General features: G+C 50.8%; 3 protein-coding genes across 14 annotated transcripts; 1 reads left to right on the top strand and 2 right to left on the bottom strand.

The window, feature by feature from the left end:
• Nucleotides 1-11,454: 11,454 nt before the first annotated feature.
• HMGA1 (high mobility group AT-hook 1) lies at nucleotides 11,455-32,480 on the top strand. Of its 7 annotated transcripts, none has more exons than XM_074936295.1 (5): nucleotides 11,455-11,659; nucleotides 20,692-20,800; nucleotides 23,438-23,518; nucleotides 25,200-25,250; nucleotides 29,281-32,478. In XM_074936295.1, exons 2-5 carry the CDS (start codon nucleotides 20,699-20,701, stop codon nucleotides 29,335-29,337), a joined length of 291 nt encoding a protein of 96 aa, XP_074792396.1. In that variant the 5' UTR covers nucleotides 11,455-11,659; nucleotides 20,692-20,698; the 3' UTR covers nucleotides 29,338-32,478. The 7 variants fall into 7 exon arrangements, with proteins under 7 accessions (XP_074792396.1, XP_074792395.1, XP_074792391.1 ...); XM_074936294.1 differs by having other exon boundaries at nucleotides 11,459-11,659; nucleotides 23,435-23,518; nucleotides 29,284-32,477; XM_074936290.1 differs by having other exon boundaries at nucleotides 11,462-11,659; nucleotides 23,435-23,518; nucleotides 29,281-32,476.
• A 2,026-nt stretch (nucleotides 32,481-34,506) lies between these two features.
• SMIM29 (small integral membrane protein 29) lies at nucleotides 34,507-47,028 on the bottom strand. Of its 5 annotated transcripts, none has more exons than XM_074936047.1 (7): nucleotides 46,923-47,028; nucleotides 45,478-45,588; nucleotides 44,626-44,676; nucleotides 42,670-42,860; nucleotides 41,188-41,213; nucleotides 40,246-40,351; nucleotides 34,507-35,568 (listed from the first exon to the last, which is right to left on the bottom strand). In XM_074936047.1, exons 4-7 carry the CDS (start codon nucleotides 42,778-42,780, stop codon nucleotides 35,506-35,508), a joined length of 306 nt encoding a protein of 101 aa, XP_074792148.1. In that variant the 5' UTR covers nucleotides 42,781-42,860; nucleotides 44,626-44,676; nucleotides 45,478-45,588; nucleotides 46,923-47,028; the 3' UTR covers nucleotides 34,507-35,505. The 5 variants fall into 5 exon arrangements, with proteins under 5 accessions (XP_074792148.1, XP_074792147.1, XP_074792149.1 ...); XM_074936046.1 differs by having other exon boundaries at nucleotides 42,670-42,866; nucleotides 44,625-44,676; XM_074936048.1 differs by having other exon boundaries at nucleotides 42,670-42,858; nucleotides 44,626-44,725.
• An 8,715-nt stretch (nucleotides 47,029-55,743) lies between these two features.
• Nucleotides 55,744-65,972, bottom strand: LOC141975566 (suppressor of cytokine signaling 2-like). 2 transcript variants are annotated; one of them, XM_074936022.1, is made up of 3 exons: nucleotides 65,853-65,972; nucleotides 58,431-58,709; nucleotides 55,744-57,414 (listed from the first exon to the last, which is right to left on the bottom strand). In XM_074936022.1, the coding sequence occupies exons 2-3, from the start codon at nucleotides 58,597-58,599 to the stop codon at nucleotides 56,933-56,935; spliced, it is 651 nt and encodes a 216-aa protein (XP_074792123.1). In that variant the 5' UTR covers nucleotides 58,600-58,709; nucleotides 65,853-65,972; the 3' UTR covers nucleotides 55,744-56,932. The 2 variants fall into 2 exon arrangements, with proteins under 2 accessions (XP_074792123.1, XP_074792124.1); XM_074936023.1 differs by lacking the exon at nucleotides 65,853-65,972 and having other exon boundaries at nucleotides 58,431-58,710.
• Nucleotides 65,973-69,480: the final 3,508 nt, after the last annotated feature.

The raw sequence follows: 69,480 nt of genomic DNA on the forward strand, positions 1-69,480 counted from the left end.
ATTATTGTGTCAAGCTATAGCTTTCTGCTGCGCCCATTAACGATGGTCGTGTGCCATAAGCACACCGGTGTTTCGTTGCCCCTAATAACTGGCTGGCTGTGCCTTCGCCCATCACGTCAGCATGCCATGGAGGAGGTGTCTCGTTTGTAATTGTTCTAACCACTCGGGCGAGCCTCCTCCGCATGGGACGTGCAAGGGCCAATCGGGTCTTGGTGCCGGTGCAATAGGCAATGGCCAAACAGGGGCTGAGTTTTAGCATGGACAAGGAGTTAGGCTCTGAACGACAGTGGATGTTGCCTTAGGAGAAGACTACTGTGCAAAGCTGACGTGGCACCGTGCCTTTTAAATGGCGTTAGAATGAAAGACAAATGTAATTAATTATTCTCTACTTGCTCCAGAATAATCAGGGCCCCGGTGAGGGAAGAGGGACCTTTTGCTCGGTTTCCAGAGAAAGGATGGGCTTGTGGTTACAGCACTGGACGGGTGCTCGAGACAGATAGGTTCGAATCGTGGCTCTGTCAGAGATGTCCTGCACAACCTCTGGCTCATCTGTCCTTGTCCTAGTACCAGGGACGGGGGCCCCATTGGGCTAGGCTGTATACACACATATAATGAAAAGAGGAGCCCTGCCTCAAAGAGCTGGGTTGCCTCACAGTCCAATCTCTCTATATCCCAGCTGTACAAGAGGATATCACCCCCTGCCACTGATTTCCTGGGTGACCGTGGGCAAGTCACTTAATTGTTCTGTGCCTCAGTTTACCCATCTGTTAAATGGAGATGCAAATCGTAGAACTGCGGGACTGGAAGGGACCTCAAGAGGTCATCTAGTCCATCCCCCCCCCACTAAGGCAGGATTAAGTATACCTACACCATCCCGGACAGGTGTTTGTTCTTAAAAACCTCCAGTGACAGGAATTCCACAACCGTCCTAAGTAACCGGCTCCTGTCCTTAACTGTCCTTGTTAGCAGTAACACTTCTCTACCGCACAGAGGTGTTGTGAGCATACAATCATTAACGTTTGTGAGGTTCTCAGATAGTACAGGGATGGGGGCCACATAAGAACCTAGCTAGACAGACTCGCCACAGGAACGATAATCTCAATAAATGCCACCTTCACTTGGATACAAACAACAACAACAGACTCCCAGCACCCCACTCCAATTGACAAGCAGGCTCATCATCAGAATAACCACCGTCCTTACTGGGGGGTTGAGCTTTTCATTGTGCAAACCGCTTCACAGGAGAAAAACCTTCTCATGGACCTCCACCAATCCATTACTGCTTGGTTCTCAAGACCACTCATTCTGCAGAGCCCCACGAAGGGTGGGCCAGGACACTGATGACCCATTGACTACTGCTTCAGAAGCACGGCCTTATAAAATCCATCTGCAAGATTGGTTATGACAGTTATATCCTGAACCGTCACATATGGGAAGGGTTTTTCTGAGCTACTGCAGACCCAGGGAGAATGACTATCAAAAGCCAGAGCCAAAAAAGTGTCACCGGTTTCACGCAACTGAAAACCTAATATATCAGCTCTTTGGAGTAAAGTACACAGGGTCTGAAAAGCCCTTCCAAAACAGGCAGAGAAACAGATCCAGATGTGTCACACCATCCATCAAGAGATGGCTTGAGTGCCTTCAGTTAATCCAGCTTTGAAAATGCAAGACAACCACCAGCCTGGAATGAGTCTCAAACTCAAGAATCCTCATCTAGGACTAACATGTTCCTTCTTCAGGCCAACCTTACCACCTCTCCATCGAAATCAATATGAGGTTTGGTCCTTCTTAGGCTTTTGAAAGCCTCAGCAATAATTGTAGTGGTCGAATAATTACGTTCATCGAGTCATGGGGTGAAATCCTGGCCCCGGTAAAATCAACTGGAATTTTGCCATTGACATCAGCAGAGCCAGGACCCCCTCCATTGCAGGCAGGTAGTCATCTAGTCTGGCCTCTTGCATAGCACAGGTGTTGGGATTTCACCCAACAGAAAGAAATGTTCCTGGGCATTTTGGAAAGAGCTTTGGCCTACATGTTCCAAAAATGACCAGTGATTCTGGGTGCCCACGCTGAGATGGCTGATTTTCCAGGGGGGTTGGATGCTCACCACTTTCTGAAAATCAGCCCCTTTTAAAGGTCTCTCAAGTTGGGCCTCCAAAACCACTAGTCACTTCTGACAATTTAGGCCTTGAGAATTTTTTTCCCTAGGAGCCATAGCCAGGATGGGAGCTGATCTACTGAGAGGGATTCCCGCATGGCAGTCTCACCTTTCAGTCCCCAAGAGCATTGCTATCTAGCGGCTAGACAATTGCAGGTTTCTCGCAGACTATGGGGCCAGCCCCACTGGTGAAATCCAGACTGGGTCTGCATGGGACCTGAAACTCTCATCTTATTTTTTTGTTATTACTTACAGTCTTGCTAATAATTAAATGCCAAAGGCTGCATGTGTTTTCGATTGGCACGATCTCTCACCCTGGCATGCGTACATGCAGCACCGAGCACCCTGGGACCCAGACCTCACTCAGGACGCATAATATTGCTATGACTAACTGTGTCTTTGTCCCAGCTCCAGCGGAAGGCTCTGACATTCATCCAGCAGGGCTGTGGGCACTGCACAGCTGCTGCCCAGGGTTGCACTGGCTACTCCCCACCACTGCAGCACTCGCACGGAGGAGCGGCGAGCCTGTCTCCTCTCTGTTCTCAGCGCTCCAGCTGGGGGTGACCAGCCAGTGTGCAGCATCCGGGGCTGAAGAAGGCCCCAGCAGCCGATGTCTGCTTCCGAGCCCTCTCAGCAGGGAGGTGGGTAAGGAGAATGGCTCAGGTGTCCAAGGGGCTCAGTGGAGGGGAGAGACAAAGTCTCAATGGAGGGTGAACAGAATCAGGGCGGGTGGGCTCATTGGGGGCAAGACGTTTGGGGGGGCACAATGGGAGGACAGGGTTGGTGGGTGGGTGAGGCGCTTAGCGGGGGTGCACAATGGGGGGATAGACTCAGTGGGTGGGCGAGGGGTTTAGAGGGGGTGCACAATGTGGGAACGATCTTGATGGGGGGGAAAGAGGCTTATAGGGGATGCACAATGGGGGAGAGGGACTCAGCATGGCGGAGGGTGGGATAGGTGGCTGCAGGGGGGTAATGGGAGGCAGGGATAGAATAGGTAAATTTCACCAGAATCCCCACACACACACAATCCCCAAGGTTCCAGGCTCTCACTCCCCACAAACCACCCCTCACCATCAGGCTGGCTCCCTCCTCCAGTTCCTCCTCCCCCGAACTCCCCAGGCTGCTCCAAGTTTCTATAGTTAATTGAGAGAGATCCCCGTAAGGCTTTTCGAATGCTGCGTCTCATAGTTGATCCATGTGAATATGGTCTCCAGCATGAGCCAAGGTGGGGTCTGAACTCCTTTGCGGTGATTAAAAGGAGGGGCATGCCAATAAAAAACAAGAGAAAAAGGAGGATGACAGGACTCTGAGTTAGGACTCCTGGGTTCTACCCCTGGCTTTGTGGCTCTGGGGGCTCGTCTCATCACCTCTGTGTGCCTCAGTTTGTCCATCTATAACATGGGAACATCATTGCTCACCTAATTCCCAGGGCTGTTTGGTTTCATTAGTGTTTGGAAACTCCTCCAATAAAAGGCACCAAAGCAGAACCAAGTGTTGTTATTAATCTGGCTTATTGGCCTTGAGAATGAACCATCCACCGGATAACCAGTTCAGCCAGGAGCGCCCTGCCCAAATTGTTTCTGAAACGCTTGAGCACCCATTTCAAAGGGAAGCAGACCGTATTTTCACTTGTGTGAACACATGAAGAAAGAGGATGGAGACGGTGTTCCCAGGGGGTCTGGTTGAGCAGAGAGTCAAAGCCTCCTACTGGAGAGAGGTGTGGGCGGAGCACCAGACTGGGAGCCAGGAACTGTAATTCACACTCTGCTACTGATTTATTATGAGGCCTTAAACAAGTCACTTCACCTGTGTCCCCCGAGTTATCCACCTGTAAAATGGGCATAATCAGACTCTCCTATTTCACAATGCAGTTGTGAGGATTAATTATTGTTCCATAAGACTTTGAAGATGACAAACACAATACTTATGTTCATGTCCTGTATTATTACATCCTCACTCCAGTGTCGGTACTCCAGCTCTTCCATCCCTCTCCGTGTTGAGATCGACTGTTCTGCCCTCCCTGCTAAGGGTACTTCGTAAGGTTTCTCTTGGGCACCCTCATTTCCTCACACCCAGTTGGTTTCCACTTGACAGCTTCACGTGGGAGTTTGTGTGCTGGCCTCAGGAGTATATACCTCTGATAGTGTGACCTAATCACATCAGCCACACTATCAGAGGCTTGTTCACCTGCGCATCTACCAATGTGATAGATGCCATCCTGTGCCAGCAATGCCCCTCTGCCATGTACATTGGTCAAACTGGACAGTCTCTACGTAAACGAATAAATGGACACAAATCAGACGTCAAGAATTATAACATTCAAAAACCAGTGGGAGAACACTTCAATCTCTTTGGTCACTCGATTACAGACCTAAAAGTGGCAATTCTTCAACAAAAAAAACTTCAAAAACAGATTCCAAGGAGAGACTGCTGAATTGGAATTAATTTGCAAACTGGATACAATTAAGTTAGGCTTGAATAAAGACTGGGAGGGGATGTGTCATTACACAAAGTAAAACTATTTCCCCTTGTTTATTTCCCCCCCACTGTTCCTCACACGTTCTTGTCAACTGCTGGTAAACACTGTTCTACTTTATTGATGCTTTTTCCTTCTAATATGATGTTACTGCTTGACGTGTGAATATCAAGGATGTGTGTTTTGGCTTAACTACATTTGAGTCCTGCATGGCCTGCAGTTTTTGCCAAGTTGTCTATATAGCTTTTGGAGGGTGTAATATTAATAGCTGTCGATCAATATCAATCACAATGTATCAATAGCCCTCAACAGTGAAAAATCCCCTATGCAGCTTTGCAATTATCTGCCTTCATTACCAGGAAGGGGAGAATGGAGTTGTAGTCTTTCAAGCGATGCTCAAAAGGATTGCAACAATTCTGCCTCCCTAAATTCTCTCTGTCGTTTCAACTGAATATGGTATATTCTTCATTTTTGTTTCGTGTTGCAGACCCAGAGCAGCTGCCACATTCCAACTCAGAGGTGGCTGCATTTTAATGATGGATGAATGATCCACTGTATATATCTACACAGTATATCCACTGGAATATACATGGCTAAGATTTTTAAAACCAACTAGCTTTTAGAAACTGCAGAACACCCGCCCCTCTGTAAACTAGGCTCTTTTAATGTCTCAGACTGGGCACCCCAAATCACTAGTTAGTTTGGGAAATCTTTCACAAATGATAGCCAGCTAGCTAACCTAGGTCTATAGACACACACACACACACACAAATCCCCATTAGTGCTATATAAAAATACAATATTACTAGTAATAAATGAACAATAGCTTTGTCAGTTGCAATGGAAGAGGAGCAGCTCCATAAAAGTTTAGGAATACTGGGAGTTGGCCAGGTTATTGGGAAGTTTACTGTAGAAAGGAAAACAATGATTCAAGGGAAGCCACCTCTACTCCCGGTAAACACTTTGGTGTTGTTTAGAGACAATACCCAAGATATTAGGTGTGAAGATTCGATCTCCTGCTTCTAGCCAAGTTGCAAAACTTGTTTTGCCATGCGGAGCCAGAGGTAATAACCAGAAGATGGGACTGGGGCTGGATAAGAAAGAACTCTCTTTCCCCGGGGGAGGCAGTTGTTAGGAAGCTGTTCAGACTCACAGACACCTATTGTGTGTCTGAAGAAGCTAGGCTTGCTTAGGTCACCATCACAGGATGGCAGGGCTTTAAGCAAGATAGACGTGCGTGTAGACAGTGTGTTGCTTTAAAATCTTGTTTCTCCAAATGCTGCGATCCGACTGTTGAAATTCAACAGTACGTTGGTTGCCACTGGTCACAGGCTCCCGAAGGGAAGAACCACAGGTGCCAAATGCAGTCGATAGACTGGATGCTGTAGGCCAAGGCCAGGTCTACGAGTGGGAGAACTGTGATATTCCACCCCAGGAGAGGTACTGGCACAAATCCTGATACCTGAAGATGTGACCTCAGAGAGACCGGGAAGGGGACAGAAGGGCAGCCACCCTTGTCATCTTGACAGCAACAAACCCCACAAACCCTCTTATGTTGCATCTACCCAACAATTTTAGAGCAATCTCCCACTGTTGCACTAGTGTTGGTGCCATTTCACCAGCGGGATCAACAGTGGGGGGTGCTCGTATGCACAGGGCTAAGTCATTTTTACCACCATGCCCTGTCTGCTCAGAGCAGATCTAGACAATACAGTCGTATAAAACTGCCAACATTCGGTCTACTGGCATTAGAACCAGTTGAGTTACACTGTTAATGCCGCAGTGAAAGGCCTCCTTAAAACGATCTATTTAGACAGGGCCCCTGCCTCTCAGGTCTCTCTCTCACTTTCGCCTATCTTGGCACACCAGCCTTTCCCCCTCTTCTGCTGGGGATAAATGGAATAGGAATATGATCAGGATTGCTCTGTATCTGTGCCCACATCCACTCATTAGCTACTCTGTTTGATACTAAAGTTGGATCAACATATGGAACACTCACATAAAATGCATCACCCCCAGTTTCCGTTCCATTATGTAAGGCTACATGACATTGCCAGCTTTAAAGAGTGACTCTTGCGGCTGTGTGCTCAAAACTTCACCTACTTTAATAAACCAAGGGTGGGGGGGGGGGGGAAATCTGCTAGATTCTTAAAGCCAAGTTCTGCTCATTCACACCAAAGTAGCTCCATCAGAATGATTCCAGACTGGCACCAGTTTATCCAAGAATAGAATTTCCCCTTGAAGATTCTTTTTTTTTTAAATTGTCCATTTCAAAACATAACTACAATTTTGTAGAACCCACTGAAAAACAAAATTCTGGGCTTCCCACTGTTGGCTGTGCAGTAGAAATTCCTTCCCGTGCGACCCTGAGCCAATCTCTCTGAGCCTCATCTGTAAAATGAGGATACTAATCCTTCCTTTAAAAAGAACAGGAGGACTTGTGGCACCTTAGAGTCTCACGAAAGCTTATGCTCAAATAATTTTGTTCATCTCTCAGGTGCCACAAGTCCTCCTGATCTTTTTGCGGATACAGACTAACACGCTGCTACTCTGAAACCTAATCCTTCCTTTGTCAGTCTTGCCTATTTAGATTGTAAACTCTGTAGAGCAGCGACCATCTTCTACCATGGCAGCGCACAGTGCTCAGCACAATGGGTCCCTGATCTCAGTTAGGGCCTCTGGATGCTGTAGTACAAATAATTAATAAACCATACTGTCCAACAAAACCTCCTCCCACAGTCGTGGTGACTGACAAGACATATGAACCAGAGTGCTTTGGCTGATGAGTCACAGAGTCATCTGAAGCTATTTATGAAAGAATCCCATTATAATATCACCTCTTCTATATAGTCAGGGACACAATCAGGTTAAAAATATTGCTTAACAAACAGTTCCTTACCTGCGTTAGTAGGAGTACCTAAAAATTATTAGCACAAAGGAGGGTTTTTTTTAAAATACCTTTAATAATGTATGCTGCTCAGTTACTTTCTGCCTTTCGCTCAGCTGGGACAACGGAAACGTGGGTCACTTTCATTTTTGTTTCTAGGCAGCCTCACTTTCTGGTTTTGCAATAGCCCCGGGCTGCCATTTAAGGGCTGGAAACTCTTGAGGCAAATGTTTTAAATCCATATTTGTAAACGTTGCTTTACGGAGGCAGGTTCTCCAAAGAGCTCATTTTTGTTATAATCAGGTTTTGTAAGCCCTTCTATTTTTCTTTATAAATATTACACCTGCAGCCTATCAATGCAGTGTCTTTTTGGTTTTAGCTCAGAAAAGAGGAAAATCAGATGGCAAAAATAATAGTGAAAAAGATATTTGGGGCTATACAATGCATTGGCTTTTAAGCATTGGTTCCAGCAGGGAGTTCTGCTTAAAAACAGACAGCAAGATATGGCTTTTTTATTTTCAACCTTCCATGGGGGTGTTGTAAATATAGAGAATTTTTTAACCTTGTGTTAAGTAGTTGACATTGTCACGTATAATCTACAGGTCTCTTACCAAGCACCCTATGAATTCCTCCACAATCCTGTATTTTCCACAGGACATCACTATAATTAAAAACATATATTACAGTGCTGCGTGGTGCCTTACTGAGCAGTCTCCATTTGATGAATTCTTTGATGGACTGTAGAAGTGAGTAAAAAAATCATCACACACACCCCTCCATCATAGTCACATTCCTAGATCTAAAGAGAGTGCCTGAAAGGACACATTTTTAAAAAAAAATCTCCACTCAGAATGGCAGCATTTTAAACGCACTTTGCACAGGTGTAAATAAGAACACAAATTGCAAAGCAACAGAGAATCAGACATATTGTGATTTTATTATTTACTCTTGCATAGCACCAGGTGTATTTCTTTTTTTTCTTTTTCTTTTTTTTTTTTAAAGTTCCTTCCCTGTGTTACTAAAGCTCTATAGTATAAAAAAGTAGATTTAAAACAAAAAGCACATCAGAGGGGCTTGCTTCTTGTCTCATCTGCACTGGTGTAAATTGAGATAAACACCATTATATGGGCTTGATTGTTCTCTCAAATCAGTGTGAATCAGGAGTAACCCCATTGAATTCAGTCGAGTTACCTAGTGTAAAACTGGTCTGAAAAGATAATCACCCCAATATTTACTTTTTTATCATTTGTCCCATTTAATTTTTTTCCTGCATTTTGCTAAACATTAAAAACAGACTAATCAGTTTCCCTTTCATGTTTAGTCTGTTTCACTTTCCAGCGGTCAGGAATAATATTATGTGTTTAAATTAGGAACATACAGGGGAATTTGCAAGGGATTTTTTAAATCAAAACCATAAAGCCAGGATATGCTTGTTTTCATTACATATATGTATTTGTTTTCTTAAGGTCATGAAAAATATCCTATTAAAAAGATAATAGCAATTTACAATTGGGCATAACATGTTAATTTTGTATTGGGGAAAAAAAGCTTTTATTAAAAACATACAACCCAAATGGAAAAATGTCAGACGTCCGTGCCTAAAGTTAGGTGCCTAAATCTACATTCAGGCTTCTAAGGGTGAGTTTTTCAAAAGGGCCTAATGAACTGAGAAACGAACGGTTTCAGAGTAACAGCCGTGTTAGTCTGTATTCGCAAAAAGAAAAGGAGTACTTGTGGCACCTTGGAGACTAACCAATTTATTTGAGCATAAGCTTTCGTGAGCTACAGCTCACTTCATCGGATGCACGATGAAGTGAGCTGTAGCTCACGAAAGCTTATGCTCAAATAAATTGGTTAGTCTCTAAGGTGCCACAAGTCCTCCTTTTCTTTTTGAGAAACGAACGACGTTCAGTCTGACTTGTGATTGGAATTTTGAAAGGAGTCAGAGAGTTAAGCACCCAACTCCCATTTAATTGCAATAGGAGCTCAGTACCTAACTCCTTTAGGTTTCTTTAAAAACAACAATGCTGTGTTCCTAAAGGGTTTATGCGCTTTTGAAAAGTCAGAGACCAGGACTCCAGTGTGCTAGGCGCTGGCCAAAAATCCTATCCCTCCTATAAGAGTGGCCTGATTTCCAGAGATACTGAGACTCTCAGCTCCCATCTAGATCCATAGCCCTGATCCTGAATTTTGCACTGGTGAACCTTTGTGGCTCATTGCAGGCTCAGACCTCGTGAGAGCTACAGCTACTTAGCACATGTGAAAATCCAGCTACTTTGATTTAGGTTCCTAAATCTTTATTTAGGAACTTAACTTTAAGCATGCAGATTTGAAAACTTTGGCTCTCAGAAACATCTCTGCCATTTCAAATGAACAAGACAACGAAACAACTTTAAACTAACTGCAGAGTTTGAAAACCAAAGATGGAGAAAAAGCCTGGATGGGAAAATGACCCTCAAAAAAAGAGAAGCTGATTCATTTTCTTTATCCAAGCTGGGAGAAATGCAAAACAAACAAAGACCATAAAGAGAGACAAGTGAATTGGATTTTAAAAATTCTGTTTCACTTTTAATAGATTGATGCTATAATAACCTAGGTAAAGAAATGGGTGTTGTTTACAACAACGGTTCTGAAAAAAAGGGTGTGTGTGGCTGGTGGTCCAGGGCTGGTCACACGGCGCTGGCTTTTCATTATTTCCAGCAATTAAATCACATTAAAATAAGCTAAAAATACGTTAAATTCATTCCTACTGTTACTTTTCCACATAAGCAATTGCTGTAGCTACTACAAGGATGTCTTGCAATGGCGAACGTCGGCCAGAGGTGGGCCTGAACAATCACAATAAATTGGTTAGTCTCTAAGGTGCCACAAGTACTCCTTTTCTTTTTGCGACTACAGACTAGCACGGCTGCTACTCTGAAACAAATAGGAGGGAAGATGGCCACAAGACAATCTATGACTGCAACCCATGCTGTGAAAAAGTTCCCTACATTACACTATATTGCCCTGATTCTTCGTTCACGTACACTGTTGAAAATCAGGAGTAACTGCACTCCACTGCAGTAAGAGAACATATTCAGATCCCCATCAGGTTGACGTTGACTGTATCCCTTTCATAATTATTTATTATTTCTGTTACAGCAGAGCCTAGGACCACCAATCAAGGACCAGGGAACAAAACCAGGTCCTGCCCCAGCTTACGATCAAAGTGATTTTGTATATTTCAAAAAAAGGCAATGTGTTTTAAAAATGGGGGGGCTCAAAGCTACCTGCGAGCATCTCTCTACAAAATAATAAAACAGCACCTCGCTCTCAGAACTACAAGGTTCCCACGCTACCTTTCCCCCAGCAGGAGGCCCAACTACACAGGAATCATTTCTCCTTTAAACAAAAGAACAATGGGGGGGGTTCTACCCTCTTTTAATATTTATATGTCTAAATGACAGCTCTGAAAAATAGTTCTCTTCTTGTCTCCTCCATCTGACCAGGTTTGTTTTGTTAAGGGGGGGGGGGGAGTGGGAGGCGAATCTTGCTGCTTTTTTTTGCTTCTGCTGGTTTTTTACTCTTACCCACTTTCCACCCACCTTCCAACATTGGCTTTAACCGCAGCAGCCCTTTTAAATCACCCTTCCCTTCCCCTTCTTTGCATCTTCCCCACCCACTGGTGATGGCGTAGCGTAGCCTCTGCTGGGCTCCACCCCTCCTCAACTGGAAGGGCTTAAAGCTCCCTTTAGCTTAGCCTGCCTGCCCTTATTTAATTTGGAGTGTGATTTTGCTATTTTTAGCAGCTGGATTCCCTCCAGTAAGGCTTGGAGGGGTGTTTTCTTGGGTTTTTTTTTTTTTGGTCCCTTTCCTATTTCCCCCTCTCTGCCCCCCCCTCCCCGTGCAAATGATTTTGACCCAGCTTCCTTCCTCTTGGAACAATTTTTTTATTTATATAAATAAGAGCGCCCTGGCTGGTCTGTATATGTGTGTGAGTGAGTCTCTCCTTGCCTGCCTTCTTGTTTCAGATCCGCATTTGCAATCAGCAGCAGCCAGAAGGGGGGTTTTGGTTTAATTTGATCACAACACAGACACACAAGGAAAAAAAAACACACACACACACACACCCCACACAGATCCGAGATCAGGAGCAATTGTGAGTGTCTGGCCTTTTTTTTTTTTTTTTTTTTTCGTTTTTTTTTGGGTGGAGGTGGAGGTGGTGAGGGGGGTGTTAGTAAGTTGGTGTTTTGTTTATTTTGATGATTATTTTGTAGTCGAATGGGCACTGTTGGGGGGGAGGGCAAAAAAATCATTTGCAAATTGCAAATAATAATAATAATGAAGCCTGGTTTTTAGAATTTGCAGAGAGAAGCCAGCAAGGCATGCGGAATAAATATGCCCTTTGCTTTTATTCTCATCATGCATTGCAAGAATGGGAGTGGGGAGGGCTTTTCCTGGGTTTGGGGTGGGCAGAATCTGCAATGCTACCTGCCCCCCCCCGTTCTTTATTTTTTATTATTATCATTAAAGCACCTGATTGGGGAGGGGGAGGGGGAGGGGGAGGGGACGGCTCTTTCTTCAGCAGGTCTCCGAGCGGAGGGATGGAAAAGCCCCGCCGGAGACAGCAGCTGAGCGCTGGGGAGGAGCAGGAGAAACAGCAGCCGCGACGGGGGGGTGCCCTGGCAGGGAGCTCCGAGCTCGCAGTCGCCTCCGGGTTGCTGGCGGAGCTCGCTCCTGCCGGGCTCGGGTGATCCGCTCCTGCCCCCCCGCCCCGGCCCTGGCGAGCTTTGCAAATACGCACACTCCGAGCCGGTTTCATTTTCAAATCGCGCGACAGCACTTTCCTCCACGGCTTGGTATTTTTTTTGCACGGCATTTCTGCCAATAGCCAGGCAGAGCTGGGGGTGCGGGGGGGGGGGTGGTTTTTTTTCTCTTTCCCCATTTATTTTGCAGAGAGCAGGTAGCGCATTGGGCTCGCAAGAAACCCCTCCTCCTCCTCCTCCTGGCCCTTTAAAGGGGCCGATTCCCAGAGCCATGGCTCCCCCTCGCCAACCAAGAAGAGCCTGGGGTAAAGCCACTGCTGTGTTTTGGGGGTGCCGGGGGGCGGGCGGGGGGCGCTTTCCTTGGGCTCTGGGGTGTTCGTTAGGGAGAGGGGTCGCTTGCCTGCTTGTGTTCTGGGGGTGCTGGGCCGACGGTCGGCAGGGGTGCAGTGTCCCCCACATGCTGCGGTGGGTGGATCACAGGGCAAGGGGGTACTTTTTATTTCTGCGGGGCTGGGGCTCTTTGATTCCCCCATCTGGCGGGGGCGGGCGGTGGCTTGTTCGGTGGGAAATAACTTCTCCCTGCCTGCTCTCTAAAGCGTGTCTCTCTCCCTAGAGGTGCTTTTGTTCCGGGGGGGTCTCTACCAGGGCTGCAGGAACAATTTGTATAGTTGGGGTGCTGAGAGCTGTTGAACCAGGCTGTAAACCCTGTCTGATAGAATCCACTTCATAGGATCACAGACTGTCAGGGTTGGAAGGGACCTCAGGAGGTCATCTAGTCCAACCCCCTGCTCAAAGCAGGACCAATCCCCAATTTTTGCCCCAGATCCCTAAATGGCCCCCTCAAGGACTGAACTCACAACCCTGGGTTTAACAGGCCAATGCTCAAACCACTGAGCTATCAGGCCAGGGGTGCAGCAGCAACACCCCCAGTTCCAGCAGCTGTGGGCTCTACCTGGCTCCCAGACTTCCCTTCCAGCTGGGGGGCTTGGTTTCATTATAGGTCCAGAGAGGAAGAGATCTGTTGGTCTTTCTTTCAGTCCCATTTAGGTGTGGTGATGGGGTGGGGGCTTTCCGCACTGTAAACTTTACAAGGTTTCTTTCCACTCCCCCTCATTCCTCTCGAGGAGGGGTCTACACCATACTCCTGAAATCGAGCCATTCTTGCTGAGGGTGGTGTTGATTATAACCTCTGGCTTATGGTCTTGTCTCTTCCTGTCCCCCTTCACCCCGCGCCTTTATCATGTTTGTTTTAAAGCAGGGGTTCTCAAACTGGGGGTCATGAGCGGTCAGTCTCCTCCCCAAACCCCGCTTCACCTCCAGCATTTTATAATAGTGTTAAATATTTTTAAAAAGTGTTTTTAATTTATAAGAGATGGTCGCACTCAGAGGCTTGCTGTGTGAAAGGGAAAGGAGTACTTGTGGCACCTTAGAGACTAACCAGTTTATCTGAGCATCCGATGAAGTGAGCTGTAGCTCTCGAAAGCTTATGCTCAAATAAATTGGCTAGTCTCTATGGTGCCACAAGTACTCCTTTTCTTTTTGCAAATACAGACTAACACGGCTGCTACTCTGAAACCTGTGTGAAAGGGGTCAGCACTACAAAAGTTTGAGAACCCCTGTTGTAAAGGATGGCTGCTCCAATAGAGTGGGGGTCTTCAAAGCAGAGCCTTGGAATGTTAGTCAAGTTAACAGGGAATTGCATGCGCCTTTTGTCCTGAGCCCCTCCTGGGCTCATCGATAAAACTGGTTTTTATTTATTTTATCCCCTTGCTGTTGGGACTGCCCTGCTCTGCCTTCTGGGTGGTGTCCCTGTGAGACTGCTCTGAGAGGACTTCTTGGGTGTGAAGAGACTGTTTCTTTGTTGTTAAGTTGCGAGGTGGTGACTAGGGCTTGGATTGGCAGGGTTCCTGTCTGGTGCAAAGGAGCTGTGGAAATCAGTCTCAGGTGTGGAGTTTGGGGAGAGAAGCAAAGATTAAGGGTATGGAACACCTTCCAAATGAGGAGAGATTAATAAAACTGGACTTGTCAGCTTGGAAAAGAGACGACTAAGGAGGGATATGATAGAGATCTATAAAATCATGACTGGTGCAGAGAAAGTAAATAAGGAAGTGTTATTTACTCCTTTTCATAACACGAAACAAGAACTAGGAGCCACCCAATGAAATTAATAGGCAGCAGGTTTAAAACAAAAGGAAGTATCTTTTCATACAATGCACAGTCAACCTGTGGAACTCCTTGCCAGAGGATGTTGTGAAGGACAAGATTATAATAGGGTTCAAAATAGAACTAGATAAGTTCATGGAGGAAAAGGCGATCAATGGCTATTAGCCAGAATGGGCAGGGGACAGTGTCCTTAGCCTCTGTTTGCCAGAGGCTGAGAGTGGGCAACAGGGGCTAGATCACCTGATGATTACCTGTTCTGTTCATTCCCTCTGGGGCACCTGGCATTGGCTACTGTCGGAAGACAGGATATGGGGATAGATGGACCTTTGGTCTTACAAATGCCATGTCCCTTCCTCAGGTGCCAGCCAGTTGTCTCTCTGCTGTGCTTTAACTTCCTGCTCCCCTGGCTGCTGAGGTTTAGGCCAGAGAGCAGGGAGACAACCATGTGACCTGACTAGATCCTCCCACACCACTGAAGTCTTCTCTTCATAAGCTTAAGGCCTGGTCTGCACCTAAAAACTTAGGTCGACCTATTTCACTTGGGGCTGTGAAAACCTGTGTGCCCAGAACACTGTATGTAGTTAGGTTAACCTAACCCCTGTTGCGGCTGCGGACGTAGATAGAAGGATTCGTCCCTCAACCTAGCTACTGCCTTTTGGGAAGGTGGATGAACTATGCGGACGGGAAAAAGTCTTCCGTTGACACAGGACACATCTATGCTACGTCACTACAGTGGCATGGCTGTAGCGTAGACTCTGTCTTAGACAGGGAAGAGACCTATCCCATCCCAACACAGGTATAGGGCCATTTCCCAATACAGCATAATCCTGCAGTGAGGTTGCCTGTTAGGGCCCCTGCAAAAACTGGCCGGGGGTTCAGCCTAGAGGACCTGCAAATCTCTTCCTCACGGGTTCATGCAGCTCTTGAAGGGGTCCATTGCAGGCTAGGGCCATCTACTGAGAGGTTTGTGTCTCTAAGCTACTTCTTGGCTCTCTCCTTCCCTCCATGGCAACACAGCTCCACCAAAAACCTCGCTACGGGGTCAGAATGGGGACCAGGAATCCTGAGTTAGCACTGTGGGATGTTTGCTACAGGGCTGAGCCCTGCCCCATGCAGGTCCCTGAAGAGGCTGCATATGTTGTGGGTCCAGCGCTCCCCACGCCTGGATGCCCAGGTTGTCAGAGATGGAAGGGGATGCTCGGAGGATGTATCATGTCAGGATGCTTGTCAGATTTCTTAACTGGATACCCAAGTAGCCAAGAATTTTACTTAAAAACAAACCCAACCCAAAAACATTGGGACCATATTTCTGAGGGAGAGAATCCTTGTAGTGAGTAATACATAGGGGTGTTTACATGAGGCTGTGGCTTCTGAGGTTTACTTACTTGTGAGTCACTTCCACAGCTGAACATGAGCCCATATGTACTGTTTTAAAAACCTAGAAGGTCTGTGCATTCAGGATGCGTGTGTGGGGTTTCCTTGGGCTTTCATCTCACTATGCAACTTGTTTAGAAATCTGAACTTCCCAGCGAAGCCCTGCCGAGGACGGCTACATGCCCATCACTGAGGACAATAACTGTTGGTGTGGAATTTGAGCAAACCACCCGTTGCGGAGGGCAGTTGTCTGCAAAGGGGACCCTGTTCGGTTGCTACAGCTGGGAGGGTAGATGGGACTGACCATTGCTTGATGTAGGCATGCAACGGTGTTGGAAAGAGCTTTGTCCTCTCTGAACATAACTTGCAAAGTCAGTTGAATGGGATCCAGTTGCTGACAACCAATATCATTAAGCACCTGTTTTCCTAGGACATGGGTTCTCCACTGGGGGGTTGTGAACAGGTTTCGGGGGGTTGCAAACACCCTCTTTCTTTATAGATGGGAGGAGGGTCCTTGAAAGTTTGTTACTATGCTAAAGTATCCGGATTAACCTTTACCAAGGTGTTAGCTACCTCGAGTTGGATGGGAATCCATTAACTCTAGATGGTCTAGTGTAGAATACGTTAAGGCTTCCCTTGTGATCAGTTGGGGATGAGTTTGCCAACTGCTCTGCCACAGATTTTTTTAAACAAACTAATTTAGATGCTCATGTCAGTTGTTTTAGTGAGCTCAAAGGCATTTTGCTGGGGTGGGTTTTGTTTCCTGACTGCTGATGATCCTTTTGGAATTGGACCCATTCTAGTCGCTGCTGACTTGGAGGGAGGGAAGTGTTAGACATTATTCTGACCACTGGTGACTAGTGGCTTAACTGCTAGAAAAATGGACTTCTTTTGTTGAGTGTGGTTGGGGGCACACAGAGAATTTGGAGTTGCAGGGAGTCCCTGGTGCGTGCAATAAGTGTGCAGGGCACTGCACGGCTGGGGGAAGGGATAGCAGCGGCTGTGGAGGGCAGGGTGCAGGGGAACCCCAACTCCACCCCCAGTGCTGGGAGCAGCAGCTGGAGGCAAAGAGCATGAGAACTGAGAAGAGCCTAGGCCTAAGCAGGGGAGCCAGCTAGGGCTGCCCAGGGCACTTCCTTCTGACTGGCTTTAACAGTGGCCCCAAGGTGACCTTTGCACCACTTCTCCCTCCCACCCTCCACCCCTGGCTCTTCCCTGCAGCATTGGAGCCAAACTGTATCCTCTGTGGAATTGATTCAGACTAAATATTTTGGGGGCAGGGACGGTCTCTGTACAGCACCTAGCACCATAATCTAGGCATGGCCCAATATCTAAACAAACACTTTGCCTCAGTCTTTAATAAGGCTAAAGAGGATCTTAGGAATAATGGTAGCATGACAAATGAGAATGAGGATATGGAGGTAGATATTACCATATCTGAGGTAGAAGCGAAACTCAAACAGCTTAATGGGACTAAATCGGGGGGCCCAGATAATCTTCATCCAAGAGTATTAAAGGAATTGGCACATGAAATTGCAAGCCCATTAGCAATAATTTATAACGAATCTGTAAACTGAGGGGTTGTACCGTATGATTGGAGAATTGCTAACATAGTTCCTATTTTTAAGAAAGGGAAAAAAAGTGATCTGGGTGACTATAGGCCTGTTAGTTTGACATCTGTAGTATGCAAGGTCTTGGGGGAAAAGTTTTGAAGGAGAAGGTAGTTAAGGACATTGAGGTCAATGGTAAATGGGACAAAGTACAACATGGTTTTACAAAAGGTAGATCATGCCAAACCAACCTGATCTCCTTCTTCGAGAAAGTAACAGATTTTTTAGACAAAGGAAACGCAGTGGATCTAACTTACTTAGGATTTCAGTAAGGCGTTTGATACCATGCCACATGGGGAATTATTAGTTAAACTGGAAAAGATGGGGATCAATATGAAAATTGAAAGGTGGATAAGGAATTGGTTAAAGGGGAGACTACAACGGGTCCTACTGAAAGGTGAACTGTCCGGCTGGAGGGAGGTTACTAGCGGAGTTCCTCAAGGATCGGTTTTGGGACCAGTCTTATTTAATCTTTTTATTACTGACCTCAGCACAAAAAGTGGGAGTGTGCTAATAAAGTTTGCAAATGATACAAAGCTGGGAGGTATTGCCAATTTAGAGAAGGACAGGGATATCATACAGGAGGATCTGGATGACCTTGTAAACTGAGTAATAGTAATAGGATGAAATTTAATAGTGAGAAGTGTAAGGTACTGCATGCATTTAGGGATTAATAACAAAAATTTTAGTTATAAGCTGGGGACACATCAATTACAAGTAATGGAGGAGGAGAAGGACGGAGTATTGGTTGATCACAGGATGACTATGAGCCGCCAATGTGATATGGCTGTGAAAAAAGCTAATGCGTCTTGGGAATGCATCAGGAGAGGTATTTCCAGTAGGGATAAGGAGGTTTTAGTACAATTATACAAGGCACTGGTGAGACCTCACCTGGAATACTGTGGGCAGTTCTGGTCTCCCCTGTTTAAGAAGGATGAATTCAAACTGGAACAGGTACAGAGAAGGGCTACTAGGATGATCCAAGGAATGGAAAACTTGTCTTATGAAAGGAGACTCAAGGAGCTTGGCTTGTTTAGCCTAACTAAAAGAAGGTAGAGGGGAGATATGATTGCTCTCTATAAATATATCCGAGGGATAAATACCAGAGAGGGAGAGGAATTATTTAAGCTCAGAACCAATGTGGACACAAGAACAAAGGGATATAAACTGGCCACCGGGAAGTTGAGACTTGAAATTAGACGAAGGTTTCTAACCATCAGAGGAGTGAAGTTTTGGAATAGCCTTCCAAGGGAAGCAGTGGGGGCAAAAGATCTATCTGGCTTTAAGATTAAACTCGATAAGTCTATGGAGGAGATGTATGATGGGATAACATGGTTTTGGTAATTAAATATTCATGATAAATAGGCCCAATGGCCTGTGATGGGATATTAGATGGGGTGGGATCTGAGTTACCCAGGAAAGAATTTTCTGTAGTATCTGGCTGGTGAATCATGCCCATACGCTCAGGGTTTAGCTGATTGCCATATTTGGGGTCAGGAAGGAATTTTCCTCCAGGGCAGATTGGAAGAGGCCCTGGAGGTTTTTCGCCTTCCTCTGTAGCATGGGGCACAGGTCACTTGCAGGAGGATTCTCTGCTCCTTGAAGTCTTTAAACTACGATTTGAGGACTTCAATAGCTCAGACATAGGTGAGAGGTTTTTCACAAGGGTGGGTGGGTGAAATTCTGTGGCCTGCGTTATGCAGGAGGTCAGACTAGATGATCATAATGGTCCCTTCTGACCTTAGTATCTATGAATCTATGTCAGGTTGGAACGTGCTCCCCCCTTCCATCCATTTCTCAGCCTGGCAGGATGTGACCACAGCTAGTGCAGGATGCATTTTGCTCTGTATGCCTTAAGATCTGCCTGTGACTTTGAGAGGGACAGTACAGAGCTGTGGAATAGCATCAGAAGAGCCAGGCACTCTAACTAGGCCAAGGTGTGGATCCTGCCCACATTTGGGTTGGGGTATTGTTGGGATCAGCATGAGAGACAGCGGCGTTAAAGGCGGGTCTTATAACTAATGCACTGGGCTGGGATTTATAAGATTTGAACCCTGACTACTCATGCGCAACCCAGGGCAAGTTTCTTCCTTTCTCTATACCTCAATTGCCCATCTGCAGAGCAGGGGTAAATAATCCTTCTTTTCTCTGTCTTGTCTTAGGCTGTAAGCAATTCAGGGCAGGGACTCTCTCTTACTATTTCATATGTACAACACCTAGGACAGGGGGGTCCTGAGTTCAGCAATACAAACAGAAGCATAAATGCCCACTGGAGTATCTTCTCCAGCAACCTTAGGGAAGTGTTCCCAAGACAAGAAAGGGAAGCACTGCACAGAGCATGGGTTAAAAACCCTATCGGAAGAGGATCAGCCTGAAAGATAGAATTGGTAGCTGGAAGAGTCCTATGAGGTCCTGCCTAGACCATCTCCCCATCAAGGCAGGATTATTCCCTGGTGGGGTACTCTGTGCCCTAAGCAGTGGGGCTCCCACCACTTTCCATGGGGAGACTATTCCATAGCTTTCATGCATCTTGCTCTTGAGGCTTTTCCACGTAGTTCTGTCCGAGTGTGCATTTACACTCCTCTACCTGTGTAAATAACTAGAGGGTGCATGCAACGAAGGGTTGCTGGTTAGCACTAGGCATAGCAGGAGGAGACTGTATATACTTCACTCCCTCCTTCACGGAGCACTCCTGACACCCCTGCCGTTCCACCCCACCCTGGGGTGTGTGGACAACTACCTGCAACAGAGGGGGCCCAGACTTTCAAAAGGGGCCTCTGATTTTGGGTACTTGCAGAGAGGTGGGCAAAGGGCGAGGCACAAAAACCTTCATGTTCTGAAGGAACCACCAAGGTTCCTTGCTCTGCTGCTCCCCAGTAAACTTATTGCTGACAGATCCAACACAGGTCATTGTGGGGAAAGAAGGGTGAGAACTGGCGCAGAGGAGTGCAAGATTCTGATGGGACATGGCAGATGCACTGACCAGTGACCCCCAGTTTGTAATACTGACTGCCAGGACCTGGGTGGCTTTTCCTTGGACACCATAGCATCATAGACTATTAGGGTTGAAAGAGACTTCAGGAGATCATCTAGTCCAATCCCCTGCTCAAAGCAGGACCAACACCAACCAAATCAACCATGCACATGACCCTTCCCTTCTTAGTGCCCCTCTTTCCCCATCAGTATCATGGGGGTGATTGTGGCCTGTAGAACAGTGGTCATCTAGACACGTGTTCTGTACTTACCCTTTCTTCTTCTTTTCTTTTGTCCTCTGGAAGAAAGACGATGAGTGAATCTAGTGCAAAATCCAGCCAGCCCTTGGCTTCCAAACAGGAGGAGGACGTGTCTGAGAAGAGAGGGCGGGGACGACCCAGGAAGAAGCCTCAGGTATGGAGAATTGCTTTCTTCCATGCTCTTAGAGAGGGGCTCTACAAGGAGTGCAGACGGGAGGTCTGTGGGGAAGAAAGGAAAAAATGAGGCATCTCCTTGACTGACTTGCCACCTGGGAGGCATCATTCATCTAGCATGCTCTGGTGGTTACAGCCAAGGACTGGGAGTCAGGGCTCCTGGGTTCTCTCCTCAGCTCCGCCACTGCTTACAACTTGTGGCAGCCTTGGGCAAGTTTCTTAACTTGTGATCCACAAAATGAGGCTACTCTCAACATCAGAGAGGGCTGAATCGATACTTATCGAGATTTCATCCCAAGATCTAGCATGGGGCAAAGAAATAGCTTCTATTGCTGGGTAAGATTAAATTCTGGCTTCCAAGCTGGGGCCAAATGGCCCTCTCCAGAAGGACTTAGGAGGCAAGGCGAGGCAAAAAGGCAGCAGGAACTTTCAGTGAAGAGTAACATTTACCCTAGGGATGAACACAACAAAACAAACAGGGCTCCAGAGAAGGTACTTACTGGCATTGGGAATCATGTTATACGTCCCATTTCTATACATTGGGCTCACCACCATGGAATTGAACACATGCATAACTTGTCTCCTGGATACAAACTTATAACCCCCGACTCTCTTTGCTACATGTGGACAGCAGAGACCCCCTGGAACTTATTATAGAGTAAAAGTTTGGCAGGATATGTTCTCTGCCAAAATTTCCTCCCTCTCAGCTGCTCTCCTCTGCCCCAGTGGTGGCGGCTGCATTTCTGTAGGTGTACGGTTTTTGAGTCCCTTGGAGTTACAGAAGCAGAATGTTTCTCTCCTTGCTGTGCCCAAAGGTCCTCAGGAGACTCCAGCTAAGTCAAGACTATGGCAACAAGATGACCTTAGAGGCTTTAGCTACAGTAGGGAAACTTACCCCAAAAAAATCCCACCCAGCTGAACTGAGGGGAGTCATACTATAGACAAGACTTCTGCAGCTGAACCAAGTTTTATGATCATGGTAGTTAATGAAACCTGCTTTTTCAGCAGGTTTAACTAATGCTGATTAACTAATCAGTCCTGCTGAGCCAGTGGGAATTTTGTTTGTGTAAGTTTCTCTCATGTAAGGCCCAGGCACGAACTCTTTGATTTCTCTGCTCTCTGCCATGCAGCCAACATGATTAGGTAGCCAACTAGTTATCACTCTTATGGCAGAACCTGAAACGTGACTGGCTAAACCTGCAGGGAAGGGAGAATTCCCCTGCCCGTCACCAGGAACTGCAGCAGGTAACTAGCCACCAATAATCCCCTCAAACTTTAGGACCAGTTGGACTCAGCTGAGGATGGTCTAGTGCCTTGTGCAGATGAGGCTCCGGAAGCATTTTGCTAAGCAGGCATGTTACTGGGGCAACAAAAGGGCATACGGAAAGTCAGTGGCAAAGCTAGGAAGGGAATCCAGGTGTCCCAATTCCCATTTACTGTTCTAACCCCTGGAGAGTGTCATTCCTCTGATCCCTTTGTTATTGCAGTATTACCTTAACCATAAACCCAGGGAGCTGGGGAAGCACAGGAAATTGTGAGTACATCTCATTTGGAAGCCCAGAGTTTTTAACTCTGCTGTCGGCCATTGCAGTTTCTCCACATTGACACCAGCCTAACCAAGATCAGCAACTGGCCCTTGGTATCAGTCTTTTAACTGCCCTGAGCCAGCTGATCCCAGCTCCTTCCTCTTCCGGCTGGTGGAATATCTCCCTCACAGGGCTCGGATTGGTGGGGGGAGGCAGTCACTCGGTGGAGGTGGGGGCAGGGCTGCGGGTGTTGGATTACTGGTTCGCTAATAGCTGCAGCTATAAACGGAAAGTGCTTGGGTATTAGAAACTGTAGCGGTGACACCAGAATTGTGAACTGTGCATTAGATTGTTTTTCGTATGAGTCTCCCAGGTGTTGAAATTTCAGGGTGCTCTTTCCTCGGCGATGGGCTCTGGGGTTAACAGTTTTAATTTTTAAAGGGAGATATCCCAGCGCCCGCTCCAGAAATCAGCCCTATGGCGTTCTCTCTTACGTCTCCAAATCTGGGAGGAAAAGCAGCCTCTTCTCGGCAGGTTCATGCCTTTCCTCCCCCCCTCACCAATGGCCCGTTCCATCGAAGTCCAGGTAGCCCCCGTCTGCTCTGTCCCACGTCCCTCCTGTGCGCAGCGTGACAGGTGCGTTCTGTCCACAGCAGAGTGTGTCACCTGAAAGCAGAGCGAGTCGAAGTGCAGGCCCACTGTGGCCATCTCTTCACTTTGAATTCCCACGGCCCTTGGAAACTACAGGTCCCAGCATGCATTGTTCCCCCTTGATCTGCCTCTGCTGCAGTGCAAACACTAGCCAGGTGTTTTGGTTGGCATCTGTGTATTAAGATTGAGGGGGTGGGTGCAGTGCCATGCTGTGGGCATTTCTATAACAGAGGCCCAGTGGCATACATGCTCCTCTAATGCCGGGACTCCCGTTTATTTTGTTTTGCTGGGACTCCTTCCTGCTCTTAGGTGCAGTGGGATCCCACTTGGATGGGCAAGTGGGCTGTGAAGAGACTGTGCTTGCCCCAGCCCTGCCCCTCGGCGCTGATCACTGCAGATCTGGGTGTCTGCTGACAAGTCCTGTCCTTTGTCTCCAGCAGGAACCCAGCGAGGCACCAACCCCCAAGAGACCACGTGGCAGACCAAAGGGGAGCAAAAACAAGGCCACTTCTAAAGGCAGGGTAGGTATGGGGGCGGGGGGTGGAGGCAGGGGAAACCACATGACCTTCCCCATCCACTGCTTCTTAATGGCAATTTAAGATTGTAGCGACTTCTTGGCATTTGGGCACTGGGAGCCTGAGGGTGTCTGGTCACAAGATGTCCCTCTCCCTTGGATTTCTTGGGGGCCAAAGTGTAGCATCCACAGGATTTCTGTTCTGGGAAGCAGGAGGTGACGGAAGTTCCCACACACACGCACGCAGTGGGCTCAGTGGTGAGATTTCTACCCCAGCTGTGCAGACAGACAGGGTTTGGACCAGACAGATGGTCACCCAGAGTTTTGCAGGGAGGAACCTCCTGCCCCTCTGGAGAGTCCTAGGTGGCCTTCCCCGTCACATGAAGCTGGTTGCATCCAACTGGGACAGCTGGTGACATTTGTTTGTCGGTGTTGGCATGAGCATTGGCTTTGTGTGCAGCATCGAGGCAGCTGGGGTTTGCGTGCCCAAGGCTGGGCAGGGAAAGAAGGTCTCCCTGCTGCATGGGGCCCCAGGCCTTTCTCCAGGGAGGAAAGTGGGGGTGGAGCAGGGAAATCTCTTACCACAGACTCTGGGCTGCGATCAGATGGACAAGGGGAGGGTTCACACCCCATCTTCTGTTTAACGGCAGCCTTGAGCATCCCACCATTATTCTAGCCAGCTGCAAATGGTGGACGGGCCCCAAAGGAATTGTGTGGGGCAGAGGATAGAAGGAGGCTCGTTTCTGAGCACATCCCTCCAGACCCAGACTCCGCAGCCATTTCCAGTCATGTGCTTGCTCCGGCCATTGCTGTGCCCGCGCCCCCTGGATCTCAGCCCCGACAGGGAAGGCGTTCAACGGGGGAGCAGTTCCAGAGGGATATTTTCCCACAGTAAATGGGAAGGTTAAACTGGAAGGGGCAGGCGAGAGCTGGGATGCCTGGGTTCTATTCCTGCTGTGGGGGACCTTGGACAAGTCACTTTCTCCTGTGCCTCAGTTTGCCCACCTGTAAGATGGGAATAAGGATACCCATCACACAGGACTGGCGGGAGGTGGGTGGAGTGCTTTGAGATCCTTGCTTCATAGAAGGATCAAGTCTTATAGCTAGGGCGATGCGTAGGGAGGAATCTGTGGCAGCAGTGACCCAGCAGCAGTGTGCTCGTTCTCCTGGGGTCGCGTGTGTGTGTTAGTGAGGGGGATGAGGTTACCAGCTTCCTTCAGGCCCCCACCCGCCTCCCCAGGAAGTCTTTGAGGACAGAATGTATAAATGACAGAGTATGAGACATCACTATGCTTATCCGTGGGGGAAGGGATGGGGGAGAGATCGACAGAAGGTTCAGGGAATGTGGTATGTGTGTGTGTTTGTGTTTTAAAGCTGTTTTGAAAACACGCGACTCATATCCTGCAAATTTCTCTGAGTCATGGGGCTGGGGCCTGGCCATCGCATGCAGGAAAATAACTCTGATGGGGGCGGGGAGGGGGATCTAGCCCCATGGGGCCATCGTTGTGTCCAGCAGCCTGAGAACTGCCCCTCGTGTGATGAGTTTGACAGGTGACAAGGGGGGAAGAGGAACGGTTGACGTGACATCTGAGCTAGAAGACAATAGAAATCAAAGATGTCCAGGGAAGGAGGCGAGCGTGTGTTTCTTCGGTCCCCTCTGTGGATTTAAAAGTTCTCTCTGTGTTTAGAAAGCTGCAGTAACACCTGGGAGGAAACCTCGAGGCCGGCCCAAAAAATCGGTAAGTGGAACCTTCCTTTCCTAATCGTTCTCCTCCGGGGCCCGATTCTGCCAGGTGCAGAGCCCCCCTCTGCTCCCAGTGAATTGAGAGCATACAGAGCCCCACAGGATCAGGCCCTTGCACAAATACAAGGTGGGGAAAGAGGCCTGCTTCTTGCAGGGAGGAAGCCAGTCTCGGTGGTGAGGGATGGGATCAAGAGGAGTAGCATGAAACTCATCTGAGCCTCTTGTGTCCTGGAGGAATCACGGTGATGGCAGTCCGGGTATTCCACACTGCAGATGGATGGCTTCACTTCTGCGCTGTAATAAGAGCTGGTCTCTGTTCTTGGGAGCTTTCCAGTTGGTGGTGGGCTAATGCATGTACTGACACTGGCTAGCCTGCATGGGTATCTGTGCTCGCCAACTGCTGCGCCCCATGCCATAGCCCCTATACTGCTGATGGAAATCTCCTTTTGCACCAAAAGCTGGGTCTGAGAGCTGTCTCTTCTGTCATTGTGAATTTCCATGGGAATCATGCAGTTCAACGTGGTCCCTGCTCGTTTGACTACTTTGCAATCACAGCAGCACAACCGAGCGTGGAAGGGGCTGGGGTGCAAGGAGCTGCGTCTCTGGGCTGAACATTAGCAACACAGACCATGCTCTAACCAAGCAGAGGGCATGCGCTTGTGTCTTGGTACTGGAAGGTCCTCGGGACCTGTGCTGTAATATAGCAGGGGGGATGCAACCAGATCTCGGGGCTGGAAGTTCCTAGGGCAGCAGCATAGAATTAGCAGAAGGGTCGCAGTCCTGCGTCGGTGCCAGATGTCCTTGCAAGCAGCACTGTGGTACACCTTAGGGGTGTGATGCAATGTACTGTGGTCGAGGGGACACAGTCACATCCTGGTGCCGGATGACGCCCGGGGGAGTACAGCGAGGGGACGGGTGTCTCACTGCCAGAGGGTTCCTGGGGGGTAAACTGTAATATGGTAGGTAATAATCCACCTCTCTGTGGTCCATGACCACGCTAAATGGCTGTAATTAGCTCAGTGTTCTTTTTCTGCTCCCTGGAGTGACTAACAGGAAGTGGCTTGTTCTCTTCAGCTAGCTGGCACAGGCCTGCCCAAGGCTTTGTGGTGTGTTACCAGGGTGGCATTCCTGCAGAGTGAGTGTGCCGCAAATTCCCTCTGCCCCCATGTTGCTCCTCTTTCTTCCCTTTCCCAGCCACTGAGGATCTCTGGCTGTAACAGACCCTCCCACAGTGCCTGGCAGTCTGAGCTTCCCCCAGCAGCACCCCGCCCCACCCCAGCAGCGATAAGCTACAGCAGCAGCCCCACCCTTCCCCTGCTGTAAGCTGCTATCTGCTGCCCTAGGGAGCACTCTGCTGGCTCGGCAAGCTCTGCAGAGCCGTGGTTTTCTTGCTTCTCTCCAGGTTAAGGCAGCACTGCATGCCTCTTCCGCTGGGTCCCCTTCTACAGCCAGCTTGAATAGCCTGGCAATTTGGGGCACCCTGTAAACAGTACGTGAATTCCTCCCACCTTCCCCTAACTGCCCCACGGGCTCCTCTGCATCCCTCCAGCCCCTGAGGATTTCAGTCTTTGCTGTCTCCAGCCACCACCTCCAGTTTTCCCTCTCTTTGTACACCCCGTAACTTTCTCCCTGGTGTAACTCCATTCAAGCTAAGCATTACGCCACTGTCAGGGTCACATTGCATAGCAGGAGACACCCCCCCCCCACCTCAGCCCTTGGCAGAAACATCCTGGCTAAATGTGTCATGCTCACCTGCTGCTGGTTGGCTGTAGTGACTCCACATCCAGAGAAGGGGCGGGAGCCTGGATAGTTGGTTTCCAATATCCTGCACCAGTGCTGCGAGATGCTGCCGCTTGCCACCAGATTTGGAGGGGGCTCCTAAATGCAGCTTTGAAGGGAGTTTGTCTGGAAACTCAAGACCAGAGATAACAACGTACATGGTGCACAGTGCACTTGGCCGCTCGCTCTTCAAGACGTAGGTTCAAATCCTAGCTTGGATAATAAGAGGGGAAGACTTGTTCTAGGCCTGTCTGGTAGGAAAATGCCTGACTTGCCAAATTCTGGAACCATCCCTAGCTAAATGAGGCCTGAGATGGGAACGGCAAGGGGTGGGCTTCAGACCTAGGTTGAGGTGCATTCATAAAGCCACAAGGGACTGTTATGATCTAGTTTGACCTCCTGCACAATGCAGATGACACAAGTGTCCCCAGCATTCCTGTGTGGTGGAGGGAAGGAATTGGGGTGCTTTGCCATGGCAACAGCAGCTGGGGGCTGGTCTGGCACTGCAGGGGTCTAGCCCAAAGCTGCATCGCTGAAACTTGCACAATCCCTGGCTCACTAGTGTTCTAGAACAAACATAAGAATCGCCACACTGGGTCAGACCAAAGGTCCGTCTAGTCCAGGATCCTGTTTTCCAATGCCAGGTGCTTCAGTGGGAAGGAACAGACAGGTAATGTCAAGTGATCCACCAAGCTCGCCTCCAATTATTTTTACAGTGTCTTGGGCTTTGAAATCTGCAAATTCCTTTGCAGGCTCCCCTGGGGAGCTGTTACCTCTATACCCGAAATTCTCCAAGCGAAAGCAATGTCTAAACTGAAAACAACTCGGCCTGCAAGCAGGGCCTTGGCTTCGCACAGCTGCAGGATTTTCTAGCCGGCTTCCTCACTCTCCAGGTGGGGCTGCCAAACCCCTTTTTCTATTTTGGGTTGCCCTGGCATGCTGGTTAACCACAATCCACTTCCCAGGAGCGGAGAAGGGTTAACCAGGGCCCATCACTCCCTTCCTTCCTTCGCTAAGTGAGAAGGCCTGTGTCACTGGAAAACTTTGTATGGAATTGGCAGCTGCTTTCCATGCCGGCTTCAAGGGTTTGTTTTTTTTTTTTTTATGAATGAAACGCGCGGAAGTGGAGGTTGCTGACTCAGGGCTGACTGTGAGGGTGACTCAGACTGGTTTGCGAGCGTGCGTGTCTCTTTAAAGAGAGCCAGGCGGAAGAGTGCATTTCAAGGAATGCCTTAGCTCCCCGGCTCCGTTTCATGCCATTGCTGGGGCACTCAGCCCAGGGGTTCCTGCCAGCAGTGCTGACGCGTGCTCCCTGCCTTGCAGGTTTGGGAGGTGGGGTGAGCAAGGGAGGGTGCTGCTCTCCGAGTGGGCGAACAGAGGTCGATTGCGAAAGGGAAGGAAGAGCAGGGTTGGTCTTAACAGGCATGTTGAGATTCCAGCTGCTGCTGGGGTCCCCTCTTGTGGCCTCTGGGAAGCATTACATCTAGCTGTTGGATATGTTTTTTGTTGGGCTGTTCACGTCCATGGAAGTTACTAGTGTTTGAGTATTTCTGCTATGGCCGAGGCTAAAGACCTACTCAGGACCAGGGCACCCACCACCACATTAGTACCTGAGACTGGCCCTGCCAACACCAGCTGGCGCAGATGCTTCTCCCTGAGGACGGTAACCAGAATCCATTACAGGGGCCCGTTGGAGGCACAGAAGTTGGGGTGTCTCCTTGGCAGAGGCGCTATGGTCCAACGCTAAGAGCAGGGCACTGAGCGTCGGGATTCTTCCATGTTCCGTTCCAGCCATCGCCAATTATGCCGACGACCTTGGTTACGTGACTCTGTCTCTCACTCACTTTTTAATCTGGAGCTCTCAAAGACGGGCAAGTGCCCTTATCCCCATTTCCCAGGTACGGAAATCCGGGCGAAGAGACGGAGTGATTTCCCCAAAGTCACCATGGCAGTGCTGGGACGAGAACCCTGGCATCCTAGCTCAGATCTATGCCTTGGAGCAGAGCCAGTTCCAAGTGCCTGGCTGGGCCTGGAGGTACTTGGGAGCTTGATTTTGAAGTTTAATCTGGTTAGGGCTCCACTCAAAGACCGTTGAGTGTGAACGTTTTAAACATACAGAGGAGTCAAGGGGCAGGTCTAAAGAGGGCTGTGTCTTTAATGGTGCAGCACTAGCCATGGCGTATGCTCCTATGCTGACCTGGAGCCAGGCTGGCCGGGTGCTACCTCACTCCTCCCTTCTCTTACAGCAGAAGGACGAAGAGGAAGTGAACGTTTCGCAGGAGTCATCCGAAGAGGAGCAGTGAAAACGCTTGAACCCGGCACTACCTCATCGTTCAACTTACCAATTTCTCGTCAAGTTCTTGGACTGAGGAAGGAACCAAAACAAAACAAAAATCCTTGGTGGGAGTTTTTTTTTTTTTTTTTTTCCTTCTCCGTGCCCCCCACCCCCGCCACAACTTTCTCACACTCAAACAGCAGCAGCACTGGGGTTCAGCTCAAACCGACGGAGCGGCCACCGTGCTCGCTGACGGACGCTGTTAACTCGAAGGGGGAAACCGGGCTCTGTTGTTTCTCTTTCTTATTGGACAGGGTTAAAATTTAGCCTACTGGCTGATGATGTTTCTTTTGTTCCTAGTGAAATTCACTGAGGGAAGGCTCCTGTAGAACAGTTGCTTTATTGTTTTGTGATTTTTTTTTTTCCAAACACACTTCAGGGTAGGGAAAGGAGGAGAGGGGGCTGCTTATGGCTGTCTGTATTTTTAGTTTTCTTTTTAAACTAGTTGGGGACAGATCTGTTAAAGCCCTCCACCCACACACCTCTTTTCCCTGCAGCATCTCTACTTTGCACAGGAGCTGCCCCAAAGCTGCAAGTGATATGAGCTTCTCCCTGCAGCCCTGAGAGGGGAGCCAAGGTCTGTCGAGGGGGGGGGGGGTGTTAGTCTGACAGGGCTGGCTGAGCACTGCTCCCCCATCTCAAACTCCCTTGTCACACACAGCTGCAGAACTGTCTGACGCTTCCCCCTCTTTCCTTGGCACTGATGTTCTAGCCCACCCTCCTCAGCTGCTGGCCCTGCGGGGAAGATTTAAAAGTGGAGGCCGCCCTTCCTGCTCTGGGATCCCCTAAGTGAGAGGGCATGAAGGAAGCTCCCTCTCCTGTGCTGATCCAGCTCCCCAAAGCCCTGTGCTGGCCTAGGGGAACCAGCACTTGTGTAGTTTTCCCCTTTGGGCCCAGCAGCAGAGCAGGGCTATGCATTAAAATCACTTTAGGGGGTAGGGCAATAGTAGTGCATCCATGGCTGGCTGCACGAGGGACTCTGAGCTGCAGCTACGTGTTAACGGTTTGTTTCAGTTCAGCCAAGGCATGTTCTGTTGGCACTGAGGTGTGATCACACCCAGCACGCAGAGCCCCGCTGGGGGAATATTCCACAAGATAGGACTATAGAGACCCAAGTTCTATTCCAGACTCTGCCACTGGCCTGCTGGCTGACCCGCGGCAAGTCACATCACCTGTGTGCCTCAGTTTTCCCCATCTGTAAAAGGGGGATAATGTTACCAACTGCCTATGTAAAGTGCTGGGAGAGCTACAGATGAAAAGTGCTAGGCAAGAGCTAAGTATTACCATCGGGTGCATTTTGAAGGACCCCTAGACAAGCCTACAGAGCATCCTGCTCATGATAGAGCAGGCTCCTCCTTGCAGTCAGAAGAGTGGCACAGCTGAAACACAGAGCAGACACATGGTATAGGGACCAGCTGGCAATCCGATCCACCCCCGCCCCCACAGGTGACCAGTGCACAATCGCAAGCCTGGAAGCAGGGTGCAGCCAGATTTGTCTGAATTACTCTAGGGCAGAGATTAAAACTGACCTGCTGCCATCTTGAGAGAACTTTTAAGACTCAGTGCTCAAGAATAGTTGTCCTTTTGTTTTAAGTTACAAAGTCCAGCCACCCCTTGCTCTTCTGTTACGGAAGCACTAATGCTTTTTGCATCCCTCCTTCCAACTTACAAAAGCAGACTTCCCTCTCGGCAGAAGACCGACACTCCCCGCAACACACAATAGATGTAACACTGCACTGTTGGCTGCCTTTTCGCTTCAGCTTCTCCCCACCCCGTGTGTAAGGCTCATAAGGCCGGCTACCCTCAGTCATGCTGCAGCAGCTCTCTGATTGCAGGACTGTGGGTTCAGCCCCAAAGGGGTGTCTGCCATTTAAAGGGGAATTCGCCTTTCACAGGCAGCATTGCTGATTCTTTCTCTTTCTCATCAGCTCTGTGGCGTTCTCCATCAGGAATAGCATCGTGGGCTTTTTAGTGACACTTGTACTTCCAGGCCAGATTTCAGGGGATTTTTTTTTTTTTTAAGGTTTATTTTTGTTGGTTTGTTTTTTCCCTCCTCCATTCACAACTACCTCTGGATAATTTAAGTTCCATTCTCTTAACCATAGATATGCTGCTGCTGTTACTGCTGCTGTACTGGTTACAACATTTATTATTCCAACATGGTCTTTCTGGTTTTTATTCCTCCCCCCGGGAACGATTCATTTACAGTCGGGAGCCGAAGCTGGGTGGATGGCGGGGAGATCATTTTAAAGCGTTAGGCTATTCTACTATAGAAAGGGACAGAGTTTTTCAAGGGGGTGTGGTGAAGACACCCCGTCAACCCTTTCCCCTGGGCTTTCCAGCCAATGTTAGAAAAACAAGAGAAAACGGCAAAGCAGCAACCCAGGACCTATTCCCCACCAGCCGTTAGCGCTCGCCAGTGGGGAAAACACCCCTCCCTGTCCCTCTGCCCCATTGGGATTAGCACTCTACTGCCGTGGCCTGGAAACGTTCCCCGGCGGCTCGAGATCACTGAACTGGAGATGTTGCTCTCTAGAGAGAGAAGCAGCCCGGGTCGGGCGTGGGACTAGGCCTGGGCCTGAATAATGGCGGAGTCAGCCCCTGCCTCTCTTTCCCCACCTGCCTCTGGAGGGGATGATGTTCGTGAGGTGACTCAGCAACGCGGAGCGCCTTAGCTCGCAGGAAGGCGCCCCTGCTTGCGGCAGGTAAAGGAGGGGCCGCGGCGAGATATTGTTCGCTCGTTAATCCACACCAGGTACCAGGCCACTTACTCTTTTCATGCTCCATGCCTCAGGCTGGGGGATTAGACTCAGCAGGAAAGTAAACAGCTTGAGCGTCTGCCTCCAACGACCTGGAAGATCCCTTCGCCACACCACACTCCATCCCTTTAGCTACAACCAACTGCAGCGGAGCTGGAGGTTATTACTATGGGGAAGAACAAAGGGGTGAAAGCAGTTTTGGGGTTTACATTGAGAGTTTTTACTGGGTGTTCAAGTCACCTGTCCAGCAGGGCGGCGGGGGGGACACCACCTGAACGTAAGCCATGGCTGGAGAAAGCAGGCAGATGGCTGACAGTTGGTAAAAAGTGCAGGTTTTTTGGCCCATTGTTAAAGACCTTTTGGTTTCCTATTTGCAGTTACTTGAATAAAACATTTTATGGATGTTTCCAGCCTCCCTGTCTCTCCCACCTGGTGGGTTGGTTTTAGAGCCGCACCCAGCCCCTGCCACAGAACCACCAACCCTCTCCCTGGCAGGCAGGCCTCTGCCTTTCAGTCTACATACAGACACAGCACACAACACAGGGCTGCTGGTGGCCACTCGCTTTCCACTGAGACCTCAGGTGAGCAGAACAGCACCGGACGCAAGGCTCCTCTTCCAGCCTGGAGCCACAAGGCGGGCAGAAGCATAGACATATATGACAGGTGAGAGCAGCAGCTCCTACTCTTTGCAACAATGGTTCACTTCTGAGCTAAATAGCTCCCCTGGCTATATCCCCAGCACCTAGGGGTATTCCTTATAGATCTCTCCTCAGGGCAGGGAGAACATCCGACACACACACACACACACACCCCCCGCCTGCCTGTTGGCTGAGGCAACAAGGGTGCAAGCATAATAGGGTTTCTGGCAGCAAATGGCTCCTCTGTATAGTTTTTAGTTAAGGCTGCAGGGCACGTACAGCTCCACACAGATCATGTTCCGTGCACTGACCTTGGGATTCCAGAAATACACCCGATGGAAGTAGTGGGACCTTCAAGTCAAAGAAAACCACACCCAGCATCTAGATTTTCCACTCGTGCCCCTCCACACGGCATGAGCACCTCAGTGAGTAAAGAACTGCAAGCCTGCACACACAGAGCTGCAGAGAAAGTTAGAAACTTGCTGCCCGCTACAAGTTTCATTTGGTCAATGCCACAAATGTGTGCGCTCGTCTCAGCTGCTTAGCTTGTGGGCTGCTGTCCACATTGCGCTTTGGGTAACCATGACACGCACGCTCATGTTACACGTTCCCTATTAAACTGCGTTTGCTACGTTACCATTCCCCACTCTTCCATGAGAGCCCGATCCTGCCAGGGGCTGAAGGCTCCTCCCAGGCGCTCAGCACTTTCGCAGAATTGAGCGCTACAATTCCCTATGGCACCCCAGTTGCTTTCATGTCTCCAGAGAGGCCTCGCAGGCACTAATCGCGACTGAGAGTGCCTGTGAAAACAGCAAAGGCTACTGTAGGGACGAGGCAGCAGATTCACACATACCTATCTAACAGAACAAACTGCGAGGCCAGGTTTCAAACAAGATGGTGAGGAGGCATCTAAAGGGTCAGAGTTAAGGTGATATAGGCACCTTATTTGAGGAGTGTGCAGCCCTAACTCTGCATTTTCTGGGTTTCTAACCAGGGCTTTGGAGCGGAGCCTGGAGCTGGAGTGCGGAGCAGCTCTGGAGCAGTGGAGCTGCAGGTTTTTGCCTGGAGCTGGAGCAGAGCCGGAGCACAGCTCCAAAGCCCTGTTTCTAACATTTGAGGGATTTTTAAAATTGACATTCTGGAATGGTTACCATGCATTTGAATTACTAATGTATACCTGTAACTTCAGCATCATTGTAACCACGATTGGTTTAGATCTCTATTTTTTTCCAAGCTCCCTGTCACCCAGTTTGAAGGAGGCAAACAAAACAGCCCTTTTACCCCAGGATCTCAGAAGATCTCTCACTGGATCACAGCCACATGCAACCTGCTTGCATGAAGCACTCAGCATTAGCACCCATCTCTACTGCATTCAGGGCAGGGATAGGGGAGTGTGAGGAGAATCCTGGAAATAAAGGATTCTCTAAAGAGCAAGCAGACAGGACTGAGCCAAGGACCAGCCTTCCCCCACGCACACTCCCTGCCACAGTCTGGAGAGATCAGTGGACCTGACTTCAAGACAAGTGATGGTGGTGTTTCTGTTCTGCTCAGAGGACACAGTACCTCTTCAGTCAGGACATGCCAGGCCCAGCTCTGCAGTTGACAAAGGGTTAACACAACATAAGCTGCACTTCGCACGGGTTTTGACTGCTCTAAGCGGAAAAACAGGAACTGCAGATCACCCCCCCCCAAAAAAAGCAAAAAAAAAAAAAAGATGAGATCTTACCAGAGACACTCATGTTCACGGTGCCTTTTTATTTACAAAATATAGAGATGAGCTACTATTGAATACAAAAATCACCCACATAGAAAGATCCACCTTGCTGAACTATTACAGAGTTCGGTTGTTTTACTATCCAGTAGCTTTTGTGCCAGGAAGACTTCTCCTCGGCAAATATATAAGGCCTCTTGGCTGAATGCAAAGACAGACATTTTTGCTCTACTAAACGCACCCTGTTTTTACTGCATAAGCAAACTGGACCCATCCCTGCCCTGGGGTGACTGGAATCAAAGGACTGCTTCAAATGCTCGCTGTCAGCTATTTCAAGATCGCAGCAAAGGCTCCATTAAACTAGGTTTAAGATCCCCAGCTGCACAGTTCAACAACAGTCCCCATCAATCAATCAGAGATACAATCAATCAGATTTGTGCATGGGACTGCCCCCACACAAAGTAACACGCCCAGCATGTACATAAATAGATAGGCAGCATGGCAGGAGGTTTGTTCTCTGTGCAGTCAGCAGATGCATCTGCAATACCAGAGCTGCGTTGGTTTTAAGTGGCTTATACTGAAGGGGAGGTTGCGATAAACTGGGTTTATTGGGGTTGAGTCTTTGAGCCACCCAGCGACGGAGTTTCATCAATACACTCTCAGGATCGACAGCCTCTCTTCTGGGCCCACGCGAAAAGGCTCAGAGGGTTTTATATCCACAATCAAGAGGGGGAAAGAGCCGCTCCTGGTCAAAACATGCAAACCCAAGATACAGCTCATGTCTTCAGTGCTTCGCCGGCAGGCACGCTCAGGGGCAGCTGCAGCACAGTCTGACAGCGCTCGGAAGCTAAAGCCGGCAGGGCCTACACCCACCTGCCCCAGAACGGGGAGAGGCGAGTTGAAGTAGAGCGAAATGGAGGATGGAGCTTTAACAATTAACTCCATGTGGGAGGACTTGACGTTAGCACAGAAACTGACAACAAGGGAGAGGGGTGGAGGTGGTTAGTACGTCGCCTCTCCGAGCTGCGTTACGCTTTCATGTCCATAAGCGAAGTCCGATGGGGCTGGTATCCACCCCAGCCTCGCATCACCTGCAACAAACAATACATGCTTATTTGCCTTCCAAGTGTCAGGTGTTCCCCCCTTGATGGGCACAAAAGCAAGGTCAGGGTTAACCTCTCGGTCAGATAAGGAAACCAAGGCACAGAGATTAAGCGATTTGCCAGAGGCGGGAAAGGCGTGGGGATTAGAACTCGGGCATTCCCAGGGTCCACTGAGGCGGTGAAAACAAACAAACGCAGTCTGTATCATGAGGGGCTGGTTTTCCTTCCCCCCCTCCATGTGTCATGACCTGGAAATCCCATGCATCAGTCCCCAGCAGGAAGAGAAACTCTGGGTGCTGTCTGGCTAAGACATAGCGGCAAACAGCATTCCTCAAGTGCATGTAATAAGAGGCAGCTCTTGAGATGCTGGAGAAGCCAGATCAGCTGGAGTGGTCAGTTTCTCTCATGAAACATGCCTTAAAGTTCAATTGAAGCCCAGTATCACAGCCACAGTGCCTGCCCAAACCAGTTATTTTCATAAATGAGTTTCCACCACCCTGTAAAACCTACACAATCCTGCAGACCCAAGCCTTCGGTTTGTGCACCAAAGAGGCAGAATGTGGGCAAGCGCAGGGAAAATGTCCCCAGCACCTTCCCCTGGCCAAAAGAGTCAGTCTCTGAGCCAGTCAAATCATGGCCTCTGCTGAGTCTGCTTGCAAAAGGGGCCCCAAATTAGCACCACTTGCAGTACAAGTTTGTGTAGCGTGTACACTAGCCCGCTTGGAACGGAACTGAGTCTAAACCACTTCATTTCACCGGGGGGCACCGTAGTGCCACCAGAGAGTAAATGCACAGCTTGCTGCTGATCCAGGCAGGATTTGAATCAGCAGTCTAGCTCAGAAAGGTGCTATGGGCTGGTTTACATTATGAAGTTAGGTCAATCTAGATACATTACTCAGAAGCGTGAGCATAGTAAGGCGACCTAAACCCCAGTGTAGAATTCTTCCGTCAACCTAGTGCGGCATACACCAGGAGATAGATCGGCTTAAGCACATCACCCAGCGCATGGATTTGTCACACCCCTTAGCAACATAGCTGGCTTGACAATGTTTTAGTGTAGACCTGGCCTTACTAAAAAGGCCTAGTAGAAACAGGCAAGGATTGAACCCTTTTGATCTAAATTTCCCTCTAGTTTTGATCTAGTGCATTGCGCTCATGCCTAGGACAGCTGGCCTGAACAAGATCATGCAGCTTTGTTGGTGATCATTTCAGCGCTAACACGTCCTCAGTAATCAGCCACGCCACACTCAGCCTGAGTCACTGACCTAATTTCCACACGGCCGATGTTGTTTATCTCCAGTGCCTGGCCTCTTCTCAACTCCCCGTCCATCATACCCTTTAAATTAGAGCTTGAGGCCCCACATTTAGGTTTTGTGAAAGCCGGTTGTTGTTTTTTAAATTCAATATGATTAAGTTAAAAATTCCCCTGCTGTATTTGCAACCCAAACACTGCAGCCTTGGGCTAGCACGTGAGAACTACAATGGGAAACTGACCTGTTTTCATCATCCAAGTGGAATGAAATCCAAAGCAGTAGAAATGGTGGAAAGTCAGATCTGGACTTTTGTACAGTTTTAGTAATCTACAGTATTATTAATTCATTTATTTTAAGATGTGATTTTTAACAGTATATGCCCACTTTATCCTGGAGAGCTTTACATTAAATAGTTATAGATTCAGAATGTTCTACATATTTCAAGTGCATAATAAAATAATAAATAAAATACTACTACTAAATGCTTAATTCTTATATAGGGCTTTTAAACCATAGATCTCAAAGCACATTACAAAGCCTGATATTATCCTCATTTCACAGATCGGGAAACAGTCAGAGAGAAGCGAAGGACACCCGGCCAGGTCAATTACAGAGCTGAGAACAGAACTCAGCTTTCCTGACCCACAATTCAATGACTTATTCCCTCAACTGTGCAGCCTCCTTTCACCCAGGGGTCACTGTCACTACAGGCATATTTTAAAGGACAGACTGATCAATCTGAGACAGGGGGAAATCTTGTACAGATTTTTACTGATCCTGGTAATTCATAGATTCATAGATATTAAGGTAAGAAGGGACGATTATGATCATCTAGTCTGACCTCCTGCACAATGCAGGCCACAGAATCTCACCCACCCTCTCCTGCGATAAACCTCTCACCTATGTCTGAACTATTGAAGTCCTCAAATCATGGTTTAAAGACTTCAAGGAGCAGAGAATCATCCAGCAAGTGACCCGTGCCCCATGCTACAGAGGAAGGTGAAAAACCTCCAGGCCTCTTCCAATCTGCCCTGGAGGAAAATTCCTTCCCGACCCCAAATATGGCGATCAGCTGAACCCTGAGCATAGGGGCAAGATTCACCAGCCAGATATCCAGGAAAGAATTCTCTGTAGTAACTCAGATCCCACCCCATCTAACATCCCATCACAGGCCATTGGCCCTATTTACCATGAATATTTAAAGATCAATTAATTGCAAAATTATGTCATCCCATCATACCATCTCCTCCATAAACTTATCGAGTTTAATCTTAAAGCCAGATAGGTCTTTTGCCCCCACTGCTTCCCTTGGAAGGTTATTCCAAAACTTCACTCCTCTGATGGTTAGAAACCTTCGTCTAATTTCAAGTCTCAACTTCCCGATGACCAGTTTATATCCCTTTGTTCTTGTGTCCACATTGGTACGGAGCTTAAATAATTCCTCTCCCTCTCCGGTATTTATCCCTCGGATATATTTACAGAGAGCAATCATATCTCCCCTCAACCTTCTTTTGGTTAGGCTAAACAAGCCAAGCTCTTCAAGTCTCCTTTCATAAGACAGGTTTTCCATTCTTCAGATCATCCTAGTAGCCCTTCTCTGTGCCTGTTCCAGTTTGAATTCATCCTTCTTAAACATGGGAGACCGGAACTGCACACAGTATTATGAAGTATTATGGATCAAAGCTCTAGTTACAGCAGATGAAGGAGTTTTCAAAACCACATTTTTGAGAGGCAAGTGGGTATTTCTTCATATTTTTTTCTGAAGCCAGATTTTTAAAAATATACCTCCATTTCTATTCAATGGTTCCTGTTGAGTAACAGCAGTGATATTTAAAGGAACACAATCAACGTGAATTTCTCTTTTTTAAATGGACCAAGTGCAAAAAAAATCCTGTTTCTGACAGAGCCCCTTTAAAAAGAATATCTTGTTAAAATCCTTTGAAAATCAAATGACAAGGTTTTTCTGCTCTCTTGTTAGAGTTTAGGGCTCTTTTCAGCAGAGGAAATACCAATGCTGCAAACACAAAGGTAACTTTATACCCGGGAATAGACCCAATGAGTTACATGGTAAAATGTTTGCAAGGTTGGGGCCTGACAATACCGAGGAAATCCTTTGAACTGACTACACAGAAAGAGTTGCCAGGGAAAGGACGATTCATTTCATATATTCATAGGTTCCAATGCAAAGAGAGGCCGTTGTGATTATCACCTCCTGTGTAACACAGGCCAGAGAACTTCCCCAGAATAATTCCTAAAGCAGATCTTGTAGGAAAACATTCTGTCTTCTTTGAAAAATGATCAGTGCTGGAGAATCTCCCACAACCCTTGGGAAATTGTTCCAATGGTTAATTACTCTCACTGTTAAATTTTAACACCTTATTTCCAGTCTGAATTTGTCTAGCTTCAATTTCCAGCCCTTGGATCATGTTAAACCTTTATCTGCTAGAGTGAAGAGCTCATTGTTAAATATTTGTTCCTCCTGTAGACACTTATAGACTGTGATCAAGTCAGTCATTCCTTGACCTTCTCTTTGTTAAGCTAAATAGACTCAAGAAGCTCAGTCTATCTATGACTATAAGGCAGGTTTTCTGATCCGTTGATCATTCTCATGGCTCCTATCTGAAGCCTCTCCAATTTATCAACATCCTTCTTGAATTGTGGGCACCGGAGCTGGACACAGGAGTCCAGCAGCAGTCACACCAGTGCCAAATGCAGAGGTAAAACAAGCTCTCTGCTCCTACTCAAAATCCCCGTTTCTGCATCCCAAGACATACGAACCCTTTTGGCCACAGTGTCACACCGGGAGCTCCTGTCAAGCTGATTCTCGACCACAACCCCCAACTTTTCTGCTAACACTCTGGTGATAGTGATCTCCGCTGTGACCATTAACAATACTAGATACAAATTTCCAGACCAAAAATGTGGTTTGCCAAGTTGACGGTGACTCTTTTCAACTTCGCATTTTACAACAGCCCTTAGGACTTAACCACCAGGAGCAAGCTCACTGGGAGACTACACAGAAGCTTGAGTCACCCTGTGTTTACAGACCAACAGTGGCACCAAAAGGTTGTTACTGGCCCGCTTAACTAGTCACTCAAGCACTGATCCTGGTCCTGTGCTCAGACCCCATCCTCCATGTCTCTTGTACAAGACAGCTGAATGCACAGTGCTTTCCTGGACAGATCTACAGCAGGTGACTTAGGATGAGGAACATTACCGAGCATCCAGGCTGCTCCTGCCAAAGTGCCTCCCTACGTTCCTCTCTGGCAATCCTCCTGACTCACAACCACGTTACCCCAAAAGCAAACGTGACCGACACCTTGGAGCAAACGGCTCCAAGTGGCATCATGCCCGCTCATGCCACCCGCCCACAGCCGCCCTCGCGCGTGGGCTCTGGTCCCGAGAAGCTCACCTTGGTGTCGTCTGGATCCCCCAGCAGCTCCTGTTCAGCCTCGTGCAGGTCCTCCGCGGGGTCGTAGCTGTACATCGGTAACAGGTGGTGACGTAACCTGTCAAACCTGACGCAGGCAGAGACAGGGGACTGCGAGGCTGCTCTGGGAACCCGCAGCCCCGCCATGGACCAAAGACTGACGCTGACAATAGGGTCACACGGCCAGCAGAGGAGGCGGGACAGTCACGGGGGCTGAGATTTCCAGAGCCGCCTAGGGGATGTAGACACCTTCCTTGCCTTAATTTGAATGTTTAAACGGCTTTGAAAATCTCACCCCAGGTCTAGAGCCCATGGGCCAAAGCCAGCACTCGTTCCTCATTCAAAGCTACCAGCTTGCTGTTACCTCACGCTCCTCCCCCATCTCTTTGTTCAATCCACCTGCTGTCTCCTCTTACATTCGGGTCTAAGCTCCTCGGGGCAGCGGAACGCCTAGCACACTGGGACCAAGCACGCTGAAGTCAATGGGAGTTTGGCCCGTGCAAGGACTGCAGCGTTTGAGCCCACAGCTATTGCCACCACAGGTCACAGCCGCACACAAAGGATGTGGTGTCACAGAGCCAAGTATCCAAGTCAGGTGGAAGATACTCATTGCCACAGAAGGTGGACATGGACAGACCATGGGGACAGAGGTTAATTCTCACTGCGCACCCTCCCTTCCCTTAGCACCATTCCTGATCTAGGGGGGAGACCCTAAATCTAAAGGGACCGAGTGACTACAGCCAGTGAGTTCTCTCCCAGACACACAAAGGCCCCCATGCTCCCCCCGAGTGAGTCTGGATCTACTCTACTATCTCCGGCTAGGCCAGTGCTGCAGATGCCATATGACCACCACTCTTCTCCAGCCAAAGCAAACCCAGACGTCCCCTCCTAACACACCAGCAGCCCCCAGACTTAGCCACTTACCTCCTCTTCTTCTGAATGTACATCATCTGCAGTGGGGGGGGAAAAAAGCATGTAGTGAACAGGAACACAGCCCATCGGTTGGCGTTATCACATTTAAGGTGAGTTTGGCCCTAATGAAAGGGCCTGGCCAGCCCTGGAGACCTCCATTCGGAAGGTGGCAGCACTATCTTTCTCCCATATCACCCCCTGTCAGTGGGCCACAACCTCTAGCTGGAGGTCTCCAGGCACCTGAAGCTGGATTTCCAGGACAGCTCCGCACACTGGCGGCTGAGCTCTTTGGAGACACTGGCGCTAGGTGTTAGCGAGGAGTTGGCCACTTGAGAAGAGCCGGTTCCAAAGAAGCTCGGTCTCTCTAGTCCATTCCACTGCTAGCAAGCTGCCAGCATTGGCATCTGATTTGTGATCCGGACACATGTTCAGCAGGAAGCAGATAAATCCGCCCACTTCACAGACAGCTGCTGGGTGGCCTGCAAGCAGTACCCATCCCGCTGGCAGAGGCGAAAGGCTCTGTACCCCATCACCATAGGCCAGGAAGGATTATTAGAACCTTCTGCTCTGACCTCCTGCACAGGCCAGGCCAGAGAACCTCACCCAATGATTCCTGCATTGAGTCCATGCCTTGTGGTCAAGCTAGAACACACTTCCTTTTAAAAAAGCCCTCCAATCCCCGCACCCTATTTACAGTCTACAAGACACCACCCCGGGGATGGTCTTTGGCCCATCATTGCCCACTTACAATGACTCCTCCCTTCACATGCAACCCCACCCCAGGTCTCCCCTCCTCGATTCAAACAAAACTGTTTGGGGCAGGAGGATCTCTCGGGTTTTGGTTTTAGATTTGAGCTCTTCGACTGAGCAAGCTGCCTGGGCCAGCCCAGCTCTAAGGAGCTAAGATGTAGTCAGGTGTTTGGGGAGGCCACTAGCGATTGAGAAAGAGAATTGAGGCACTTCCATGTTTGCATTTAAAATGCCCAGTGCCCTCCCAGCAATCAGCCAAAGGTCAGAGACAAGAAGCCACCAGGCACTGTACCGACAGGGCAGATTCTGCCAGGCCAGCAGGGAACCACGCCCTCCCGGATCTCACACTCCCCAACTCTTTGGGGATGTCAGTGCTGGGGAAAGGCCTCACATGGCCACCCCTCAGGTGGACTGACATCCTCTAGCCACAGAGCAGGGATGGCCCAGGCAGCAGCAACTCAAGCTCATCACACACCAGCATAGGTCAGCCCCAACCTGGAGAGAACATGTCTAGGGGCAAGAGGGGAGTGTGGTCTCCATGGGGCCCATTCAGCCCTTGGTCTCTGCCGGAGCTCCCAATGAGAGGGGATTGTTTCTGTAGCATGATCCACACTGGGACCAGCAGCCACCGAGGCGGTTACAACTTTTGGTCAATGACGTGGATTTGAACCAGCGACCTAGAGGATCACATCTATACACCATGGGGGCAGGCTGAACTCTTCCAAACAAAAACAAGTCTCTTACCACCACCACAACGATGCCCACGACAGTGATGAGGAAGAAGGGCACCAGGACATACCCTACCAAGGAGTCGCTGGAGGTCCCAGCGGAGGTGGGAGTGGTCGTGTTACTCATTGCATCGGATGCAGCTGCTCGAGAGGAGACAGAGGGGTGGCTCCGATCTTCATTAGGAAGACAACCTCTTGGCTGACCCTCTCGGCCATAAACAAACAATCAAAACAAGAGCGTAGATTTAAGATGCAAATCAGTTTCTCCCATTCAGCTGCCAAATTCCAGCCGGGGGGGGGGGGAGGGGGAGGATGTGAAGCCGCCAAATTGGTACCATGGCGTATAACACGAGTCATGAGTTAGTCACAGACTGACCGTGACAGCTGATTCCCGCAGAGGAAACATATTCAAGCCTTTGGCATGTAGCCTAGCGGGTTGCTTCAGACCCCACCCAATGTCCATTAGGGTCAAGGGAAGGAGTAGCAGGTAAGGGATCGGATCCTTAGCATTTAAACCTATGAGCATGAGTAATGCACTCAGGAAAGGGATACTTTAAAAAGCTACCCATGCTGCATAGGGAAACGGCACATTTAAAAACAAGCCTGCACTCGCTGAGCATCTGCTTTCCAATGCTTCACTGTGCTCAGAGAACATGGCCCAGCCACAGAGCCCCAAGCCCTCTGCATCAGTAACTTCACCCCCATTTTGACAGATGGGGAAAAACGGAGGCAAAAAATAGGGGGAAGTGATTTGCCCAAGACAGAGTCGGCCCCGGTGCAAACGTGGGCCAGTCACCTCTCTGAGTTTCCCCATCAGCTAAAACGGGGATGATACGCCTCCCTTCACCCTCCTAAGTCCCCAGGCGTGAGGCAGACATCTTGGTAACGTTTATGAGGCGCTGAGAGGAAAGGTGCCAGAGAAGGACACAGCCCTCCGCAGCGCTAGGTAATATCAGCCTGCAACCTGGGCAGGGATTGAAGCCCACACCCCTCGCCACCATCTGGTCGTGCCGCTGCATCTACTAGAGAGAGGGGACGGGCCTGTGGTTTAGGCACTGGCCTTTGGGACGTGGGTTCAGTTCCCTGTTATGCCACTGACTCCTGTATGACCTTGGGCAAGTCACCCTCTTTGTGCCTCAGTTCCCCACCTATAAGACGGGGATGGTAATGCTTTGTTTCACCTCCCCTTTGTCTGTCTCACCTATTTAGATCGTAAGCACCATTCCTCACTACATGCACATACAGCTCCTAGCACAACAGGGCCCTGATCTCAGCTGGAACCCTAGGCATTAGCCTGACACCAATAACAGCGCTAGGCTCAAGGAAATGCCAACACGTCTTCACAGCCTCACTGCTCCCACAGAAACACCCAGATGAGGACATCGCTTCAGAGACAGCTCACAGCCCCTAGCACAATGAGCCCTGGGTGCAGCGGTAATACAAATAATAATTAACAATGCGCCATTTGCAGGCGGGGAGGAGGGGGAAAAACAGCTCAACTCTGTCTCAAATCTCTCCTCCGTGACGCCGGTGCAGAGACCTCCCCCAGCAGCTTAATCCATGAAAGAATCTCTGCCGTGGACAAGTATCTCAGAGCACGAGTTTGCAATACACAGCACAGACAAAAACTCTGAGACGGATAAAGACACACACTGAAATCGACAGCAAAGGCCAGACCTTGGCTTGGGAGCAGACCCCCGAGCATTCTGGAGTCAGGAGACACCCTGGAAGCCCTTACGCACCAAACAGCCATGAAGATGCATCTCAGAAGAGCACAATGGGCCTTTATCTGCTACAGGGAATTACCCAAAGAGCCACAGGGAGCAGCTTGACAGAGTCCTGTGCAGGACTCATCCCAGGCCCCACCATTGTTTATTGTTTGTATTACCGTCGCACCTCGTGATGGCCCATGAGCCCATTGTGTTAGGTGTTATACAAAAAAACAAAACAAAACAAAAAAAAACGTCTGTACCCCAAAGAGCTTCCAAATCCACGATCTGGTCTCTCCTCCTTTGAAGGAATGCTGGCAGCCAGTCGAGAGCCAGGTTTGGGGGAAAGAAGGCAGAATGGTCCTAAGAAATATTGTCGTGCTTGGATGCAAACATTCTCCACCAGCAGCCCAAACCCCACAGTACTAGGCCATGGTATCATTAATCCTAGTATCCATGATTTACTTACCCCTGCCCCAGCGTGGGGGGGGGGGATGGAACAGGTGGCCTCTTGAGGTCCTTTCCATCCCTACATTTCTGTGGTGCTGTATCCCCCAGACAGAGCACAGATGACTTACAAACCTTGAAGGCTTATTTCAGATTTGGGGGGGCAAAGCCCAACAAAGAAAGAACGAATGTAAAGTCTGCACAAAAGACAGCACTCAGACTCGCCCTTAAAGCCCATCTGGAACGGACACTGTAGCAGATGGGCCTGGAGTCTCCTTGTACTCAAAGGCAATACAGAAAGAAAAAATAGAGTTGTAACATCTATCTTATGTACACACCAGACTCATAGGAGTCAGCCTGCATTGCCCAAGCAGAAAAGAAATGCAATGAATAAGGCTCTAAAATCCTGAAACAGGTATCGGCCTTTTGACCCCCTATAGCAGGGATCTGCTGGGATGGAGTCCATTGCAGGATCAGGGCCTGCACGCGTATTGAGAAATGAATAGATGTTTAGAACTTAGTTATCTATAGGGTTATTGGTACTGAGCTAGGGGGCTTTATCGTTTTTAACCTGGTGGCAGTGTCCCCCTTTACCCGCAGTGTTCTCCATCCCCTTACACATAGCACCCCCTCCCAGGTCCCCCGTTGTTAGCGCATGCCCTGCTCACCACCAAAAACTCCACAGCGCTTGGGCAATGTGTGCACGGCTGCTGCTGGCAAGGCGTCACTCCCGAGCTGCGTTCATCACCCGCTCGGGGAGGCTTTGCGAAGCCCTACAGCTGGGTCCAGAGGAAGAAAAAGCACAGGCTCAAACTCGAGCCCTGCCAGAAACCTCTGTGGGCTAGTGGACAATCCCTGCAGCATGCTGTGTTTTGCTTGCTACGCTTTCCCCTAACCCGCCCCCCCTGCAGTCCCGCTGCAGGCCCCAAAGACACTTCTGCCTTCCCCTAGTCTGGCCACCCTTCGCTTTCCAGTACCATTCCTGCCAGCTTCCACTTCGTCTTTACCCCATTGCACCCCACCCCCTGCCCCCTCTCCCTTTGCTGCCCCCCAGCCCCCCTTTACCCCATGCCTTCTCCCTTTGCTGCCACCCCAGACCCTCCCTTTGCCCTGCTGTGTCCCCCCCTGCCCTGCCCCCTCTCCCTTTGCTGCCACCCCTAGACCCTCCCTTTGCCCTGCTGTGTCCCCCCTGCCCTGCCCCCTCTCCCTTTGCTGCCACCCCCCAGCTCCCCTTTGCCCTGCTGCGTCCCGCCCCCGTCCTGCTCCCACTCCCTTCGCTGCCACCCCCAGACCCTCCCTTTGCCCTGCTGAATCCCCCCACCCTGCCCCCACTCCTTTTGCTACCACTCCCAGACCTTCCCTCTGCCCCGCTGTGTCCCCCCCGCCCTGCCCCCTCTCCCTTTGCTGCCACCCCCAGACCCTCCCTCTGCCCTGCTGTGTCCCCCCCGCCCTGCCCCCTCTCCTTTTGCTGCCACCCCCAGACCCTCCCTTTGCCCTGCTGCGTCCCGCCCCCGCCCTGCTCCCACTCCCTTCGCTGCCACCCCCAGACCCTCCCTCTGCCCTGCTGAATCCCCCCCGCCCTGCCCCCTCTCCCTTTGCTGCCACCCCCAGACCCTCCCTCTGCCCTGCTGTGTCCCCCCCGCCCTGCCCCCTCTCCTTTTGCTGCCACCCCCAGACCCTCCCTTTGCCCTGCTGCGTCCCGCCCCCGCCCTGCTCCCACTCCCTTTGCTGCCACCCCCAGACCCTCCCTTTGCCCTGCTGTGTCCCCCCTGCCCTACCCCCTCCCTTTGCTGCCACCCCCAGCTCCCCTTTGCCCTGCTGCATCCCCCCCCGCCCTGCCCCCTCTCCCTTCGCTGCCACCCCCAGACCCTCCCTCTGCCCTGCTGCGTCCCCCCGCCCTGCCCCTCTCCTTTTGCTGCCCCCCCAGCCCCCCTTTACCCCACTGCGCCCCACCCTTTGCTGCCACCCCCAGCTCCCCTTTGCCCTGCTGCGTCCCCCCCGCCCTGCCCCCTCTCCCTTCACTACCACCCCCAGACCCCCCCACTCCCTTTGCTGCCACCCTCCAGCCCCCACCTTTGCATGCCACGAGCTCCAGGCAGCGCCAGTCCCTTACCTGCCGCCCGGCCCCGCGCACCCCCTCCTCGCCCCACCCATCCGGAAGGGCCCCGAGGCGCGTGACTGACAGCCGGCCGCGGCGGGGCGGGGCCTCGGCCGGTGCCGGGCAGGGGGCGGAGCCGGGGCCGGGCAGGAGGCGGGGCCGGGCCGGGCCAGGCAGGGGCGGCTGCTGGTGCAGCGGGGAGGCGGCAGGGGGCAGCAGCTGCTCGCCTCCGCGGCCAGGGTGAGCCGGCCAGCGACGGGGGGCGATCTGGGGCAGGGGGGAGGGGGAGGAGGAGGAGAAGGAGGAGGGAAGGGAAGAAGGCCCGGGAGGAGCTGTTGCCCCAGTAGCCCTGGGCGGGCTGGGAAGGGTTTGCAGTGGGGCAGCCCCCCCGGGGAGGTGCTGTCAGGTTCACACCAGCCGGGGGAGGGGGGTCTTGCGGTGGGGAGAAGGGGCAGCATGTGGCTACAGCAGGGGACCAGGCACTGTCAGCCCAGGGCCCTGGCAGCAGCCCACTGGCCCCTCCGCGGCAGGGGGCATCGAGGGAGCCGTTCGGTGCACTGTGCCGTGCAGGCTTCTCTGGGGCAGGGCCCCTCCTTCCGCCAGGGCTGCTGCTGCCTCGCCCGGGCCTAAGGTCCCACCCACCTCCGGATGAACTCAGTGCCACGGGGGCGTGGTAGCCGTCCCAGGGCCACGGGCGTGCTGTAGGCACCGGCACGGACGTTGATGGGTCTTGCTGCCGCACCCTTGCTTTGGCTCAGACACTGCTGCGGGTCCAGTGGCGCCCCACTGCCACCCAGCTCGGGTCAGCATCCTGAGGCTGCTCCATGGGAGGGATGAGGGGAGATGCCTTCCAGCTATCGCGTGGTGAGTTATCTGACATACCTCCATGGCCACGAGGAGGAGAAAACCAGGGATCTCCTGGGAGGAGCTGGACTTTCCTATTTGTGGGAAGGATGGGTAGAATCCAACAAAGACTTCGGGGCAGACATAATGGAGAAGCTTTAAATGTCCCTCAACTGCAGGTCTTCCACCCCATCCTCAGCCAACTGGCAAAGGCCATAGGGCAGTAGGGGACTCCCAGCCAGCTCTGAGGCCCCATCCTGTGTCCTAACAAATGGTCTCCAAGGCCCAGTGCCACAGACGGCCCAATAGTCCATGAGGTTCCATATCATGTCTCCAAGCCCCATAGCACATATCACCTCAGTGCTCTGTGCCATCTCTAAGCCTCCTCACTACAGAAACTAGTACTGCATCCTCAGATCCAGCTGCAACACAGTTGTGTCCAGCCCAGTTAACACATGGTTTGGCCTTGCAGCATCCATGGTCCCTAAATTGTGGACCCTGTTAACACCTTGTTCAGTCCCTTCTATACCCTGCTTTAACTACATCAGGTGACTATCGTGTCATCACCAGATCCTGTAACATGGGAGATGCTCACAGCACAGATCCAGGAGCTTTCAATGGCCCACAGCTAAGTCTGCTGTCCCCTCCTCCTGAGAGCTTGGGGGCAGAGGTGTCGAAGGCCAATTTGGGGCTCATTTTTCAAGAAGCTGAGTGCCCATAACTCTCGCTGAAGTTAATGCAGGTAGAGGGCTCTACACCCCTTTGCAAATCAGGCTAGTACAGAGCTCATGACAGCAAAGCCACAGGGGTGTCTTTCTTGTACTAGCAATCAAGGAACGGCTGAGTTGAATCAAAGACGGTGGCTGAAGTCTTCAAACTTGGGTGCTTGAAATTATTCACCTATATCCTTATCTCAGCACATAAATAAGAGACCTGATTTCCAGAGGGGCTAAGCACCCACAGAGCCCCATGACTGCCACTGAGTGGTGGGGTGTTGGGCATCTCTGGAAATCAGGCCACTTATTTGGATGCCTCGATAGGGATGTAGGGACCTCACTTGAAACTCCCTCCTCCCCGGCCACCATGTTGTGACTCTTCTCTTTGGATTCCCCACTAATTGGAATTCTGGCCCTGCCATTCAGACCAGGCTGGGTTGCAGTTTCCTTGGGAGAGGGAACTTTCTCCTTGATTAAAGCAGCATTCGAAGAGTCCACGGCAGTGGGGAGGAGGCCACCTGCCTCTGGCAGACACCGCATTACACTACGCCTGGGCTTGCCAAGTCTTTCCGGTTGGAATCCCAGGACATGCCAGTCTGACGTTCCCTGGACATTCCCTGTCCCTGTGCGCCTGAGAGACCTGCGTGCCGAGGAGAGGGCAGATCCTCCGACATCCCCAGTATGTTATCGGCCTTATCCCACTGGGAGATGTCTCCACTCTTCACATAGCACTGATTGGCTCCTGGCCAGATGCTTCAAAACCAACGTGTTCACGAGGCAGAGAGCCAGCCTCAGGGAATCTGTAGTCAAGGCAATAGCTCTGGCAAGCGTAGGCAGGACATGAAGAGCAACTGTGGAATGGGAGGAAGCATAGTCTCAAGGTTAATGGACAGGAGAAGCAGGTTAAAGTCAGGGCACCTGGGTTCCACCTTCCCAGCTCTGCCAGTGACTGCCTGTGTGACACATCACCGCTGTGCCTCAGTTTCCCTATGTGTTAAATGGGGATGATACCTCCCTCGCTTTGGGGTGTCCAAGGTGGTGGCATGGTTTGAGAGTCTGTCTCAGTCCTATCTGCTCTGCAGAGCAAACTGAGTTTATCCATGTGGGAGGACTACTGTGTTATAGATTCTAGACAGAGATTACAGTGTAGACAGGACCATGTCAGTTGGTTATTCTGACCTTAACATGCATGTCAGGAAGGCAAACACAGCGCTAACAGGTCTGAATGGAAATGCCATGTGTCTTCTCAAGCAGATTCAAATGGAGGAGCATGCACCCACCACAGGCACACGGGCATGGCTTATGAGCTCAGACATCCACACAGGGCTGCGTGCAACCTATGGGGAGTTCAACCTGAGGCTCAGGCTCCTTGAAAAGTCTGCATACTCCACAGCCTATGCACCCCGTGGCTTAACACTGTCCAGACCAGCAGGGGTCTCTGTTCTTCTGAGCTCTTTTGATCCTCTCTCATTCGCCAGGCCAGACCATCAGCTGGCGTAAATCCACTCCCATGGGGCTCCACAGATTAATCCCGGCTGAGGCTCATGCTTTGTCAGACCTGATGTGCCTAAAGCACTGTGTGGATGGGACAATAACTGACATTTCAGTGCATGCCTGGACCAAATTCAGTGTCAAACTTAAGATGGGGAAGTGGAAAATGCTGACACTCTGTTATGGAGAAGGAGGGTTCAAGAGTAAAAAGAGAATTATCTTTATACATGTAAACAGCAACAGCTAGGAAACTATTCTAAGAGGAATATATACCTAGGCTTGGAAGAATTTTATTTTTATTTTCTTATCATTTCGACAGATACAATAGATATTTATTTTTAAGCATTTTCTTATTGATTTACATGTTCACAGTTGCATGAAATTCGGGGGGGGGCAAGCCATTATGTATTTAATGACAGTAGGCATTGCGAGTCAAAGTTAAAGCTTTATAACCATTAAAGCACAAATTATCAACAGCACATGTCAACATATACCAAGTGAATATCCTCAAATCAATCTATAAGTTCCCAAGCAGCGTTTTCCTTACTTTGCCTCGCTGTACATTGTGATTACGGTGGATGGAAATATTGTTTCGTCAGTTTGTGTGTGTACAGTGACATCGACCTTTACCAACATGGATCAATAAAAACTAATCCTTCCAAGCTTACATATAGCTATTTCAGATGCCACATTGTTAGCCTGGGAAACTCACTGCTGCAGGGTATGAGGGAGGCAAATGGTTTAGGAGAATACAAAGAAAATAAGGCAGAAGGAGCCTGATTCTCCTTTGCCCTGCTACCATTCGGATCGGCTAGTGCCTTTCAGTCACTTCCCACTAGCGTGAATGAACAGCACTAGAATAGTGATGGCACCTGCAGGCACCGTAGCCAAGATGACCAGACTTTCCGTTCTCATGCTTCAAGGCATGAGCTGTTCTCCAGCTGGGGTCAGGGTTCCCTTTGGGATACAGTATATTGGACCCCTGTCTGGTGCCTTGTGTTTATTTCCCCACCACCACCACCTTTCTTTGAAATATCTGGGAGATGCTGCTGCTAGAGACAGGAGAGCAGACTGGACAAACTGTTGAGCTGCTCTGAACATTACTGGAAACTGACCCTGCAACACAAATGGCAGCCTGCATCAGCCATCACTCCCTCCCTCCAGCTGTCTTCGGGGTATGTTGCAGAGACTGGCTGCTTCTACCAGCAGCTGCCAAGTTTGCATGGTTCTTGCAAACTGTTGCTTTCCTTAACACGCGCACATCTCTGCAACCTTCCCCCAGCTCCTGCAGGGTCACAGGGAACCAAAGGGAAAATGGACAAGACTAGCTGGAGAGATCTCAGCTAGTTCCACCACAGCTTCCAATCTTGTTTGATTTCATAAGGCTGGACCAAGGCTGCAGTCAGATGCCCTTCAGGGAAAGCTCAGGTGGTGTTGGCAATTCAATAGGTTGCACAATTCACCCCATCAGTATCCGACAGCGAATAATTCACAATGAATCGTTTAATCAGAAACTTTGGCTTAATGCCCTGGCCATGAGATTCTCAAATTCATTAGCTAACCACCATGATGTGAAATTTCTTCAGGGAATCGGGCTTGGCCTGCCTATTGCTCACAAATGCCATGCAGCAGCTATTCATAATTTGCACTGCATTGGGTAGTGATCATAATGACATGGGGCCTTGTTTCCCTTCCTTGAGTGGATGATTTATGTAACTGACCAACACCACATAAACGACAAATTTTACCAGTGAATCTACAATGCGCCTTTGGCAAATATTCAAGTTTTATATCCATCTTTTGTGAGCATCTTATTCATTGTGTTACCACCATAGAGCTTAGATCAGGGCCCTCTTGTGCTACAGACACATACTAAGAGAGACTCTCTGCCCCCAAAGCAAAGGGCAGGAGAAAGGAAGTATCACCCCTATTTTAGACACAGAGAGATAAAGTGACTTGCCCAAGGTCACCCAGAAAGTCCATGGCAGTATCAGTATCAAGAGTCTCCTGACTGTAGTGCCTTAAACACAGGTCCAGACGGGTCATCTCCTTGCGCACATGCGAGTAAAGCTTAAGCACTGAAGGACACGAAAAGAAATCACAACGGCGGACAAATGCCAGTGTGCATTGGCATTCAAACAGAAACACGCAGAGAATATTTCCCCCCGATTCACGCAGCTCTAGACCATCTCCGGGATCCCAGTGTGTGTCATTAGGGAGCGCCGCACTGTTACCAGGTGTCGCCTTTCAAAGGAGACATAAACCCAAGCTCCTGCTCTCCTGGGAGCATTCATAATGCAATCGCACTGTTTGCAAGAGCCAAAGCGTCCTGACAGTACATCTCTTCTGCCTTCTTAAAATCCCCTGGCAGTTTCACTGGCACTGGCATTCTCCACTTTCTGCCCTATTCTGCACTGTTGCTATGCTCTGTCAAACAGCCGCTGCCTTCCACATGAGTGGCTGTACTGAAGTAGTGAATAAAACTATCTGTAGGGAGGAACTGTTATCTAGTGGGCCTGGGAAGTGGAACTGGCTTGTTTTCCTGGCTCAGTGGTTCACTCCGTGATCTGGGGCAGGACATTGAAAACGAACCAACCTCTCTATGACAGGTTTCAGAGTAGCAGCCGTGTTAGTCTGTATTTGCAAAAAGAAAAGGAGGATTTGTGGCACCTTAGAGTGGCACCTCACTTCATCGGATGCTGTAGCTCACGAAAGCTTATGCTCAAATAAATTTGTTAGTCTCTAAGGTGCCACAAGTCCTCCTTTTCTTTTTGCAACCTCTCTATGCCTCAGTTTCCTCCTGTAAAACAAAATGGAACTGATACTCCCCCAGCTCCCGGGGTGGGGGTCGAGCTTAGATAATGAACGCCAGGTGGGAAGTGCACCGGGTTGTTTCTATATAGCTGGCCTGGCAGAGTTTGGGTAGCCCTCTGTGCTGCACTGGGGAGATGCACAAACGTGCCAGCCGATTATCTTCGCTGTCTCGCACGGGGCTGGGGGAGCCCAAGCCTGGATCCTCCCTGCAGCACCCAACCCCCACCTCGGCTTAGCCAGGGGAGGAGGGCGAGCCTCTTTGCACAAGTTCCCATCCCTCCTGCCGGCTGCTGCGTAATCCTCTTTGCGGGCGCGGAGGCACCAGATGGCACCGCTAACTGGGTCAAACGAGAAATGGAGCCATAAAGCAAAAGGCGCGGGTGGGGCCGCGGGAGCTGACAAGCCTCTCAGCATCCTGTTCTCGGAAAGCTAGCAGCCATGCTAGGAGCCGTGCAGGCGGCTTTCAAGGGAAAGACGAGGAAGGAGAGCGCAAGGCGGAGAGAACCCAGCCCTCCCAAGAGCACACAGGCATTTCAAAGCGGGGTGGGGGGGGGTCTTTGCAAAGGAATAGGTGGGCATTGGGGAGACCAGACAAGCGCCAGTGAGGAATAACCGAGCTGGCCTGGTGGAGAATCGCTGGCATCCTGCGAAGAGAATAGGTGCCAGGCAGCAACCCTGTTACAGCAAGCCCATGGCTGCCGTGGGAGAATGGGGGTGGTTGGGCTTGGGGGTGCGGGTAGGAATTTGCTGTACTAGAGCCTCGGCCTAGAACCGAAAGGCCCATGTTGCGGGACGGCCCTGGGAGAAGCCAGGGAGTGAGCCGGAGGGGGCTGCAGATATCAGCGAACCCAGCGCGAGAACCTGTCTCCGTTCAACGGACGCTGTAAGAAATTCTGCCCTCGGCCACACCCGCCTGCCTAGGCTATTTATAGTGATTTCTACGGCATGCGGCCACTGAGCAGCTAGCAAATGTTAGGACGCTGGGCTTGCCCACACCCTGGCAGGGAGACCGGTATCGCCCCCGTTTTACAGATGTGGAAACTGAGGCATGGAGGGTCAGGCCAACCCTTTCAGAATGGGCCACTGATTTCGGGTGCCCCACTCGCCTTCTGCAGCCCTCTCCCCCACAGCAATCCTGCATGAGCCAAGGCGGCCCAAAGAGCTCCTCCCTCTTTGCAGAATGTCTATGGTGGAGCCAGGAAGCGGACCCAGGCGTCCTGACTCAGAGTCCCCTTCAGTGGGGCTGTATGGGGGTAGCAGGGCAGAATTTCCTCTCCTGTTGTGCCTAGGGGGCTGTAGTCTGTGTGTGAATCTCGATTGCTGTGAGAGTGGTGCCTGCATAACCCGTGGCCTTAGGTATGAGCTCTACCCTGTGTGGGCCCCGTCCCACACCGCAGGGCAGCGTGACAGCCTGGACTCCTGGCTCCAAGATGGGGCCGGGGGCGAGGGGGTTGCATTTTATTTGAAATCCTCCACAGCTTGGAGATCCCACAGTTAAAAACAGACAAACCGGCAGCAAACCAAATAAACCCCAGTGCCAGCCTTACTCCCCCAGCTGCCAAGTCACTCCCGCTTGGATTTCCACATGGAAACCCCTGGGGTGAGCCAGGGGACCCTGCCAGGTTCATCCCCTGGCTCTCTCCCTGCATCACCCAGGGAACCAGTCACATACGGAGCCCTGGCTGAGGGGCTTCTATGCGATCCCAGGGAGCAAGACACTGGACTCAGCCTCCCCTCCCCATTCTTCTACTCTTCCCAGAAGAAACTGGCTGGAACTCAGTCCCCTCATGAAACCAGAGGGGCGCAACTGGGTTTTAAGTGATTTGCCCAAGGTCATATAGGGAGTGTGTGGCAGAGCTGGGAACGGAGCCCAGCTCTCCTGGCTCCAGCCTCTGCCTTTCCCCATGGTACTAAGTGCACAGGCTTGAAGGACAGGGTTTCCTCCTAAGTGCCATTATTATTTATACCATGTTTGCACCCAGAATTTCCAGGCATGGAGCAGAACCCCATTGTGCTCGGTGCTGTACAAACCACAAAACAAAACGACCGTCCCCTGCCTTGAAGGATTTAGCGCCACTGGGGCGCCGACATAAGATGAGGAATTAACCAGCCTGCCTCCCTCAGAGAGGGAGAGCGTGATGGTCATGGGCGGCCCCTCATTCCAGTTTTTCAGCAGCTTCGCAGGAAGCAAATCCAGAATCTGGAGCTCCAAAAGAGGAAACAACAATAAACCAGGCACCAGGCTGCTCCTGACATGCAGCAACTGCAAACCCACGGCAGGCAATTCCAAAGTGCGTCTCATCCTCCCTGCACAGATTCAACCGAAAGGCATCGGCTTCCAAGAACTGCGCTGGGCTAACGTATTTGCTCTCCCCTTCTCTCGCTGGCAAAACGATAAGCAGATGTGCCTGTTATCACGCTTTCCTAGAAAAGCTTGTGAGAGGCTCTAACCCTCCTGCAGAGGCTCGGGGTTTGCAAGGGGAAAGGCGTGCGAGGCTTGGACACACACACACTCCCCACCCAAGCCCCACAAGGTTGTGAATCCATGGTAGCACCGGTTGTTTGTTTAAGAGGCAACAGGAGCATGTTTGTTGTTTTACAGACACTTGTTCCTAGCCCCAGTTGAGGAAGGCAGCAGGGTTCGAGGTAGGGACCATCTAAGCTACTGCGCCCAAAATTTTTTTTTTTAATAGAACTACCCAGCTGCAAAAACCCACGGCCGGTTACCCCAAATGCAGTCATTCTGCCCACACATCTGGGCCGAGAGGTTACTGACCAGGAAGTTCAGCCCTGTGCAGGGTACATGGGAACAGTGAACCAGGGCTTAAGGGACATGTAGCCTTTGTGCTGGCCCTCTGCACAGGGGTGAATTTCATCCTGCCTTGGGAACGTGGTAGATTCCACACACAGCATGAGTAATACATCCCCCCCGCCGCCCCCCGCCACGCCCACGGGAATAGGAATCACGGCTCAGTTGTGTTTCTAAGCAGGGCTACAGAACTGTCAGGGTTCGAATGCTAGGCTTGTGGAGAAGGGGCTGACGGGGTCTGTGGAACAGGGTGAGCCAGTCCTCCTACCTCCCAAGGACGTTGCACCATGTGCGGGAGAAGCCACCCACCATCCTCCTTGTGGTAGGAACAGCTAAGGCCTCATGGGAGCGGGGAAGGTTTTCCCCGGATGCACCAGTATAACTCTGGCTGTGCCCTGTGGACAGACCAAGACGGGGCTGCAGGAGGAACTGCGTCTGGGAAGGGGAGCAGCAGTTGAGCCTGGTTTTACTTGGGCCTCGCGCAACTAGCAAAATGCTGGAACAAAGAACCACATGCTGCTAGAGAAAGTAGTCTGCCTGTTTCCCTCACGCGTCTCCAGAGAAGCCAGCCAATCAATCCTGTCTGAGGTGAGCTTTAAAACCCCCAGTGGAACAATTGCTGGGGTGTAAAGAGCACCATAGAGCTGAGCTTCAGTGTGTTTTAGCCCCGGCTGCTTCCACCATAGAGATGCCTGGAGATCTAGTCCCCCACTGGGGAAACCCAGGTCAAGATTTTCCCGTAGTGACCAGGGAGTCTGGGTCCACGGCTGGAGACACCTTAAAAGGGGCCTGATTTCCAGGCAGCACCGAGCACCCGCCCTCTGTCAGGCCCCTTTACGGTGTCTCAAGTTGGGCCCGAAAAAAACATCAGTCGCTCTGGAAAAAAAAAAATCTCAGCCCCAGACGTGCATCCGGACTTGGTTATATTAAAGAAATACCATCAAACCCTACCCAAACCAGCCCACCCTCTCCCGCAACAGCCATAATGGAAGCCCTGTCCAAGGGACGTTCGGTGAGGCAAGCAGAAGTCAGTGCAAAGATGTAGCAATGGGAGAACAAACAATAGTACAATGAATTTTTATTACCGGCCCTAGCTAGGGACACCAGAGCCAGAGAGAGACTGAAAAAAACCACGCTTTCTGCCCCCAGCCTGCTTCGATCCCAGCTCCGGAGATCCTGCCTTTCGCTCAGCCCCTCACACTTGTACCTGACCCCGAAGCCATGTTCTGCCACACTCCAGCTGAGCAACACCAGGGGCCCTTCGGAGTCCATCAGTGCTGGCACCAGAGCAGAGTGGGTTGCAGGGAGAGCACCATGTTTTGCCAGGGTCGGAGGGAGAGGTGCGGGGTCTCTCAGAGCACGTATGGGTACTTCAGCAGGTAGTCCTTGAGCCTCCCAGGCAAGGGCAGGGCCGTAACCTGCCGGGTGCTCCTGTTGATAGTGAGCCTGCACAGGTGCTGCAAGGCCGGCACAGAAACATACAGGGGCTTGATCAGTTTCAGGTGGATGGCCGGATCCTTGGACAGGGACGTGATCTCCTGCTCCGATGGCCCCAGCCGCTCAGCTTGCTTCAGGGAGGCCAGGGAGTAGAACTGGACCAAGGCCATGGCATCCTTGAAGCTCTGGAGCTTGGGCTTGGCCAGGACGGACGAGTCCAAGCCGAAGCGCCCGGCACTGTAGCAGATCCGGATGTGGGTGGGCCCAACAGAGGTTTTGACCGACAGGGTTAGCAGGTTGTCTGGGCTGGAACTGTCACGCACCAAGAAGGAGCCTTCCAGGGCAGGGCAGAGAACGCGCCTGGCCTCTGCTGCGGTGAGGGGACCCCAGTACCAACCTGCCCAAGAGAGAAAGCACCGTCACACGCAGGTCAGCCCTGGCACTTCACCCCACAAAGCTGGCCCTGGGGCTCACAGAGAGGGGAAGAGTCAAGGTGGAAGGAGCATGCTGGCTGTCCCATGCAAGAGGTTTCCAGAGGAGCTGGGGGACAAGGGAATAGAAGGGGCAGAGGTATAAGGCCAATGGGTAGGCAGCTGGTGTGCTGTGACCGATGTTTTCATGCTGACCAGTATCACCTCATTGCTTCCTCGTGTTCCCCCCAGCTGTTTGCTTTCTCCACCTGTTGTCTATAGTCTGAGAGCTCTTCAGGGCTCTGAGTGCACTGGGGCCCTGACCTCTAGGGCCGGGGCTACCACAGTTCAAATAACAGAGGCCCATTTCCCTGTCCCCTGGTGCAGATTTCTCCAGCTGCAAAGGCAGCTCTAGGGGTATCCCCGCTGGTGCAAACTGACGCGTGGGGATTTAATGAGAGTAATGAGTTGCCAGATTGACACCCCCGGAGGCTGATGGCCCCTGTTTAACCCAGGGTGAGGCCATACTGCCCAGCCCATGTTTTCTGACCCAGAGGAAAGCTTGTAAGGGTAAGAAGGGAATTCAGGTCTCCATGACCCAGCCAGTTAGTGATCTGTCTGCTGCGGCTACTGACAAGTTGTGTGTGTGCAGTTCTCAGAGCATGACTGAGGTTGCATTAGAAGCCCGAGAGAAGTGCTGAGCACTTGCTCTCTGGAAATCAGACACATTTAAGGAGTCTCAAGACGGACACCCAAAAATCATTAGCTGCTTTGGCTTGTCTCCTGACCCTGAGATCTGGTTGGCTTGAAAGCAAATGGCCAGAACCAAGGGAAGCTATTTCTAGGGATATCTAAGACTTGGCCTGGACAGAGTCCTGGAGAATAGTCTCTAGGGAACAGCCTTGGGCTGGAGAAGGGTGAGGCTAGAGGATCTAATAGCTTTGACCATGTCTAGTGTCTGTGATAATAGGTTTCAGCTTCTTGGACATCCATCCTCCCTTACCAGCTTGCTCCAGGTGGCTTATGGTGCAGTTGCTCTGGGCTGAGTTCACGTCCTCATCATCCCTGGCCTCTTCCCAGCCATCCCGTTCAGACCCATAAGGGTAAACACTCAGAGCCGGCTTCTCCCTGCAGATCACAGCACTGGGGGACTTCATGGTCCAGTGTTCCATTGGCCACGGGGGCTCAGGGAGAGCATCTCAAGGTGCGATCAAGGGGAGGTCGCTCGGGGAAAGGAATGCTGCTGGAATCACTGGGGACATCTCATATGGCTTCTCTACACCTAAAAGGTAACGCAGAAGAGTAAAGAAAGGAGAAACCAGCGCTAGGAGGCCCAACCTGTACAAAGCCACTCGCCCAGGAGCTTGGCATCACCAGAGACCATCACTATTGACACTGCCAGCTGCCGCAGGGCGTTCCTTACCAGACTGCTATGCTGGAGGTAGCAAATCCAATGACGGCGATGAGGAGCAAAAGACAATAGGAAGGGACAAGAGCCAACACGGTGACTGCTGCAGCTTGATAAGAGAATGGGGTAGAGCTAGTCAAAATGATCCAACTTTCAACGAAGGGCTTTTGGGGTCAAAATTTCAATACTCTAAATATGGATTAAATCTGTGAATTTTTCTCCAGGGTTTTTCACCAGCTCTAGATCGTGGGGCGAGATTTTGATATGTTTCAATTACATTTCAGGACTTAGGGGGAGAAAAAAGTAAATGAAAAAAAAAAATAACCTAACTCAAAAAACCATGAAAGTTTATTTCTGTCCAATTCTATGTGTGTGAGGAAATACAGAAGCCGCTTCTGAGTTATATTGGGAAGAGTTCATAACATGGAACCATCGCTGCAGGGGAAGTGGTGGAAACATCCGGGAATGGACAGAGCCCTGGAAACCATATCCTAGGCTGATGGAACCCTGACAGGTTTTTATGTCTGTCTCCTAACATTTCAGATAGACAAGACCAGCTTAAGAATGAGATGGGTAGGATGAAAGCCACCAAGCCCTCCGTCACCATGCTATTTGCCCTGTTTAAATGAAAGGTGGTGAAGGGATAGACCAGATCCTGCCACCCTCACTGAGGTATCAGGTAACAAACCAGATTTCCCTGGGGGCCAGGAGGCTGGTGCCATTAATACGAATCAATAGCTGACTCTAACTTTTGGTGCTCAAGGCTGCAGTGGGTTAAGCAATGGCCATGCTGGTTCACAGCCTTGCTTCGTTAAGCACATTTTGAGCTCCCTTGAGCCCGGGAGGAGAGAAGCCCTGATGAGGGGACCCTAGAAAGAGAGAGAAGCCCCTGGTTCTATCTCATCTAGTCATTAGGGGATACTTCCTCACCCTTTTATGGACAGATTAAGTGAGTTGCCCAAGGTCAGGCTGCAAGTCACTGTTGAAGCCAGGATTAGAACTCAAGAGTCCTGTCACCCAGTCCCTGCTCTAACTACTAGGCCACAATATCTCAAATACCAGCCAAGGCCACTTTGGCAAACACCAGACACTGAGAGATGGCACCATGCTGCCAAGCACCAAGCAGAATGGAGAGGAGCTTGGTTTAAAGAGACAGCAAACTCCTGAGTTTATCTGCTCTGCTCATGCGAAGCGCTCCATCAGCCCCACCGGCACGCGAACTGATGGGTCTTAGTGTTTCAAACCTGATGACCTTTCAGGGCCCTGAATTTAAGCCCTGGAAGTGCCCCTGCAACAGCCCCCTCCTGGTGGAGGTGACAGTCCCTGCCTTCAGGGACGAGTTTATTTCTCCAAACTAAAATAATCCCATATAAATTAGAAGACCAACGAACCAGGTCCTACCACCTGGCCCCTTTCCAGATGATCTGCAGGCTCTCACCTGATCCCCAGCCCCTGACCCATCACCAGGGAGGCAGATAATTAGTCACAAGGGGCTAAGCCCACCTCCCTTAACAGACAATCCCCCTCCCCTCATGACAGAACCCAACTCCCATGGGAAACCAATGGGAATGTGGTGCCTAACTCCCAGTTGTGCCTATGAAAGTCCCCCCCAGAGCAAACTGGGAAGAACAGACAAGGAGGAAGGATATGGTGCAAGAGCACACAGGTGCAGGGAAAGAGCCTGCATACAAGAGAAGGTGAACAAGACAGATGATGCTGGTGGATTTGTGCAGTCCGGCACCAGAGCCACCTGCAGCAGATAGCTACCCGGGCTCTCTCCCCACCTCGAGCTGCTGCAGTGACTCCACCATGCATAGGTCACACAGTGCAGCCGATCCTCCCAGTGCTGGAGCATAAAACAAACACACTGTTTGGCTATTTAAATCCACCTCCCCCTGCACCTTGGCTCCAGCCTCTGTCCAACTGCTGCATTCAACTCCTCCGACAGCAGCTCTCACCTTGGATAACCCTCCAACAAGAGCAAGTCTCTGGGACACTGGCTGCCACCCTGGCCAAGGTGATTAAAGCCTTTGCTTCCCCTCGCCTGCCAGAGCTCCCCCTAGGCCAAGTGAATTAATTCCCCTCTGACAGGACCGGCTCTAGGCACCAGCAAAGCAAGCACGTGCTCGGGGCGGCACAATTCCAGGGGCGGCATTCTGCCCCCCCTTTTTTTTTTTTTGCTTGGGCAGTTGCACTCTCGGAGTTTGGGATGGCAAAGAACCTAGAGCCGGCCCTGCCCTCTAAGCCAGGCACAGGTAGGGGTCAAGCGAGCTCGTTTGGCCAGGCAAGAGCATTTCAGGGGCAGACGGCTGCCAGGAGAGGGCTGCTCTGGAATCCTAATGAGGGTGGATTTATATTGGTCTATATGGAGAGGGATTTGCTGTCTGAGGAATGAACTGACGCTTGGTAAAAGAGACAAATATGGCAGAGATCTGACCCTGGAGGGCGGGGGGAGGATCAGGGGGGTGCAGAGCTGAGGCTCAACTTAGGCAGAGTCCCCCACTTCCCCATGCTGAGATCAAGGGCCAATTCCAACCCCCTTCACCACAGTGGGTTTGTGAGATTTGACTGAAGTTTTCAAACCTAGGGTGTCTAAAATTAGCCTCTTAAATTCACCTAGCCCCACTCGGCCTGATTTGCTGAGCACCCCCAAATTTCACTGAAGTCAATAGGAGCTGCAGGGGCTCGGCACCTCTGCTGCCCAGTACTCTTCCTCTCTCCCACACTGCTTTGCCTATTCAGACATCAAGCTCTCTGGAGCAGAAACTGGTCTCTTATTATGTTTATACAGCACCTTAGGTGCTACTAATCCAAATAGCGATTGTTTCTATTTAGGAGCTTAATGATGAGTTAAAGAGCTTTGCTTTCGGTACCCAGGTCTGAAAACTTCAACCTCTATTCTGATCAGGATTATTTCCACCATCTGAATGCAAGGGTCTCTTCAAAGAGCTAACACCTACATGGATTGCATGAGGAAAAATGTAGCACAGCTCTAACATTTCTCCCCCCCACACGCACCATCTTCAAGAAGCTGTACTAACATCCACTCTTTAATCGACACAACGTCCCTGAAGTCTTTCAGATGGGGAAACTGAGGCAAAGGGAGGGTCACTGATTTGCCCAAGGTCTCACAGAGATAGTCAGTAAGCTGGAAGGAAGAGAAGATTCAAGGACACCATGGCCATGAGGTTTCTATCCCACAGCCCCGGGTAGAACATTAGAGATAACAAGGTTAGAAGGCTTTTATCTAACAGCATGCTGCCTCTCTGGTGGGCATTTTAGAGCACCACAGTTCCAGGCTCTGGGTAAAGGGTGGAACAGTGTTGCCAGTAATTGACAAGGAGGAATTGTCAGAGCTTTGTACAAAACACAATGGTGCAGGTGCCGATCAAGTGTATTCTCCCCAGGCTCTGCTAAAATAACCCCCCACTGCACTAAGGCTCTGGCCCTGCTGGTAAAATCATTTCACCCTCCCTGGCTTGTCATTTACCTCACTCCTTATTATCTGTAAAACCCACCATAGCTGGAAAAATAACCAGTACACTGAGTGCTGGATCCAGAGCCCTCTCCCCAATGAGTGCTGGATCCAGAGGCTTGAGCACCTCTCTCTAATGGGCCCGACACAAACACCACCCAAATTTGGGACAGCCCAGATCTAAACTCCATGCCTTGAGTTCATCGCTGGTTTCTAGCCCCAGTATGATATCTGACCTTCAAACTGACATGGGTCCTGCACCACTCCAGTCCTGATCCCCACCCACGTCTTTGGTCTCTCTTATGCAGGGTCCATTTTTGGCTTAAGCTACTCCTTAAAACACCAGCCTTTCAGTCCCTGAGTGTAGTTTGATTGTTTGTGCAGCCAAAAGAGCACTTTAAAAATAAAATGAGACAATGCTAAATAGAATTGGCAGAGTGTACACCACTGCCTTCTAACTATTCAGTTGCATGCCATAGCCTCTATAGTGTTAACAGCCAGTGGAGAGTCTCCGGCAGCTCATGTAGCAGGGGTCTGAGCACAAGGATCTGAGGTCTGCCCCTGCTGTTCCCATGAACTTGTGTCACTGTAGGCATAGCGATATCTGTGAAGTCCTTGGGGGGCCCAGAGTCTCAGTCACACTGTTTTCAAATACATAAGGCAATCAGGATACAAGGCAACACTGTATTGTTCTGAAGTCTTTACTGGCTGGAGTGGAAAACAACATCTGCTTGGAGGATGGCAGCTCATCCCAGATGCTGGGGCTTGAGGACTGGAATGTAAACACTGAAAACTCACCTTCTCTGGATCATCTCCAAAGGCTATAAAAAAATGAAGTCATCTTGGGGAAAAAGAAAGAAAGAATAGAAGGAAGGAAGGAAGGAAGAAGGATGCCTTGGAAAGTCAGATTCCTCCCTCTCCAGCTGGAAAGTGATCTCCCCAGGACAATAAAACCACAACAGAGCTTGCTGCTTAGTGACACTGACATGCCTGCATCCTAAAGGAGCGCTGAAAAACCGCCAGGACATACATTGCAACATACTTGACAATCATCATCAAACATTAACGGCGAGCTACCGAGCCATGTCCCCAGCCAAATCCCTCCCCTCTCCCTGCATTTTCAAGTGGATACGGTCTCTTTCATTAGCCCGTCTTCAGGAAATGAACTCCCTGCAGGTAGAAGACGCCTGCAGCTGCAATGTCTTCTAGGTTCTAGGCTTTTTTGTTTATTTATTTGAAATCACATCCACCCATTTCCATCACCCCCATGGCAGAGAAGTCGCTGCATTCGGGCGTTTGGTCTACACTGGAAATAACATGGGATAGCCCTCATGAGGTCACACACAGCTTAGCTCAGCACAGGCCAAAGGACTGTCCTGCTTGACAGAGTCCGCGGACCACGGCGAACCAGGACAACACATCCTCCTTCACACTGAGCATTTACAATCATGTTACTCAACACGTGTCCTGACACCACCTCGCTACCCAGCAGAGAAGAGGCTGCGGGGCCCAGTTCACAAGTGGGTGAAAGCACGATTGACTTCAGCGGAGTCTCAGGGGCTGGCACCAAGTCTGAATATGTCCCTGTGACTCCACTCCCTGCCTCGTGGGCCAGCCTAGCCATGTGGGCACAGAATGGGCAATGGCCCATGACCAAGAACGAGAGGTTTTAGAAAGGAGACTCCTCTAGGGTGCTCTTTTGATTTAACCATTGGGAACAGGCTTGCTACATTTCCTCCAAACATTTGTCTCCCTCCCTTACTATAGTCTGTTTTAAGGAGCTTGTGGTCATTTCTTCCTGCGAACCATCACCCTATCCTATGTTTTAAAGCTCTCCCCAGCTCTAAGCCTGCTGCCCCTTCTGTTCACAGGTTCCCTGTTACCATCTCACCATGGCTCCCCAAACCTAAGTCTCTCTGATAGGCAGTTTTACGATCACTGAGAAGACACGTATGACTATTCCCACTAGGATAAAGGTGATGGACGCTCATGGCATAGGGCATAAGCCGATTGTCTGAGGGAGGTCAGGAACTCCACTTATGAATATAGCGCCTGGAACAACTGGTTACATGCATTATTTGCCTTCATGGGAAGCATCAAAGATGGGCTTACCAGTCCTGATGCGCCAGTGGTCTGATCTGGCATGGCAAAGCCTAGGGTGCTGAAAGTCAACAGTAACAGCCAAGGAGCATGGGAGAGAGTGAGAGCAAGATGCCTGTCAATCAAACCCTGAGGCTGCGGCTCCCCCTTGGCAGCTAGGCTGGGGAAGTCTGCAGTCAGCTGTGTCCCACTTTCCTCTCTACCAGTGAGCAGCACTAGAGACCCGGCACAGGGTTATTAACACCAGCTCTCAGGGCAGGCTACACTGCACCTCAGTGGGTTTCTTTGGTCACGCTGGAGAAAAGGACTCGCAAGGGGAGGGGAGAAGTTGCAGGCAACCGACTCACACTGGAATCACGACCCAGACCCCATCTTCTGGGCTCTTCCTGGGCGGGGGGAAGAGAACTGACACCAGCCAGGGAGCCAGGACTCAGCAGAATGCCAAGGAACCAACCCCTCCCTCCCCCATTCCACCTCTCTGCTGTCCAACAGGCTCATGCTTTGAGCCAGGTTTGTGCTCGGGCCACCTCAAATGCCCAGAGCCAAAGAGAGGGGCATGCACCCCTCTGTGCCCCGGCAGGAACAGCGTGGTACTGAGGAGGATTGACGCCCTTACAGAGGCTCCCTGGCACCCTTAGTTTGCCGAGCACCCACACACGGGGGGCGCTGGAACCATCTGTGGGGGTGGGGGGCCTCAGAGCCATTGACCCAAACTGTCAACCCTGCATATGATGGAAACCACTTCAAGTCAGGGGGTGCAGCAGCACCCCTAGTTCCAGCCCCTCTGCCCACCCACAGAACCCACTGCCCACCCTCCCCGGGGGCTGTGCTTCACGGGAATAACTGCTGGAGACTTTGCAGGGCCAGCAGCCCTGGAAAGGATCTCTGCCGCTGACACCCACCCCTCGGATCTCGCTAATCCAGCCGCACACGCTCCTACCCCCCCCACCCCACACGGTGCTGCTGTTTTAGGGGAAGGGGCTGCTAAGTGGCTGGCCCGGGGGGGGAGAGTTTGGTAATAAGTGATCAGTAATTCACTGCCCCTTGTGTGGGAACGAAAGGACCGGGCATTAAAATCCCTGGAGCTGGGGGGGGGGGGACTCTGCTCACAAAACAAAAGAAGAAGCGTTGCAAAAAAGGGGGGTGGGGGCGCAATGCCCAGCTGCTGCGCTCTGTTTGCTGATCCCAGACACAACCCCCTCCCCCAGCATCCCCCCCGCCCCGTGCAAAAGTCATCCCAAGGGGAGGCACGATCCACCCTGCGGAGGGGGTGGGGGGGGAGGAAATCTCCCTGCAAGACCCCTCCGTGTCCTTTATCCAACCCCCAACCCGCCCAGGTGCCGCCCGGCGCAGCACACACCTGGCATCGGCTGCCCGCGCCCGGGGGGCTGGCAGGGGCACGGACCCGGGGGGGGGCGCTCGCCGGCCGGAGCGGTGGGTACCTGTCTCCCGGTCGCCGGGCCGGGGAGGAGCGAGCGCGTCCAGGTGTGACCATCCCGGGGGGGGGGTCACCGGCTGCTGGGGGGGAGACACGCGGGGGGGGGTCCCTCCCCTGCTTGCTCAGCTGGGGGAAGGAATCTGCTGGCAACCCTCCCTCCCCCGTGCTCAATGCACCAGGGGCCGCTGGCTGGCGCCCCCCTGCCCCAAGCCCCGGGCAGGTATCGATGCAAGTGGCACCGCACGGGGGGGGGGGGGCGGCTCGCTGCAGCCTCTTCCCTGGGGGTGGGGCTCCAGACCCCGCCCCGCCAGCTCCGGACAGTGCTTGCCGCGGAGGGGGGCTCCTCCCCGGGGAGCTGGGGGAGGAGTTTCGTGCGGCCACATCCCTGCCCGCTGGAGCTGGGGGGCGCCCGGGTGGGGAGAGGGGGGTCCAAGCAGCGTCTAAGGGGAGCGGGGACACACACACCACAAGACACGTGTATGGCCCCTGGGGGAACGAGCAGGATCCGCCCACGGGCCTCCAGATCGCTGCAGCTCCCTGCCCGGAGCAATGAACGGGGCTGGAGACCCCCCGGCCTCCCCCAAGGCAGCACCAGGGACCCACCCGCTGGGCAGAGCCGGGAGGGGGCCCCCTGGCAACCCAGAGAGGGCGGGCGCTGCGGGGGGGGGGGCACGTCCAGCCCTGCTGCTGCGTTGCAAGGAAGCTGCCGCAAGACACTGGGACTTGGGAGAAGAGGAAGGAAAACCTGACGGTACCGGTCTCCTGCCCCCTTAGAGGCTGGTCCGCTGGTGGATAACAGCCTCCTGCTGCTGCCAACTCATGGAGTTCCAGCCTGGGTTCAATGCTAAAGGCCAAGGGGTTCAAACCCCACAGAGGCATGGGGAGAGGGGGGGTTACATGAGCAGGATTTTGGGACAAGGGGCAGATCCTGCTCGGAGATCAGACATTAATAATGCCACCCCCCTAGACACATTGTCCTGGCAAAGTCCTGTCCTGGGAAGATGCTTGATCACTAGGGTGATCCTGATATTAGGGGTCTTTATCTTATACAGGGAACGATACTCCCCCCCCCCCCCCGCACACACACACGTTCCAATTTTCCTCACTTGCTCCTTGGTCACCCTACTGATCACATGGGACATTTAGCTTTAGAAACGTTTTGATCCCCTGCCCTACCTGTGAAACTGACCTTCAGAGCATGCCCTGCCCCAGTCAGCAGGATGCGCACCCAGGGCTTGGGGAAGCTCCCATCCCTCCCATCATGGGCTCTCTCTCTCTCTTTACTTCATCATCCAACCGCGGGGCCTATTGAAGTGGAGGGCAGTGGCGTGAATAGAAACAGGCCCAATTTGTCCCCAAGGCAAGGTGAGGGCATGGCCCATCCAGCCCCCTTCCAGAGGGAGAAAGAAGCTGGGATGCCCTATAAGAGAGGTGCTCAATCATCTCTAACCCCACCCTCGCCCCCACTCTGAGCCCTGCAGCTCCAGCTCCACGGGGAATATCAGGCATGAACAGTCTCCCCTAAGAAACCATTTTTTCATGGTTTGTGTGTATAAAAAGATCTTCTGTACTTTCCACAGTATGCATCCGATGAAGTGAGCTGTAGCTCACGAAAGCTTATGCTCAAATAAATTGGTTAGTCTCTAAGGTGCCACAAATACTCCTTTTCTTTTTGCGAATACAGACTAACACAGCTGTTACTTTGAAACCAGTCTCCCCTAGTGTTATCCCTTTACTGGGGCTGCATGGCAGGGGGCTCCCAGCCACACGCTGCATGGCACACGGAGCCGCACCTTTCCTATACTTAAAGTGTCATGAAAGACAGAGGGGACACATCGGGCATTCCTGCCCTGCAAGCTCAGCCCTGCGTTTGATACCACAGCTGTCTCCCCTCTCAGGGCCAGGCCCAGTTGTGAGCACATTCCCAGCTAACATCACACTGATGAGCAAGGTAGAAATACGTACGTGCAGCCTCGCCAGGGACCGGGCTGCAGGGGTATCTTTGCAGGACATTTTCTGGGAAAACCTCCCATGGGCTTTACCTCATCATCCCTGCCCCGGCTCCCCAGCCAATGGGCTACAGCAAAGATGATCTCACTCCTTACCCGCCCACCCCACACACTCATACCTAGCTATTCCCAGCATTGGGTTTGCTGCTAGACTTGTCCAGCAAATCCTAAGGCAGCCACAGTTTGTGCCTGGGATCTAGGCAATCCCAAAGTTCCCGTGATGCCATGCCTGGGCCCAGAGTAAGGTTGAACTTCACCCCAGAATAAGAACCTGGATGGATAGACAGACAGCTCAGTGTAACCTAGTTTCCTGGCGCTCGTTAGAGCCAAGAGCCAGCCAGAGCCTCCTGCTGCAGCTGTGTACCCCTGGACTAAGGCCTATTTTGAGGGCATCTAAAAGCCGTCTTTCGTTCATTCTCTAAAGCAGAGACTCTGCACTCACCTCCTCCCTCTCTCCCCATCTTGTTTGTTTCATCCCAGTGAAAGAAGAGTTAATACGGCACAAAATCCGGCAAAAAGGGGGTGGGGGGGATCAGCTTCGAGCCCAGGGAAAGCACGTGCAGATCTGCATGGTGAGGTTAGCCGTGCCTGGAGCTGAACACAAGTTCTGCACCAATGGTAAGCCCTTTGCTTTTCTTCTTCCTACAGTTTGCCTTCCTCAACAGCCCTGCCAGAGTACCTATAGCCTTTGCTGAGATGCTTTGGCCTTCTCTAGCCCCTTGCATCGGAGGATCTCACAGCACATTATACACATTTGTTTAACTAAACACAACATCTTAGTGAGACTGAGGGCTAAGTACCATTTGCCAGAGTGGAGGAAACTGAGGCACAGAGAAGTAAAAGCAACTTGCCTACAATTATTTGGCAAGTCACTGGCACAACAGGAAGAGAGCCCCAGAGTCCTGACTCCGAAGCCCAGGCTCTAACCACTAGACCACTTTCCTGCCTAAAGCTATAAAGCTGACTCCCCTCCCCAGGCTCTATCTACCATCCCTATTCATTTTTTGTAAGTCACAATTTCATAGCCCATCTCTGCCCCATCCATTGGTTACCGCAGAGGTGACCTGGATTTGAAGGCAGCTGCCCAGGAGAGGATGATGCAGTTGTCCTCAGGCAAGTTCTCCACCCATAACGCTGAAAGATCAAAGCCACGCTGCTGAGATACAGCAGGGACTTCACACACGTGATTGCCATTATTTGTATCACAGAGCACCCAGGGTCTCCACTCATGACCAGGGTTGTGTTGTGCTGGAGTGACATAGGAAGACTCAGTCCCTGTTCTGAGGTGCTTAATACTGAAGACAGATGGGGTTTGGGTGCTCAGCATCTCCAAAAAAGATCCAACCCTGCATCTCTACCATTGGGCACCCAGAAATGGTGACACCCAAAGTTACAGGCCCCACTAGAGAATTTTGGGTGTAGCTCGTGTGTGTCCCACATTGCTATCCACTGTTAGGGGAAAAAAGGGGGTGGGGGGTTGATGGGACTGTGCAGCTTGGCTAATGTGCATTAGTGGGTGAAAGGCTCTGTAGCAACGAGGCCTGTTTAAGTCCCTTGTTCTGCTGTTTGCTCGTCACTAACCTAAGGTGTTCAAATCCGGAGAACAGTCACAACAAGGGCCGC

This window comes from Natator depressus, chromosome 21 (genome assembly GCF_965152275.1).
Source record: "Natator depressus isolate rNatDep1 chromosome 21, rNatDep2.hap1, whole genome shotgun sequence".
Lineage (NCBI taxonomy): Eukaryota > Metazoa > Chordata > Testudines > Cheloniidae > Natator > Natator depressus.

Bases quoted from the DNA above. Each gene is read 5' to 3' on its own strand.
- HMGA1 (XM_074936290.1), top strand. From the start codon at position 20,699: ATGAGTGAATCTAGTGCAAAATCCAGCCAGCCCTTGGCTTCCAAACAG. The intron at 20,801-23,434 runs GTATGGAGAATT...CTTTGTCTCCAG, and splicing joins GACCCAGGAAGAAGCCTCAG to CAGGAACCCAGCGAGGCACC. The intron at 23,519-25,199 runs GTAGGTATGGGG...CTCTGTGTTTAG, and splicing joins AGGCCACTTCTAAAGGCAGG to AAAGCTGCAGTAACACCTGG.
- SMIM29 (XM_074936050.1), bottom strand. From the start codon at position 42,780: ATGAGTAACACGACCACTCCCACCTCCGCTGGGACCTCCAGCGACTCC. The intron at 41,214-42,669 runs GTAAGAGACTTG...CCCCCACTGCAG, and splicing joins TGGGCATCGTTGTGGTGGTG to ATGATGTACATTCAGAAGAA. The intron at 35,569-40,245 runs GTGAGCTTCTCG...TGTTTGTTGCAG, and splicing joins GGGATCCAGACGACACCAAG to GTGATGCGAGGCTGGGGTGG.
- LOC141975566 (XM_074936022.1), bottom strand. From the start codon at position 58,599: ATGGAACACTGGACCATGAAGTCCCCCAGTGCTGTGATCTGCAGGGAG. The intron at 57,415-58,430 runs GTAAGGGAGGAT...TCTCTTGGGCAG, and splicing joins AAGCCACCTGGAGCAAGCTG to GTTGGTACTGGGGTCCCCTC.